We start from the raw sequence: 72,089 nt of genomic DNA on the forward strand, positions 1-72,089 counted from the left end.
GTTATTCCTTCACGTTTCCTCTTCACAGTCACATTATCAATAGTCGACTTTGGCAGCTGTTTTTTGAGTTGCCAGTGACTTGTCTGATACGCCTCGCCACGATTCCTCTCAGCAGCTTTAGACGGATTTTTGTTGGTGTTGTAACTGGTCTGCCGCCGCCCGCCACGAACTTCTTTCGGTAGCCTTAGAAGTGCTTAAATGTCCCTCAGGAATATGTTACTCGGGTGACATCCAATTACTCACTGAGCTATCTTAACATCAATTCCAGCCTCATTTTATCCTCGTACTTTTGCCTCTCGTGACATACGGTGGTCAGTCCGCATTTCATGGGATGTCCGGATACTTTTGATCAGAGAGTGTATATTGTTTCCCACATGTAAGAGTTTAGGAACGTAACTCTCTGATTCATGCAACGTTTCACACTAATCGATTTCTCTTTCTGAAGTACACTCTTTGCTTGGATCAATTTCCTTTTGAAGTTTTCGTTACAATGTTCGCACTGTACAATCTGTGTAGCAATCCGGTCAAATATCTTTCAGGCTACTATTGTTGCACGTACCATAAAAGTATTAATAAGAAAAGCAAAGTCAGGTAAAACACTGTCACCATACATCATGACACTACAGTAAGACCAAGAAGAAATTTATGATTTTCTGAGGGGTCTAAGGAAAAGTAAATGTAACTGCAGCTGTCTTATAACTTTTACGTCGTAGAAACATATCGGAAGAGGAATAGAAAGACAGCAATACCTACAAATGCCAAGATTCACACCAGGGGTGTTTCTGAACTGAATACAGAACACATTATCCACAATATATGGCTTAAGAGTAAACAAAGGAGTAGCTTAAGCAGTGACGGAATTCTCCGATATACAAAATACGACTACACAAGCTGGCGAAAGTAAACAACATAGCGCAAGCAGATTGCTGCAGACGAAGGCTTTATCTGAAATAGGCTGCTGGTATCAAATTTGGTTGTGGAATTGAAGGAGATTTTTCTGAAAGTTGAAGTATAGAACACAGCATCACCGGCATCTCGAATCAGAACGTGGACCATAAAAGAACTTGATAAAAGATCTTGAAGTATTTAAAATGTGATGCTACAATAGAATTTAAGCGGCCGTACAAGATACCGAGTTAAATGGTCATAGGCAAGGGAAGAAGTATGTAGCACATCGTTAACAGCTGAGGGAGAGTTTAGTGCGACATTTGCAACAACATGCCATAATATCTAACTACAGCTCTGTGTAATCCATGCACAAGACGAGTTAACTACAACATACTGGGGTAGATAATCTGAACCCCCGTGGAAGTTTTAGCCACGTATGGAGCACGATCTGTTACTAGCAACAAAATACTGTCTCTGTTCACACTATGCGGACACAGCTACTGCATATAGTTCTCAGACAAAACGACAGTTGTCGAGTTGTATACTGACTCGAGAGTTTCTCCAGGCCCGTCGGCTTTTAGAACAACAACAACATTTCCAATGTAACGTTCACCGCAACGGTCAGCATCTACATCTACATCTACATGGATACTCTGCAAATCACATTTAAGTGCCTCGCAGAGGGTTCATCGAACCACCTACACAATTCTCCATTATTCCAATCTCTTACAGCGCGCGGAAAGATTGAACACCTATATCTTTCCGTACGAGCTATGATTTCTCTTATTTTATCGTGGTGATCGTTCCTCCCTACGTAGGTCGTTGTCAATAAAGTATTTTCGCATTCGGATCAGAAAGTTGGTGATTGGAATTTTGTGAAATGATTCTGTCGCAATGAGAAACGTCTTTCTTTTAATTATGTTCAGCCCAAATCCTGTATCGTTTTAGTGACACTTTCTTCCATATCTCGCGGTAATACAAAACGTGCTGTCCTTCTTTCAACTTTTCGGATGTACTCCGTCAGTAGGTAGGGATCCCACACCGCGCAGCAGTATTCTAAAAGAGGACGGCCAAGCGTAGTGTAGGCAATCTTCTTAGTAGATCCTTTACATTTTCGAAGTGTCCTGCCAATAAAACGCAGTCTCTATTTAGCCTTCCCCACAACATAGTCTGTGTGTTTCTTCCAATTTAAGTTTTTCGTAGCTGTAATTCCTAGGTATTTAGATGAATTTATGGCCTCTATATTTGACTGATTTATCGTGTAACTGAAGTTTAAGGATTCCTTTTAACACTCATGTGAACGATTTCAAACTTTCCGTTATTTAGGGCGAACTGTCAATTTTCGCACCATTCACATATCTTTTCTAAATCGTTTTGCAATTTGTTTTGATCTTCTGTTGACTTCATTAGTCGATATACGACAGCGTCATCTGCAAGCAACCTTAGACAGCTGCTTACTTGTGTTCTAACTCGTTTATACGGGGTGTTACAAAAAGGAACGGGCAAACTTTCAGGAAACATTCCTCACACACAAAGAAAGAAAATATGTCATGTGAACATGTGTCCGGAAACGCTTACTTTCCATGTTAGAGCTCATTTTATTACTTCTCTTCAAATCACATTAATCATGGAATGGAAATACACAGCAACAGAACGTACCAGCGTGACTTCAAACACTTTGTTACAGGAAATGTTCAAAATGTCCTCCGTTAGAGAGGAAATGAGCAACGGAAAAAGATTTCCAGAAGAACAATACAAGAGTCTTTTGTAAAAAAAATTCAAAACAAAACTAACTAGTTGCCATTCTCAAAGTATTTGCTTCAAAATTGAAAATGGAAGTTTGGCTCTTAAAAACCAGGAAAATTGTGAGGTACTTGCAAATTATTTTGAAAAACTATTGAACTGTCCAGAACCAGCGAACAAATTCCAACCACAGAAAAATTAATGACACCAAACCTAACTCTAAAGCAACTGATGAAATCGAAAAAAATAAACAAATTAAAAGACTTAAAAACAATAAAACGTCCGGAGAAGACGGTATAATCGCTGAATTACTGAAATCAGGTTTCCCTAACACTATAAGAGATCCGTCAACTAATATGACATACCTGGCAAACTGAGAAAATGCCTGAGAACTGGAAACTGCCATAATTCATCCACTACATAAAAAAGGGGATATGACTGATATTAATAAATACCGAGGAATCTCTCTCTTCCCAGTCACATACAAAATTCTCTCGCAGTCTGTACTTGCTAGAGTCCAAGAACAGCTAGAACCTGAAATTGGTGAATACCAAGTAGGCTTTAGACCAAACAGACCCTGTCATTAACAAATTATTGCTTTGAAAGTAATCCTCAGACACCAAAGGTTTCTGTTAACAGTACTGTATGTACATTTGTGTGTTTTAAAAAGCCTTCCGACTCAGCTGATCGTGAATCTCTTTTCCAAATTTTAAAGGAACAATGGCCAGATAATATAACCCTAACATTTAGTAAGGAAACGTTAACCAACACTAGATGTAGGGTTAAATTCATAGAAGAGGTTTTTGAACCATTTGAAATGAAGACTGGTGTTAGACAGGGAGATGAATTCTTTCCATCACTGTTTAACTCTGTTTTGAAAAAGGTAATTACAGAATGACGGGAGCAAAAATCTATTCAAAATATAGACCCATCAGTCAAGTTAGGTACAAGTGATATTAGAGTAGATTGCCTCGCCTTGCAGATGATCTGGAAATTTTAACTAGGGATGTTACTACAGCTCAAAAACAAATTGAAATTCTTAAAGAAGTCTCGAGAAAGTTAGGACTACAAATATCATTCGAAGAAACGGAATACATGACATGCAACAAACAAGCACCAAAATTTTTGAACATGAAATATGGAAAAATAAGATGGGTATCTTAATTTAAATACTTGGGAGAAATCATACAAGAAAACAGTCTGGAAAAAGCTGCAAATTAAGTTCGCTCTCAAAAGATGGCAATTGCATTCAGATTATCACAAAATATTTATTATAAAAAATCACTTTCTAAATTCTGTAATCTTAGACATTGCAGCAGTGTAATCAAACCTGAATTTCGTTATGGAGCAGAAACTTTAATTTTAAGTAGGATGAGGGATATTGAAGAAATTCAAAAGAAAGAAAGAAAAATTATTAGGAAAATATTAGGCCCCAAAATTATTGATGGAGAAGTAATAAGGAAATAGAAGAATACACAGACATACATGGTGACATGAGGGAGCGAAAACTTAAATCTTATGAGCACATTAAAAGAATGGCTCCCATTAGGTTAACAAAATATATAGTAGAATTCTACGAAAACAGAAGTAGGGCCAAAATTGAGCCAATGAAGTGGATTGCTGCGATTAAGGAGGATCTTAAAGCAGCCGGTATAACTCTGGCAGACCTCACAGGTAGGAAAACATTCAGACAAAAGATATTTGTTTGGAAATTCGTCAGAGGAAAGTTAGAAAACAGACTGGAACACCGTGGTCTGATGAAAGAAAGGGACTTCCTTCTGAAAGGATGAATCAAATTTGGGCACAAAGAAAGGCCAACCATCAAACGTGACATTGATGGTCTGTACCTCTCGTGGTCTTACTAATCCCAAACGTGAATAAAAAGAAAACTAGGATGAAATGTGGAACAGAAACACATATATAATGTAAACGGCAATTGTTTAGAAAGGGTGATAGTGGTATAGACGAAGTCGAAACGAATAATTTGTGGTCTATCAAGTTAGCAAAGCACCACTAATTAGGCTACAAAAACCAGGTAAGCCACTTCGCATGCACTTCGGGCGAGATTTTCACATTCTCTCGCTCCCTACGTGCCAACTATTAGTCCCAGAGAAAAAATGAGTAGGACTTTTCTTGTAGGAAATGTAATCTGATTAAGTCTGTACCGCGATACGTTTCGCTAGTGGCCGCGATTTTCAAGTTATTTAAGAAAAACGTACGAATGTGACCTTCAAACAGGCCCCCACCCGCACACTTACCCGCTCCTCCCCCTGGGTGGTGTTTAGTATGTTGTTTAATGTTGTTCATGACTTTACCTCCTAGAACTGTACAAAAATTTACGACTACAAGAAATATTTCCCGTATTCAACCTTTTATGGTCTTCGTTGACTGGACTTTTACAACGGCTTATTCGGCTAAATTGTTAACATTTTTTATTTAAACTTGTCCGGGAGAGTAAGGAACAAAAAAATACTTTCGTAAACGTTATGAAAGAACCAATTATGTTCGCAGTCCGACCCAAACGTAGCCCTTAAAAGCACAGTAGTTTCGTAGTAACAAGGGCAGACAAACAAAATTTAACTGTTGCCTTTATGCTGTTAAAATTCACAAAGGTGTTGGGTAAAAATCATACAGACTTCATTTTTACAGTATGTAAGTGAGCCACTATGCTGGTGGCGTAATAATAGTCCAGAAAATAAGGATAAAAAGGTCGATTCTAGGATTAATTTATGTATTTGCAGACATTTGTATGTTAGTTGGCGGGAGTGCCACGAACAACATACTAAAATTCCTGACCCAGCGAAGTGAATACGGGAGTTAATGCGTGTTTGAAGATAACTTTCGTACGTTTTTCCTGAATAACTCGGAAAACGTGAATACTAGTGTAAACGTATCGCAGTACAAAACTAACCTACAGTAATTTTCCTACAAAAAAATTCCTGTACGCTTTTTTCTCTAGGACTAAAAGTTTGGATGTAGGAAGCAAGGTAACATGAAAATCTTTCGCGATGCGCATGCACTGTAGCTTAAGTAGTTTTTGTAAGCCAATTTGGAGTACTTTCTCCACTTGATGGACCAAAACTCTCCTGTATAAAATTGTTAGTTTCAAATTTCTCTACAACACTGTGGTGCGTTTGAAACAATTATTGTTTAACACCGTGTCTTGGGTGTTCTGCATTATCTGTATAATTGCATCATTATTCCTTCTGTCTTCTACAGAAACTTACAAATTAGTTGCGATCATGCAGTAATAACCAAGAAGTGTGGGTGGACACACAGACTGTTGCAGCTCTATCACCCCATGTCACTATGACAGCGGCTAAGATAGAACACAGAGTGTTTCTTGAGCCAAAACATTACGACCACTGCTCACGGCGAAGTTGGTGGCCGCCTGGTGCCTTGGCGGGGCACCTCACCCAGCAACAAAAGTGTGTCGGGGAGGAGGGGGGGGGGGGGGCAAACAATGACCAATGACGGAGGATCACCCTGCGCGCAGATATGGGCTGTAACTGAGGAAATCCACTGAGATAAGCAATTTCGACAACGGTCAGATTATTATTACGCAGAGTCTATGAATGATTTGGTGGAATGTTTGAATGTTGACGTCGTACTGTCTGGAGCATCTACGGAAAGAGGAAGAATAACAGGGAACCTACCACAAGGTGCTAGTTGGTTGGACGTTCTCGGTTTTTCACACAACGTGAGATTCGGAGGCTTGTCTGCTGTGTGAAGTAGGATAGGTGGTGATCTGTGGCATCTCTGCCGAAAGAGCACAATGCTGATGTATGCACAATTATTGCGGAGCAAACAATTCATCGTACATTGAGAACAAGGAGATCCGCAGCAGACCATCTCTACATGTTCACATGTCGACGCAACGGCATCGTCAATTACGAGTGAAGTGGGCACGGAACCTTAGGGATTCGACCGTCGGTCAATGGAAACGTGTCGGCTCGTCGGGTGAATATTATCTTCGCTACCGGTGGTAGTCTCCACAACCGCCGTCGTCAATGTGAATGGCGACTCGAAACGTGCAGCGCACCTTGGACGCAGAATGGAGGAAACAGTACTATGGTATGGGAGACATTCTCCTGCTATGGCATGGAACCTGTGATAGTAATCAAAGATACGCTGACAGCTGCGAACCACCTGCATCCCTTCTACTGCAATTCAGTATGCTTTTACCTAAATAACAGAAAACCCTGCCTTTATGTTGCCACGTATACTACATCAAACCGAACAAATAGTCCTGTCAACGGAAAAGCCACGTATAACCCTCTTACTAAAATTTAGTTTAGTTTCCAAATAAAGTACACTATGGGAGGATAGTCCTGTTTATAGGGAAAGATAATCAATAGAGATACCCTTTTTCAGGATTTGACCGTGTGTTGTGTCTAACGGATAAGTAAATCAGGCTATTCACTTCGATTCCTAAGGTCTTACCCAGCGGTTAGATAGAAACGCAGTATGAATAATATTACACCGATGCTAGGACAGCTCAGCTCCAAGTTCATTTTGTGGTTTAAAACACGTACTAATGGTCGCCAGCCTATTCAGGCAATGTAACAGAGAAGTATTGGAAAAGCAGAAGTATGAATTTTGCCCACTTTCTTGCTACTTTTTAATTTGCTTCTTCAAATAAATATTAATCCACCTGAACAATGTTGGGCTACACCCTTCTATATTACGTTTTAAAAGAAAAAGAGCCCAGTAGATAACTTCAGGAAAGCTAAAAAAGTTTGGCCAGGACCTTTAGAAAAGCAGTTTCCATTATCAATAAACTTAGATACTAAAATACTTACGTGCTAAAGCAGTAATTTTTTATACTGAACATTTCACTTTAAGAAAACTCTTTCTTACTGGAATTTACGTTCAAAAGCTATTACTCTCTGAAGAAATTCATTATAGTCATTTAACAGATTCTAGTAACTTGGCTTAATTCTGATTGAATTTTACGTAAGCAAACTTTCAGTAGACACTTGGTAGTAGTAAAGAAAACTTTTCTTTATTATTTACACACAAACTATTTAATGGGCCTCTTTATAAAAACTTGTCACTTCATTAGTCTTTAAAACAGGATACTCGGATTAATCAAACTCCAAGAAGGAACCCTATATAGGCGTATGATTAGGATGAAATAATAGGGCGAACCAGTTTCTTTAAAGTTCAAGAATGACTTCAGTGTTTGACGCTGTATAAAAGTAAAAATACAAAAAATCTTGTCTGGTGGCTGTAGGCTTGGGTGTGCCGAACAATTATGACGTCTACACTACCCGCAGTACGGCGTGCAAGTAGTTTGCTGTATGGGCTCAATTTCTCTTCTTGGAGTCGTTCAATTTTACATACAGTAGCCCAACAACTCGCAGGTATGCCGTAAGCCGTTTGCAGACTTCATCCGAGGCAATTCTGTGCAAAATTGCAGGCAAAGCTTCTCCTGCTCCACAAAGGTGTTGCCTCAATCACTGCTGCCTTCAGACTGTATGACTTACTTCCCGCGCTTGCTCTAGGTTGCCGGCCAATTCGCCCTTGCCACCTTTTCCACTCCGCAGTGCCATTTTCGTTTCAAATAAAACTTCACTGGCTTTTACATAACGCCTCTTTCTTACGTTGTTCCTGAGCATGACCATTTCTTAAATTGTCAGTTTCACATAAACATGAACAATTTATACGCACAAATATTTTTAAATACAAAAGGTATCAGAAAATAATTTAACGTAATAAACAATTTATGTGGTATTTTACATACATAACTTAAATAACTTCAACCTTCAGTATAGTACACTTTACTTTACATATACAGAAAACATAGTACCAATAAGCGAAAATTTTAAAGCAAAAAAATATTAAAATTTAAATGTACCATAAACAAATAATGTTATATCTTCCACGACAGGTATGTCATTTTTCAGCAGTATAGCTGTGCTCGTCTCGGATCCAGGACCGTACTACAGTGGTTTGAGGAACAATATAGAACTCACGTTGCTGTCCCGACGACCAAATCCGCTTGATGTAAATCCCACGGAACACATCTGGGTCGCAATCGGTGGCCGTCGCCGCATACACAAATCAACGGCCCGTTATCTACGCGAATTACATGATCCGTGCGTAGACATCTACTGCCAGTACGATCGGCAGGTTTTGAAATACAGAAGCGCTGATCGAAAGAATGTTGTACCCATTGACGATATCACATACAGCCAACACAGACGGTAGAACAAATAGGTTCACTCCATGGATATTGTGCACTGGTCAACGAGATCCTCTGCTACAACTGCTTACGTACGTTTTCTGGTAATGAAATATTCCGTAGATATTTCCTACTATTCTGTTAGTTGTCTACCACCGCAATCGCCAGTCGATTGTACATATTCAGTGAAACTGCTGGCACAGTATAATGTTGGAACACGATCACGTGACACTGATCACAAACTAATCATCAATATCCATTGCAAACTACAGTAGTTTTGGGAAACATTACTTACGTAATTTCATCCGACACATACAATGGTGGATCTCTTTAACTTTCAGATCGTCTTAGTATCCAAGAAATTATATTGTCTGTCAAGCTCTTGTAAGGGAACGTCCCATTAAGAAATATATTCTGTCCTTGTCTCTAAGATCTTCAAGCACCAAACTACCCGAAACAGCCAATCAGTCTACGGCTTGGATGCAGACCAAGGGTTTTTATCAGCAAGTATCTTGCATCAAAACATTTATATGGCTTTCTACGCCTCTACCATTACTATACGATATAGCGGTGCCTGTCTTATTCCGAATTACGATGCACTGCAGTGACTACAACCGCTATGAAATACATGAAATGTATTCGCAGTTGCATATACGGACAACCATCAGCTGCATAGTGTAACGACATCAATGAAAGTTTGTGCCGGAATGGGACTCGAACCTGGATTACCTGCTTATCGCTAGCGGTCGCCTTAGCATTATGCTATCCGAGCACGGCCCACGGCCAGATCCAAACTTCCACATGTCGTCTACTATGTATCTACTATCCGTACTCGAGCCTCCATTATGAACATTCCTGTACAGGGGAGACATTTTAATTGAAAGTCGCTTGCCCGGTGTCGGCAGGTAAACACGGTATTGCGGTGCTCGTGTTATTTCCAACTACGAAGAGTTAATAACGAGCTTCAAAACCAATTCAGGAATTAGTGAACACAGCGTTATCGCAGCGAGATTGAATACCGTAATCCCCAAATCCCCGAAAAATAAGCGAAAAATATACCTATTCAAAAAATCAGATAAAAATTCACTTGACGCCTTCCTGAGAGGCAATCTTCACTCATTCGAAATTAATAATATAAGTGTAGACCAGATGTGGCTTGAATTTAAAGAAATAGTATCGACAGCAATTGAGAGATATTCACCAAATAACTTAAGAAACGACGAAGCTGATCCTCCTTGGAACACAAAACGGGTTAGAACAATGTTGCAGAAATAACGAAACAAACATGTCAAATTTAACCAGACGCAAAATCCCCAAGATTGACGATCTTTTAGACAAGCTAATTTGGCGCGAAATTCAATGCGAGATGCTTATAACAGTTCCCACAACGAAACTTTGTCTCGAAACCTGACAGAAAATCCAAAGAGATTCTGCTCGTATGTGAAGTACGTTAGCGGCAAGAAACAATCAATACCTTCTCTGCGCGATAGCAATGGAGACACTATCGAAGGCAGTGCTGCCAAAGCAATGTTTCTAAACAAAGCCATCCCAAATGCTTTCACAAAAGAAGACGAACTAAATATTGCAGAATTCGAATGGAGAACAGCTGCCAACATGAGTAACGTAGAAGTAAATATCTCCGGAGCAGTGAAGCAACTTAAATCTCTTAATAAAAGCGTCTTCAGGTCCAGACTGTTTACCAATTAGGTTCCTTTTGGAGCATGCTGATGGATTAGCTCCATACTTAACAATCATATACAACCGTTCGCTCGACGAAAGATCCGTACCCAAAGACTAGAAAGTTGCACAGTTCACACCAAGATTCAAGAAAGGTGGTAGGAGTAATCAACTAAATTACAGGCCCATATCGTTAACGGCAATATGCAGTAGGATTTTCGAACACATATTGTGTTCGAACATTAAGAATTACATCGAAGAAAACGGTCTATTGACACACAGTCAACATGGGCTTAGAAAACAACGTTCCTGTGAAACACTACTAGCTCTTTATTCGCATGAAGTGTTGAGTGCTATTGAAAAGGGATTTCAGATCGATTCCGTATTTCTGGATTTCAGGAAGGCGTTTGACACGGTACCATAGAAGCGGCTCGTAGTGAAATTGCGTGGTTATGTGACTGGATTTGTGATTTCCTTTCAGAGAGGTCACAGTTCGTAGTAATTGACGGAAAGTCATCGAGTAAAACAGAAGTGAATTATGGCGTTCCACAAGGTAGTGTTATAGGCCCTTTGCTGTTCCTTATCTTTATAAACGATTTGGGAGACAATCTGAGCAGCCGTCTTTGGTTGTTTGCAGATGACGCTGTAGTTTATCGACTAATAAAGTCCCCAGAAGATCAAAACAAACTGCAAAATGATTTAGAAAAGATATCTGAATGGTGCGAAAAGTGGCATTTGACCCTAAGTAACGAATAATGTTAGGTCATTCGCATGAGTGTTAAAAGGAACTCGTTAAACTTCGGTTACACGATAAATGAGTGTAATTTAAAATCCGTAAATTCAACGAAATACCTAGGTATTACAATTACGAACAATTTAAATTGGAAGTAACACACAGAAAATGTTGTGGGGAAGGCTAACCAAAGACTGCGTTTTATTGGCAGGACACTTAAGAAATGCAACAGACCTACTAAGGAGACTGCCTACACTACGCTTGTCCGACGTCTTTCCGAATACTGCTGCGCGGTGTGGGATCCTTACCATATAGGGCTGTCGGAGTACATCGAAAAAGTTCAAAGAAAGGGTGCACGTTTGGTATTATCGCGGAATATGCGAAAATATATTGTTTACACCGACCTACATAGGGAGGAACGATCACCACGATAAAATAAGGGAAATCAGAGCTCGTTTAGAAAGATATAGGTGTTCATTATTTCGCACTGTATACGTGATTGGAATAATAGAGAATAGTGAAGGTGGTTCGATGACCCCTCTGCTAGGCACTTAAATGTGATTTGCAAAGTATCTACGTAGATGTAGATGAAAATTAATGAGACTACAGTTCTGACTTAGGAAAAGCACAAGGTTCGTCAATCGGTTTGTTGAGCTCCGAAAGCTTCCAGTAAAACTAATGACATAACAATTTTTGACTTTAGGTAAACACAAGGTAAAGCTGATCTATCTGCCAGGCTCTAAAACACAAAGCAGAACTCTGTTACTCCAACTTAACAGTATTCTATTACAACCAAAAGCAAGGCAGTGCCAGGCGACTAACACAATATCAGAAACAGACGTTGCAGCAAAGGACTAGACTTGACAGCTCAAACAAATGCGCCGAGGATGAGTGCGAACAGGAACGGTATGCCGAACGCAGAAACATCGGAAGCAAATATCTGAAATCGTGCCCATCACTTTCAGTTCTCCTGGTGACGGCATCCGGCACGTGAGGTGGATTCAGCGGGAGCAATTTCCTCAGTCCCTCAGCCTCTGCCTGCCAGTATCCGGTGCTCTCATAGTAACACGTACTCGTATTTTCGGAGAATGGTGCGCTGCCAGCACGTCCGTCCGCTTTCTCTTGCGAGTCAGCTCAGTCGCTCGCCGTCGCCGCGTCACTCCACGGGCGCTGCCTTGCCTATCGGCTCCAGTCCGAACGCCAAAACAGAACATGCACTACAATATGCAATATGCAGACAAAAGCACGTCTGAAAAAATTGGAAACATTCTATTTTTGCATCAATCGATAGCTCGAGTGTAGCTCTACGTACTGCGTAGAATGATCGCTCGTATGTCCACTGGAACATGATTTCTCTGGCTGTTGATTATCAAGAAAGATGCAGAAGGGGCTATGGAGCAAGGCAGTTCACTTTTTGAAAAGTAAATAATAATGTCCTTTCCGAAATTTGCAGTTAAATCGTAGAGCACACTTGCTGCTCGTAATATCACAATCCTGGGAAGAGTTTGTTGTGGAGAACCACAGGGAAATAATTTCTCCGTCGAAGTGGTGAATTCAAATGATATTGTAGCTTTCAAGAAATATTAGTCCAGCCACTAAGAAAAGGTCTGTCTGTCGGATGAGACAGAAGGAAGATATACTCCCGAGGAAAATAAACTTTTTAGTTGTTCAGTTTGAACCGTAGTAAAATTAGGTATGAAAAATAGTATTGATGCCTTTGAGTGTAATGAACGACTCGTCAAGCACTCTTACCAAGCACACATTTTTTCTTAAATGCTACAGTACTCCTCCGAGTCTCATGACACAGCATGCATAACTGTCCCATTAACGACAAAAAAGTGAAGGATCTGCAGGGTACAGTGAGTTTTATGAGAAACTTTTGAAACGACCAAGTTACGCAGAAGAAGACAACGAATAAAAATAAAAACTGTCCGTAATTACTCTCTTCACATGTTCTTTTTTGGTTTTCTGTTCTTATTACTTGTAGATTTGCTCAATTTGTAATTCCATCACGTGAAATTATATAATAAAAGTTTCTTTGTCATTTTTTCAATATTTTTTTTTAATATTCCTATGATTCTGACGGTCATACTTTGCAAGTGCACATTTAAAAATGACACAACTGACACCATGAATCCTGCAGGGCTGTCGATAAACCCGTATGAGTACGAGGGTGTGGAGATCTCTTTTGAACAGCACGTTGCAAGGCATCCCAGATATGCTCAATAATGGTCATATCCATGGAGTGTTTAAACTCAGAAGAGTGTTCCTAGAGCCACTCTGTAGCAATTATAAACGTGTGGGGTGTCGTATTGTCCTGGTGGAATTGCCAAAGTCCGTTGGAATGCACAATGTACATGAATGGATGCAGGTGATCAGACCATGATGCTTATATACAGGGTGTTACAAAAAGGTACGGCCAAACTTTCAGGAAACATTCCTCACACACAAAGAAAGAAAATATGTTATGTGGACATGTGTTCGGAAACGCTTACTTTCCATGTTAGAGCTCATTTTATTACTTCTCTTCAAATCATATTAATCATGGAATGTAAATACACAGCAACAGAACGTACCAGCGTGACTTCAAACACTTTGTTACAGGATATGTTCAAAATATCCTCCGTTAGCGAGGATACATGCATCCATCCTCCGTCGCATGGAATCCCTGATGCGCTGATGCAGCCCTGAAGAATGGCGTATTGTATCACAGCCGTCCACAATACGAGCACGAAGAGTCTCTACATTTGGTACCGGGGTCGCGTAGACAAGAGCTTTCAAATGCCCCCATTAATGAAAGTCGAGAGGGTTGAGGCCAGGAGAGCTTTGAGGCCATGGAATTGGTCCGCCTCTACCAATCCATCGGTCACAAAATCTGTTGTTGAGAAGCGTACGAACACTTCGACTGAAATGTGCAGGAGCTCCATCGTGCATGAACCATATGTTGTGTCGTACTTGTAAAGGCACATGTTCTGGCAGCACAGGTAGAGTATCCCGTATGAAATCATGATAAAGTGCTCCATTGAGCGTAGGTAGAAGAACATGGGACCCAATCAAGACATCACTAACAATGCCTGCCCAAACGTTCACAGAAAATCTGTGTTGATGACGTGATTGCACAATTGCGTGCGGATTCTCGTCAGCCCACACATGTTGATTGTGAAAATTTACAATTTGATCTTGTTGGAATGAAGCCTCATCCGTAAAGAGAACATTTGCACTGAAATGGGGATTGACACATTGTTGGATGAACCATTCGCAGAAGTGTACCCGTGAAGGCCAATCAGCTGCTGATAGTGCCTGCACACGCTGTACATGGTACGGAAACAACTGGTTCTCCAGTAGCACTGTCCATACAGTGACTTGGTCAACGTTACCTTGTACAGCAGCAACTTCTCTGACGCTGACATTAGGGTTATCGTCAACTGCACGAAGAATTGCCTCGTACATTGCAGGTGTCCTCGTCGTTCTAGGTCTTCCCCAGTCGCGAGTCATAGGCTGGAATGGTCCGTGCTCCCTAAGATGCCGATCAATTGCTTCGAACGTCATCCTGTCGGGACACCTTCGTTCTGGAAATCTGTCTCGACACAAACGTACCGTGCCACGGCTATTGCCCCGTGCTAATCTATACATAAAATGGGCATCTCCCAACTCCGCATTTGTAAACATTGCACTGACTGCAAAACCACGTTCGTGATGAACACTAACCTGTTGATGCTACGTACTGATGTGCTTGATGCTAGTACTGTAGAGCAATGAGTCGCATGTCAACACAAGCACCGAAGTCAACATCACCTTCCTTCAACTGGGCCAACCGGCAGTGAATCGAGGAAGTACAGTACATACTGACGAAACTAAAATGAGCTCTAACATGGAAATTAAGCGTTTCCGGAGACATGTACAAATAACATCTTTTCTTTATTTGTGTGTGAGGAACGTTTCCTGAAAGTTTTGCCGTACCTATCTGTAACACCCTGTACATGTGTCAGCTGTCAGAAGCGTATTTAGACGTATCAGGGATCCACAACACTCCAACTGCACAACCCCCATACCACTATAGAGCCTCCACCAGCATGAACAGTCCCGTGCTGACAAGCAGGGTCCATGGATTCATGAGATTGTCTCCATACACGCACACGTCCATCCGCTCGATACAATTTGAAACGAGACTCTTCCGACCAGGCAACATATTTCTAATCATCGACAGTCCATTGTCGGTGTTGATGGGCCCAAGCGATGAGTAAAGTTTTTTTGTGTCGTGCACTGGTCAAGGGTACAAGAGTGGGTCTTCGGCTCCGAAAGCCCATACCGATGATATTTCGTTGAATGGTTCGCAAGCTGACAGTTGTTGATGGCCCAAAAATCTGCACCATTTGCGGAAGGTTTGCACTTCCGTCGCGTTGAATGCTTTTGTTCAGTTGCCGTTGGTCCCGTTCTTGCACGATCCTTTCCGGCCGCAGCGACGTCGAAGATTTTATGTTTTACCGGATTTCTTACATTCACAATACACTCATGAAATGGTCATAAGGGAAAATCTCCGCTTCATTGCTTCCTCGGAGATGCTGTGTCCCATCACTCGTGCGCCGACTATAACACCACGTTCAAACTCAAATATTGATAAGCTGCCATTGTAGCAGCTAAGAACTGCGCCAGATACTTGTCTTAAATAGGCGTTGCAGACTGCTGCGCCGTATTTCTGCCTGTTTACATATCTCTGTATTTGAAGACACACGCATATACTAGTTTCTTTGACGCTTCAGCGCAGCTACTAGCTGTGTAGTCAGTAACATCAGTATGTGCCTATCAGAGAACAGATTGACCCTTAACTGTAACAAAACGGAATGAATGCAGTTTCTAGCACAGAACTATCGTAAAAGCGAAATTTTCTTTCGGAGGTGGTCAAACAGTCTGGCACAGAGCTATCGTAATAGTGAGATATCCTCGTTCAGAGGAGATCAAACAGTTAGGCATGTCGACTACTTTAAATTCTTAAAACTGAAGGTAAATGGAAGTATGACGTTCGAGATCTCTTGCAGATACTGAATACCGCTATTTTCACTATAAGAATTATCTCCTTCCTGTAGCCCAGAAACGGCCAGTCAGCCTGATCTCTGGTGATAGTTGGCGAAATTAGTGTACGTCATTGTTCAGGTATCTTGGGATTCTAACTCTGTCGTGCTTGTATAAATATTCCATCATGGAATGTGTTATTGACAGTACTGACTTTCTGAGAAAGAACTGGAACATAGCTTCGATGATCACTAGATCTGTTACTACTTAATGGCTACTCTGCTCAGTAGTAGACTCTCCTCTAACCTGCAACCCGCACGATCAAACAAATTGCGGCATTATTTGATGTTGCTCGCACCTCAGGTGATTGGTCTCTGCACTAATCGTTTAAAATAAGTAGCTCAACAATTTCGTGAGATCGAGCCGCACGTGTATGTTTTCACGCCAAGCAGCTAACTCTCTGCAAATAATACCCTGTAGTTGTGATCTTACAGTCAAATAGTCCATGAAATTGGTTAGAATTATGAGGTAAGTAAAGAAACAGAAATATTAAATAAAGAAAAATGAATAATTAATGGAAAGGGTTCTATTATAAAGTCAGTGATGTATGCAACACCAGAGAATTCTGTTGAATAATGTTTATTTAAGAAAGTAGATCTCAAATATATGGTAAGTGGTCCGACGTTCACCAGTTATATTACAGACAGAAAATGGCCTTATTAAGAGTAGTAAAGAGTTCAACATGATTTAGTCGTTAACACACGAGGGCTAACAAGTAGAAACTCAAGTCTTTAATGCAGTCGGAAAAAGTTACAGCTTTGCGTTGGAGCATATTCAGACATCCCTCAAAAGTTAAAGTATTATGGTCTGCTTTCTTCAGTAACTCACGTAAAATTTTCAAGATACAATACGAAAAAAATTGTCCTCAAAAAGTAAGGTCTTGTACCGGCCGCACACTGCTCATATTCCATCACATATACTATCAGATACCACACGTTAGCACAGACTGGTCTGCCTTCTTACAGAGCTCACGTAAAAGCGTCTAGAAGAATTCCCATGAGCGTACCACTCAAAATGTGTCTCCGTTTGGCTCCAGCAGTGTTCCACCAATGTCTAATAGTCACTGGCGGACGGTTATCCCCACCAAAATTATATCGTTCTTATTTTCTACAGATATTGTTTTGACTCAACTTGACCACTTTCCGCTCTAAATTAACGTATTACAAAAAATTTAATAAAGAAATTTTATGGACGTTTTGTCACATTCACACCATTTACAATAAATGTAAATAACAGTTTGTTCTTAGGTAACTAAGCTAGTGTTTTTGTGCAAGTGCACTCACATTAAATGACAATAGATAGTCATTAAATACTGTTGAAACAACTATTTATGTCTGCTTGATAGAAGAGCCTTTTGGCAACCTTCTCAATGTTAATGTCAACTAACAATTGTGACTGATCATTTTTAAATTAGATTAGTTTTTTCATATCGGCTGTTGTTATATTTAAATAAAGTCAGTGCCAAAAATGATAATGTATTCCTTAACTAAGAAAAGATATGAGGGATTCGTGTCTCATTCAATTGCTGCGTCATTGTGGAGGATATAATGTTCTGACAGGCGTTTGCGTGAGGAAAAAGATATTAAAAACGAAATTAATCAATAAATAAGATAGATACAGGCATGTGTCTTTCAAGGATGATAGCTATAGTGCAATTCACTCATCTGAGATACCATTTGTTGAAACTGCATGAAGCTTTCAAAAGAAGTTAATTCTAAAGTTCATTGTGACAGTATTTAGTACCTGTAAATTATTTCCTTCTGTAGTTCTTAAGATACTGACAACATTATTGTTTGACTTGATGCACCTTATTTTTCTGAGACAGACGATGTATTCAAATGTGCTTTATTATATATGTTGTTGTTGTTGTGGTATTCAGTCCTGAGACTGGTTTGATGCAGCTCTCCATGCTACTCTATCCTGTGCAAGCTTCCTCATCTCCCAGTACCTACTGCAACCTACATCCTTCTGAATCTGCTTAGTGTATTCATCTCTTGGTCTCCCTCTGCGATTTTTACCCTCCACGCTGCCCTCCAATACTAAACTGGTGATCCCTTGATGCCTCAGAACATGTCCTACCAACCGATCCCTTCTTCTGGTCAAGTTGAGCCACAAACCTCTCTTCTCCCCAATCCTATTCAAAACTTCCTCATTAGTTATGTGATCTACCCATCTAATCTTCAGCATTCTTCTGTAGCACCACATTTCGAAAGCTTCTATTCTCTTCTTGTCCAAACTATTTATCGTCCATGTTTCACTTCCATACATGGCTATAACCGTGATTTATTAGAGATTTCATGAGAGCTGGAAGAAGCCATCTTTCAGATTGTCTTACATTCCGTAACTGCTGATGCAAGCGACTGATATCTACAAGCTATTGGATTTCCTGATTTCCAGCTACATGTTCCCCAGCACTGTACCCCGTCTTACCAGCAACTGTAATCTTTTCTGGCATAGCCGCTGTCCCACGGTGGCTAGCGTTCAGCTGCGTATACTAATTTTCCTTACCTCCTACATATTCCAGGCAGCCGAACAGCTTGCCCACAAACGTGTAACGTTACAGACAGATAAATTATATGCCATTTGATAACCTTAATCGATTACAGAAGGGTGTATACCATTGATCAGCTTTCATTTCCAATAGGCTTGCAGCAGAAATGAAAAAAAGAGTAATAAACTTCAATTGTTCAAGCTGACGGATTTCGTTGTGGCACACTCCCTCTAGTTTGTGCAGTACTTCCTCACTGTAGTTGAGAACTTTTCTCTGTAATGTGTTGCTTACTCATATACCCTCTATCCTCTAGTATTTTACCACTTCTTTAATTCTTTGTTCATAAATTTTCTCATCAGCGTCCTAAATTATGTACTGACTTATTCTATTACCTCAAGAAGCTTTGGCTCACAAGGTCCCATGCAACCTGATACGTAAATCATTAAAACCAGAATTTTCACTTTCATTTCTGAACACAGTCTCAGAGTTCAACAAACTCGATGTACTCGTACATACATAAAATAATAATTTCACATTACCCCTAATGTACTGTTGTAAAACTTATATCTTTCGTTAACAAAAGAAATGGCTCTGAGCACTATGGGACTCAACTGCTGAGGTCATTAGTCCCCTAGAACTTAGAACTAGTTAAACCTAATTAACCTAAGCACATCACAAACATCCATGCCCGAGGCAGGATTCGAACCTGCGACCGTAGCGGTCTTGCGGTTCCAGACTGCAGCGCCTTTAACAGCACGGCCACTTCGGCCGGCTTTCGTTAACAGTTCAGATTGTTCTGAAAGTTGTGATGTCATATACACAGCTCTTAAAGTAGAGAATGTTGTAAAAAATGTGGTTTCTAGAATGGGTTAGCTAGCGGGGAGCTGGAAGAGATAAGGTGCTGATGAGTAAAACTTGGCATTTGCACCAGCAGAGACATTTACTTGAAAACATCAATTAACATTAAATACCATAAGAATTCAGACATTTCTATTACAAAACGCTTGCTTATGGCAGTATGATGAATGACTCTTACGGCTCAAAGAATTTTAAAAGAATGGGAAGATTGATAATGCTAGTTAGTGAGTAATAATCGTTTAGCAAGAAGACTTCTGAGCAGTGCTGCTGGTCGCGGTGGCTCTGTTTGTAGGTTTCCGCTCTCTGTTTGAGGCCAGACGGTATCGTTTATGCGGTTGTCAGTCTTCTTCTCATGTTGACTGGCGCCACTCGATTTCGCAAGCGTTACCTGTCCGCTAGTGGCAGCAGCGGCGGTTATCGATATACGGTAACTGTTGCCTTATCTTTGGGGCGACGTCGTTGTTTTTCCGGGTCGTGTGAGTGGGCCAGTTAGGAAGGGGAATCTGGAGGAGCCAGGTCCGCAAAGTGCCAGAATACACCGGGACTGCTGGCGGCATGCATGGACTGCCGGATGGAAGAGCTGCGGTCACGAGGACGCACGACCTCCTCGTAAACCTGATCCAGCAAGCTTTAAGATGTATGCATTTCAATCCCAGTAGAGAAACCTCCACCATTATGATATCTCGCGATTCTCCAGTGACATGGGTTCGTGTTGCTGCTCGTAGTGTCGCCGAGGCGAAGAACAGCACGTAGAGTTCTTGGGGAAGGTGGATCTGTTTAGCTTTTCTCGACTTCTTATTACTATTTACTGCGTTCAACTTGTTACAATTTGTTAAGTTCAGTTAGCGGTAATTTTTCTTGCCTGGTGGCAGCTAATTCCCCAGTTACCTGCCCTGGGGGTTAGTCTATGTAACGGCAGTGTACGTTTCCTCGCCTTTCCGCTGCTGTCCGGTAAGCCGTGTAATTTTGACAGCTTTCTTGAGTGTAGGCCGGTTGGTGATTCTTCTACTCTGATAGTAGTGATTCCTTTCTCGTCCCGGGCGCTCTAAACATAGTATTGGTTCAAATGGCTCTGAGAACTATGAGACTTAACTGCTGTGGTCATCAGTCCCCTAGAACATAGAACTACTTAAACCTAACTAACCTAAGGACATCACACACATCAATGCCTGAGGGAGCATTCGAACTTGCGACCGTAGGGGTCGCGCGGTTCCAGACTGTAACGCCACCCCGGCCGGCTAAACATAGTATTCTGTGGACGTAGTGCAGACTGCCGGTTCCGGCTTTAGCGTATTGTTCCATCGTTGCGTTTGGTTTATCGGACGTTAGGTAGGGTCTGCAAGATTATCATTAGTCATTCGCTAGACTGCCACTAGTCTGAGTTACCATCTTGTGAAGTGAATACAACTCTTGGCTACCTCTCAGAGGTCGAGTCCTGGACCACCGTCTGTGGCCCCCTTGGTTCTTGTAAGACACGTGTGTTCTAAAGGAGGCCTGATGGCCAGTACTTCAGTGTAACGCTCCTTCATCCCACGCCTTCTGCTGGTATAATCTGCCTCAGTACCGTTTAAGGAACTTATGTACTGGTCCTTGTGTTTTATTGTTGTATTATTTATTACAGTACCTTGTAATGCGTACAATAGAGGTTATATATGTCTAGTTAATAGTTCTGGTCGCCTTCTGGAATAAATCTAGAAGTGTAGTGCTCAGTGGGTGTTAAGGGTTGTGTAACAATTTTGGCCTTTTTTAAGTTTGCTTGTTTTTTAATTAACCTTTGCTATTGTATTTGCTGTGTTACAGCAGGTTTCTAAATTTTTATGTTATTGCCGTTCTTGCCGTGTAAGGCTTTCCGCCATGTTGTGGCCACTTGCCTTAAAATTCTAATTTGGTATTTGTATTTACGCAGTAAGCTTTTAAAACCTTATTTACTGCTATTCCTGGCGTCTGATGCCTTCTGCTGTGTTTGTAGCGACTTGCCTTTAATATTTAAATACCTGTGATTTGTAAGGTGCAGTGAGTTTTAAAAAATTCTCAATTTATGCCGTTTCTGGCGTGTAAGGCCTTCTGCCCAGATCACAGTGGCTTGCTTTTAAGACATTATCTGCTGCATCTGTATTCAATGGTTATTTGCTGAATTGTAACTCACTGAAAACAATCTTATGTGCACAGTTGTTTATTCCTCCGTTAATAACGTGTGGCATTTTTATTTATAGCTGAGTTTGGAATTACTGGTTTAAAATAAATTGTGGGTAACTGTAAAGGGCAACCAATAGTAACTGAATACGGCCCCGTCCACAATCGTAACCGAATCCGGCCTTCCCTTGACAACCAGGTTTCAACTTCTCTATTAAAATAGTATTTAAGGAATTGAGATATAATTTAAAAACATAGGAGGTACATGAACGCTAAATTTAATCTACATCAAACAATATAAAAGTTTAGACATACTGAACTGAAGCAGAATTCAAGAAGGTTTAAAATCGGCCCAGATCCACCAGTGAGCCATCACAAGCAGAGTCATCACAAGCAGAGGCTATAAGAACGAATGGGCGCAATACAACTTATATGTATGGTTCAGAAAATGCGGCCAACGATATCGCACAAAGCCCACACTACATGTTCAAGAATAGCTTTCAAACAATCCTAAACTTCATGCCAATCCTCGCATTATACGAAAAAACTTAGAAATAACAATTATTTGGGAAACATGTAAATATGGCCAACACAAACCAGTTCAGTGGGCTCGAAAAAAAAAAAAATGAAATAAGAAAGAGAGAGAGAGAGAAAGAAAATTTGCCCATGAACTATACACATGTGGTAGATATTTGTTAAACGCCAAAAGACTGTTACAGAGGAAGATGATGACCAAACTAATCCGTATGTGTGAGCTGTTCTAACCTGTCCATATATCCTCACACACAGTGTTTGGTATTGTTTTGGATTCTGCAGTTTTATTTAGATGAAAGATTTTCTTACTATCGTAAAACTACAAATGAAGATCATAGTTCTGTATTACTGAATCCTGTCCAAACAAACGTAGATCAATATGAGAAGATGCTTTGCCCCATTGCAGGCTTCGGAAATTTTACATTCAAGTAACTGTATTTACTTGATCCATTTTGCTATCGAAACTTACCCCAACCCCCTTACAATTAACTTGTTTCTTTTATTAATTTATTTATTTTCGTTAGATATCGTCACTGGAATTGTGAACTAATTTACATGTGTAAATGTCCAACTGTTGCCAGTCATTAGATTGCAGTCGTTTTCAACGAAAGGAATTCTAAACAGGAAACAAAACAGCTTCATACATCGAAAATACTGCTGAGCTTAAACTTTTTTAAACATGCACATTAGAAAAGATAAATATTCCCCTCTTGCAACTGAAAGCAGAAACTTTATAAGATAAAAAAAATTTAATTTGGTAAAACAAGTATCTCTCTTTTGCCTCTTCTTCTGTCACCCACCCCCTCCCCCAACGTGTACAATCGCAAGATATTTCATTAACATTCAGTGCTCTTCACCCCACAGTCAACCAAGATACCTGAAGAAGAGCACCAATATGTTCACAGTTTCTTGTAAAAGCAACCCAGTACAAATGTAACTTCCTCAGATTTACAAATAAGGTAAAGAAGCACGAATTCTGTTTCTGCTGGATCATGAAGTTGTTTTTGTATGTCAAGCCTTAAAACAGGAGGAAATTTAAGTTTAGGAGTACACAATTTGTTAAGAAGTGCAATGAATTGCACAATTAATTGATTGCAGAGATCTCTCAGATCGATGTGTGTTGGTCAACTACCGCCAATAGTTTCGCATTTTCCTGTGTCAGAGAGGGAGACACCACCATTATATGCCTGCAACAGACTTGGCGTTCGCCGTGCCTAGCTGACGTGACGTCACGAACAAGCGCCGAGGCCTTCCTTTGAGTCGGTGTTGCTTATAGTGGTACAAATTCCTTAGGCGACACTAGTTGACAACCCTAAGAATTCCGGCTTTTCACGTCGAACTGCTTCGAACTTACTGTTTCCGTCAAATGGTTATACTAGACAAATACACTCCTGGAAATTGAAATAAGAACACCGTGAATTCATTGTCCCAGGAAAGGGAAACTTTATTGACACATTCCTGGGGTCAGATACATCACATGATCACACTGACAGAACCACAGGCACATAGACACAGGCAACAGAGCATGCACAATGTCGGCACTAGTACAGTGTATATCCACCTTTCGCAGCAATGCAGGCTGCTATTCTCCCATGGAGACGATCGTAGAGATGCTGGATGTAGTCCTGTGGAACGGCTTGCCATGCCATTTCCACCTGGCGCCTCAGTTGGACCAGCGTTCGTGCTGGACGTGCAGACCGCGTGAGACGACGCTTCATCCAGTCCCAAACATGCTCAATGGGGGACAGATCCGGAGATCTTGCTGGCCAGGGTAGTTGACTTACACCTTCTAGAGCACGTTGGGTGGCATGGGATACATGCGGACGTGCATTGTCCTGTTGGAACAGAAAGTTCCCTTGCCGGTCTAGGAATGGTAGAACGATGGGTTCGATGACGGTTTGGATGTACCGTGCACTATTCAGTGTCCCCTCGACGATCACCAGTGGTGTACGGCCAGTGTAGGAGATCGCTCCCCACACCATGATGCCGGGTGTTGGCCCTGTGTGCCTCGGTCGTATGCAGTCCTGATTGTGGCGCTCACCTGCACGGCGCCAAACACGCATACGACCATCATTGGCACCAAGGCAGAAGCGACTCTCATCGCTGAAGACGACACGTCTCCATTCGTCCCTCCATTCACGCCTGTCGCGACACCACTGGAGGCGGGCTGCACGATGTTGGGGCGTGAGCGGAAGACGGCCTAACGGTGTGCGGGACCGTAGCCCAGCTTCATGGAGACGGTTGCGAATGGTCCTCGCCGATACCCCAGGAGCAACAGTGTCCCTAATTTGCTGGGAAGTGGCGGTGCGGTCCCCTACGGCACTGCGTAGGATCCTACGGTCTTGGCGTGCATCCGTGCGTCGCTGCGGTCCGGTCCCAGGTCGACGGGCACGTGCACCTTCCGCCGACCACTGGCGACAACATCGATGTACTGTGGAGACCTCACGCCCCACGTGTTGAGCAATTCGGCGGTACGTCCACCCGGCCTCCCGCATGCCCACTCTACGCCCTCGCTCAAAGTCCGTCAACTGCACATACGGTTCACGTCCACGCTGTCGCGGCATGCTACCAGTGTTAAAGACTGCGATGGAGCTCCGTATGCCACGGCAAACTGGCTGACACTGACGGCGGCGGTGCACAAATGCTGCGCAGCTAGCGCCATTCGACGGCCAACACCGCGGTTCCTGGTGTGTCCGCTGTGCCGTGTGTGTGATCATTGCTTGTACAGCCCTCTCGCAGTGTCCGGAGCAAGTATGGTGGGTCTGACACACCGGTGTCAATGTGTTCTTTTTTCCATTTCCAGGAGTGTATATAAATCATAACTGCGTACCACCTTATGATGTGATCACATTCGCCATGTTCAAAGTGGTTCTTACACTGTTTTACACATCTGTGTCGGCCAATGCTGAACAGATGTCACGACTTCACATCATCAGCGAATAGCTAAATTTGTGAAACTGCAGAACACAGAACAGGCATTTCTCAGACAATTACATAGGAAACCAAATATTCCATATGCGCTTCATATCAGTCATTGAACTAATTCTTAACCATTCTACATGATTCAGCAGGCAAGAATGCTATACCAACTGACTCGAAACACATGTTTTATTGCACCGACATAGAAATCAAAAGAACCAGATGAAAGGTTTACCGGCGCAAATCTTCTCACAACTTAACTAGCAGCTTCTAGCGTCTTGTTTCGCCTGATACAAGAATACGTCTCCGAAAAGAGGTTACGACCTCGTAATGCACAGGTCCTTCGGTGTGATAGAAACAGTGTCTCTAATGGCATAACGCCAAAGAGGAAAGGGTCTGAGGAGATTTCACATTTGGGACGTTATTTTGTTTACCTGTTACATTTTACTGCGTGGCATTACTATAATTATGTCGTGATAATAACAGCACTGAACCATGTAAAACTTTCTCACATATACGTCTATAAGTTGTAATCACTGTGAAATGTGTGGCATAGGACACCTTTTAATCGCATTACGTATTAACGTTTCTTCCCGTAGGATTAATGACTGCTTGTGAGCCTTTATGGGAGGTGTGAGTTCATTCATTTTATATTATTACAGAATTGATACGGATAAATATGAAGAATATCGACAGCTTCTGAAAGATTGTTTTGTGGGTGTAATTTACGGTGACATTCTTAGAGTATCAGGCAGTTAAGTTTATTGAGGATTTCATTTACACTTCATCGACAGTCAGCACAGACCTGTGGCTGCTCGCACCACCCTTCCTTATACACACTCGATGTCCACTGTTACTGGAATGGACTGATGTGGCTCTTTTACTCTTGAGTAGTGTTCAGGTATGGAATGGAATGTACAAGCTATTTATTTTTTTTGGTCGTCAGTCTTCTGCTCACTTTGATCCATACGACCAGCCAAGCGCGTTACGTGCCGCTTCCGGGACTTAAGGAGGCGAGCCTGCTCCAGTTCGAATCTGCCACACACATTAACGACTGTTGAGCCGGTCAATCTGGATGCGGCTTTTAGGCAGTTTCCCACATCCTTTTAGATGAATACTGAGCTGGTACCCAAATCCCAGCAGAGATACACGCCACGCACATTTGTATGTGACGCAAATGTAAGGTTGCAATTCGCCGACGTAATACAGGGAACCACTAACACTCTCAAAAACCAGTATAACAATCCCGACCATATAGTAGAAACGAGAAAAGGGAAGGACGAAGTATTGTGGCTGGTTTGGTGCAGCCTGCCATGGATTCCTCTCCAGTGCCAACCTCATCAACTCTGAGTAGCGCTTACACTCAACATCCTCAATTACTTGTTGTACGAGGGCTGTTCCATAACTAAAGCAACACATTTTTTCTGAAAGCAGGTTGGTTTTACACTACTGGCCATTAAAATTGCTACACCAAGAAGAAATGCTAATGATAAACGGGTATTCATTGGACAAATATATTATACTAGAACTGATACGTGATTACATTTTCATGCAATTTGGGTGCATAGATTCTGAGAAATCAGTACCCAGAACAACCACCTCTGGCCATAATAACGGCCTTGATACGCCTGGGCATTGAGTCAAACAAAACTTGGATGGACGCGACACCACAGTTCATCAAGAGTAGTGACTGGCGTATTGTGACGAGCGAGTTGCTCGGCCACCATTCACCAGACGTTTTCAATTGGTGACAGATCCGGAGAATGTGCTGGCCACGGCATTAGCCGAACATTTTCTGTATCCAGAAAGGCCAGTACAGGACCTGCAACATGCGGTCGTGCATTATCCTGCTGAAATGTAGGGTTTCGCAGGGATCGAATGAAGGGTTGAGCCACGGGTCGTAACACATCTGAAATGTAACGTCCACTGTTCAAAGTGCCGTCATTTCGACTAAGAGGTGAGCGAGACGTGTAATCAATGGCACCCCATACCATCATACCGGGTGATACGCCAGTATGGCGATGACGAATACACGCTTCCATTGTGCGTTCACCGCGATGCCGCCAAACACGGATACGACCATCATGATGCTGTAAACAAAACTTGAATTCATCCGAAAAATGACGTCATGCCATTCGTGCACCCACGTTCGTCTTGCGTAGACCATCGCAGGCGCTCCTGTCTGTGATGCAGCGTCAAGGGTAGCCGCAGCCATGGTCTCCGAGCAGATAGTCAATGATGCTGCAAACGTCGTCGAATTGTTCGTGCAAAGTTGGTTGTTGTCTTGCAAATGTCCCCACCTGTTGACTCAGGCATCGAGACGTGGCAGTACGATCCGTTACAGCCATGGGGATAAGATGCCTGTCATCTCGACTGCTAGTGATAACGAGGCCGTTGGGATCCAAGACGGCGTTCCGTATTACCCTCCTGAAACCACTGATTCCATATTCTGCTAACAGCCACTGGATGTCGACCAACGCGAGCATCAATGTCGCGCAACGATAAACCGCAATCGCGACTGGCTACAATCCGACCTTTATCAAAGTCGGAAACGTGATGGTACGCATTTCTCCTCCTTACACGAGTCATCACACCTCGTTTCACCAAGCAACGCCGGTCAACTGCTGTTTATGTACGAGAAATCGGTTGGAAACTTTCCTCATGTTAGCGCGTTGTAGGTGTCGCCACCGCTGCCAACGTGTGTGAATACTCTGAAAACCTACTCATTTGCATATCACAGCATCTTCTTCCTGTCGGTTAAATTTGGCGTCTCTAACACGTCATCTTCGTGGTGTAGCAATTTTAATGGCCAGTAGCGTATTCAGGATTCCTATACATCATGTTGTTGCCCATTCTAGTGGCTATAAAACTCTACTTTTCAACAGAATCTCCGTTCAATGCGATGACCTTACGCCATCTTACTAAGAGGGGCTGCATGCTAGCTTGGTACCATTGTATTGGTCGACCTCGGAGCCAATGGCTTACTGTATCAATATCTTCCCCATCATCCACGTACAGCAGAGTGCATCCTTCATTTGCCTAACTAGATGGAATTTCTTTATGGTCTCCTTGCACAAATCCCATAGTAGCCCAACTTTTGGACGAGTGTGTCAGCACTAGCAACAGCAACGTCCATTTGAGGAGGCAGGTGGTTTGACTGTGATCAGTCGATCGCCTCGCCCAAGGAGTCACCGTGCTTTTGTTCACTATCAGATATCCATTGGCATTCTGCAAGGGCCTATACATATCTACGATGATCTGATTCTTCACTGAGAGAAATTGAGAGACAGCTCTTTGCTTGGAACCCATCTCCGTTACAGACGCATTCTTAAGGCTACTTACAGCGCTGCCACATACAGGAACTTAATGCTGAAGCAGGAATACTGCACGACGTCCCACAGCAAATTCTGCATTCTCCCAACCAATAATGGCCGAGAAAAAACGTTTTGCTATACTTATTGTATTTACCGTCGTAAATATTACAATCTCTGCCTTCCCTCTGCAGTTTCTACCTTCTGCGGCTCCGTCTAGTACCAGCCACGTCTTAAAAAATGTCCTGTCGTCATTTTTCCTCCGTCTGGTCGAAGTTTTCCAAGTTTTTTTTTTCCTAACGAAATCTGCGAAGAATCTCATTTTTCCTCTCATGACTCTAGATAAACTTCTGGGTCCTTATTGTAACATCACAATTGAAATGCTTAGATTGTAGTCTTTTCTGGTTTTCCTGAATTCCATGATACACTTCCATACAGCTTCTGCTACATACTCACATACTCTGAATTTTTGATTGTTGAATAAGAGCTTGAATATAATACTAGAACATTTCATTTAACGAGTGTTTCGTATGCAATATATTCTTGCAGATTTGTTGCACTTTCCCTGTATTACGTCAGTGAAGTGCAACCTTACATTTGCGTTACATACAAATGTGCCATTGTGGTCTTTCCACTCCTTCCCTCTATACAGTTCCCTTCCAAATATCTGTATAACATGATAGACTCTAGTTATGAGCCGTCCGAGGTGGCTGAGCGGTTCTAGGCGCTACAGTCTGGAACCGCGCGACCGATACGGTCGCAGGTTCGAATCCTGCGTCGGGCATGGATGTGTGTGCTGCCCTTAGGTTAGTTAGGTTTAAGTAGTTCTAAGTTCTAGGGGACTGATAACCTTCGAAGTTAAGTCCCATAGTGCTCAGAGTCATTTGAACCAATTTTTTCTAGTTATGACTCGTCGGTCCTATAGTGAATGGATAGCACACTTTCACATTCCGTGACGTGCTACAAGTTACAAGTCTGTACTAGTTGGCAGGCTTGGCTGAAGGCTAATCGTTTGCTAAGAATTATCTGGCTATTACTGCACTTTTTTCGTGATCCCGTTCCTTCATTGTTAACAGCAGGCACTGCCAGAAGTCTAGGTCTTCAGTAAATTATATGCGTTAAGGCTTCCCTGGAGTACTTCGCATATTTGTTACTTCGGCGACTGTATACGAAATTCCATCCAGGACAACACCTTGCGCACTGCGTGGTAATGAAACTCCAATATACTTGTAAACGTAGCTTACTATGCCATAGAAGTCCTACAGTAGTACTGATTAGGAAGCTTTCGAAGGTACACAAACACAGAATCAACTTGGTTTCCTCTAACTACAGCACAAAATGCAGTGTTTGGCGAGAAATGATAGCAGGTCATGCGTCTCAGTGAAAATTAAGGCGATCGGTGATTATACAGATCATGTGGGTGCTTTGCACGTCTTGTGGATAACAGGAGTGTATGTTGGAGACGGAGATCAGCGCACATCCTGGGAAACGAACCAGGTCCAGAGTTGCAGCAGCAGCGACACACACTCGGCTTCTCTATGGCAGAGGCATTCACACGAAAGTGACGTTCATCATAGCTGTCCGTAACTATGGTGAGACTAAGTGTCAGCTTCACTGTGATAGAGCATTCCTTGGTCCACACTTAAAGAGATTTCTATGATCAGTTGTCTCAGGCCAATAATTGCTGTACTGAATGTTTGAACTTCTTGATTGATTAGCAAATTTACAGTCACTGTTTTCGGAATGAGCTTTTCACTCTGCAGCGGAGTGTGCGCTGATATGAAACTTCCTGGAGGATTAAAACTGTGTGCCGGACCGAGACTCGAACTCGGGACCTTTGCCGTTCGCGGGCAAGTGCTCCACCGACTTTTTTTTTTTTAACATGAATAAAGTAAGTGACAATCCTAGTCTCGGGCGGGAGTGACAATGAAGTTATCATCTGCATCACAATTCCTGCAGCACGCGGTGTCGCATCATAAATCTGGCAGAAAGCCATATAATCTTGACCTATTCTGCCACTGTGGGCGGCATGTATTTCTCCTGCGTCGACCATTCGAAGGACCATTATCTGAGGCGGTTTCGGTGTTTACCATCGTTGTGTGTTTTTCTTTTTTTTCACGTGAACATAATCCAGTCATTACTGGCGCCAACAGGTAGGGGCCAGTTTGCGACGGAGCTACCCAAGCATGATTCACGCCCCGTCCCCACAGCTTTACTTCCGCCAGTACCTCGTCTACTACCTTCCAGGAGTGGTAGTTCTGCAAGGTTCGCAGGAGAGCTTCTGTAAAGTTTGGAAGGTAGGAGACGAGGTACTGGCAGAAGTATAGCTGTGGGGACGAGGCGTGAGTCGTGCTTGGGTAGCTCAGTCGGTAAAGCACTTCCCCGCCAAAGGCAAAGGTCTCGAGTTCGAGTCTCGGTACGGAACACAGTTTTAATCCGCCAGGAAGTTTCAGTCACTGTTTTCGTTTCGCATTAACGAACTCTGAGATTCATGTTCAGATCGATATATCTTCTAGGACGGCATACTTTTATCACTGAGTCAAGTAGCTCTCGGAATCGATAGAAAACTATATGTGTAGAAATTGGACACCACTCCACAGTTTTTTACAGTCCGTTTGATATTAATATGATTATTGAATAAATTAATACGTATTAACTGAAATTACTTTTTCTTTGTGTAAATCTCCAATTTTGAAACTACAGCTAAGGGTTTAAAAAAAATTTTATCCAGAAAGTTACGCATTTTAAAATTTGTAGCTTATATCTTAAAGGCGTGGCTGGCTCACAGCTAGTTTCCTGGGTGTGTGTAACTTTCCACAAGCAGGGTGTATCACAGTGATTTAGTTTTTTGACTTACTTCAAATACATTGAGGATCATAACATTTAGGCTATGGAAAAGGATATTTTAAAATCTCTTGTTATTTTTTGGGACTGTGTTTTGTATTTCACATGTTCTGCAACTTATAGAATCTCCTCACTATAGATCTTTGCAACGCGTATATCTAACGTAATCTAACATGATGCTATGGACGAGCCTAGGAGGCTAAGATTACGGTACCCCATCCGTAAGTCCTGATTTGGTGCCCTGTGATTTTTCATATGAACCCTCAAGCGAAGGAAAGCCTTTGCGAGAATCACTACAGCTCTAGGAAGTATCTGATCACATCGTTGCGGAAATCGAAATTGGAGCGCTCCCACGAATGGTATCATGATAGTTGTTTCCATTAGCAAACGTTCATTAAATTATCAGACTTTGTGAAGAAAAATGAGAGTAGTCATTAAAGAGGATATTCCAAATGGACTCTGTTTCATTTACTAAATTATTCGCATCCATTAATTAGTACTGTCCATAGAGGCCTTTCTGATCGTACAGCCCTACCGTGTGTCACAATAAGTTACTGGTGGCAATGTTTTTTCACCTTTGTGTCAATCAGAAAAGGTGCATACAGTTCCTTCATGCTTTACGATGGACAGATTCACCTCCGTACGAGTGTGGCGCGAAGGAGGGCACTAACAACATCGTCATCATTTCTCCTCTGCTATAGCAAAAAGAACTCATTTACTGTAGTGTCTATTCATATGGTTCAAATGGCTCTGAGCACTATGGGACTTAACATCTGAGGTCATCAGTCCCCTAGACTTAGAACTACTTAAACCTAACTACCTAAAGACATCACACACATTCATGCCCGAGGCAGGATTCGAACCCGCGACCGTACTAGCAGCGCGGTTCCGGACTGAAGTGCCTAGAACTGCTCGACCACATCGACCGGCTAGTTTAGTCAAGTCTTGGCAATAGTTACAGTACAGGCATCGTTAGAAACTAATGGTATGGTTATGTACTAAGCCATGTTTAGCTTTCTAGCAAGTGAAAAGATAATGAAATACTTTTCACAGGTGTCTCTTTTTATGCCGTAGATTCTGTCCACCTCCGTAGCGCAGCGGTAGCGTTACTGCCTACCACGCAAGGGGGCCCGGGTTCGATTCCCGGCAGGGGACTGAGTGCCGTGTGTGTTTCATTATCACTGAAGTGGAGTCAACTAAAAAAGACTTGCAATACGGCGGCCGAACCCCGAAGGGGATATCCCGTCTAATAAAGGCCTAGTCATCGTAGATTCTGAGACAATGGTGTGTGTGTTTATGTGTCTGTGTTTTGTAATATTTCTACCCAATTTTTGGTATTCAAAATCAGTGATGTAAGCTCCAGTTGTCTACAGTATGTCGTAGTTCACATATGTATACTGAATATTTTTCAAACAGAGGTTTTCAACGGTCAATATGTTACGACGCAGACGTTGTGAGTAGAAATAAAGTAATCTTTTGTTGTTAGTACCATTGTAGTTACTGTCGCATTCGAAGAAAAGCTAGTGGAGGAGTCAGGTGTCGGTCATGCTACTAAGCAGTCTGGAAACAGTTTCAAAGCACAGATATAAAGATACAGAGGATGGTGACGATTGGAAATATGATTTGGTATAGATTAATTAAAGGAGTGAAGATCTCGGGTACTGTTGTTGCCGCACTGTTTGGTTGCGCTTAAAAACGGAGAGTTTTAGTAGGATCTTTCTTTACTCGTTTGGGTTAGTTAGCTTCATTTATTGTTCAAACGCGATTAACCAAAGTTATCTATTCACATGGCTTGCACTCAGAAATTATAGATTTACCATTCATTACCATTTCAACATTAACTTCATGGCACTGTCGTGCTTTAAATAAGAAGTAATATCTATATAGACGTTTGTAATAGTCAGACTAAGAGTTTTGCTACTCACACTGTGGCTTCAATGAAAGTTGTCTCTTTTATCATTTAGCAAGTTTGAATTCCTCCAATGTCTCCTCACGAAAATTTGGATTTTCAGTTACATGTTCTCGCACTGCACTGAGGGGCACACAGTTGCTTCATACTGAAGCATGATCTAATTAGAATAGTTGCATATCCTTGCGTTGGCACTGGGCATGGCTTTCATTCTTTCCCCTTGGCAGTTTGCCGCTGTGCTGCATTTTTTATGTTCATCACTTCGAGCAGTACTGTTTCTATTGCCTCAGGTAAGCCATGAAAATTTATGAGGGCTAGTTACATAACAGTGAAGACAATAAGATCATTCACAGGTACGTGTTGCATTTCAAAACTGATGTCAGGGTCAAATTAAGTGAAGTTCAATTCAGATCTCATTTGTTATTTAGATAGATCTAGTCTCACAGTGTAGTGTTACATTTGCTAATGTATCCTGCAGTGTTTGCAAATTTGTTTCGTCAGTTTGCGTTGGTAGGATTACAGGGCATCTTCATAGAAACATTTGTTCCTTCAGAATTCGTTTCGTAATATAATGTAGCATTTTATTCTGTCAGTATTATTTGTTGAAATCGCAAGTCACACAGCACAATACTGAATCAGCGTATCACAGTTTCTTTAGCACATAGTTTTAGGATTTCTGACTATTGGTAAAGGTCTATTCAAATACAGTTACACAATTTCAGATAGTTTTGGCAACTCATTGAATCAAATAGCGTTTCGCTAATTACTCCATTTGCACATTTCAGAACTACGACACAGGTACACGAAGTTAAAGATAGGAAAGCAGTCCAGGTTTAGTTCTCAACACTAAAGTCTGAAGAATTACAGTGTGTGTGTGTGTGTGTGTGTGTGTGTGTGTGTGTGTGTGTGTGTGTATGTTTTCGCCTGCGCTGGTGTGGGCAAATGACGAACTAACACCACAATTTAATTTGTGTAATGCGCGGTTTTCGATTTTCATGTACTGGAAGCTGGCTTGATGAATGACGCATGGAGACCGAAAAAAATTTATGAGCCCTAAGCGATGGTAAAAGCATGGCATCTATAAATTGACGAGTGATTTGTTAGGACACTATTTTGTTGATAGAAAATTCACTGCTTCATCTGTGTAATTGTCACAGCGCTTCAAATACCAGTGATACACATGTTAATACCAGTGGAGAAGGGAAACAGGTCAAGTCGCTACAATGGAACGAAGCTCCACGTCCCGGTGGGATCCGTATCAGATTGTGTACAGAAATTGAGGTTGCAATGGCCCATGTTTTAAACTTAATATACAGCATACCTCTCAAACAACCAATTCTGTCCAAAAAGAAAGCACATGTCACAACCGCTTACAAGTTGGGAAGGAGCTGTCATACACAGAGCTGAATGTCTGCGATATCTGCCCGTTGTACAACCGAAATACGTTCTAAGCTCAGACGTTATGAAGTACATCTAACAGAAGGACGGCCTCCATGCTAACCAGCATGGATTCCGACAACTACGGTCATTTGAAACCCAATTCGGCTTTTCTCACTAGGCAACCTGAAAGCCACAGACGAAGGTATCAAGATTTTTCTGGACTGACCAATATTTGACAAACTAGCACACAAATACTAATCAACCAATGTACGATCATAAGTAGTATGAAAGTTGTGAGTGGGTTGAGGATTTCTTGGCAGAGACTTATCGACAGATGTAACTTCAGACATGCCCAAAGGAATGATGAAGATGTTTGGTTTTTGCGACGCTCGACTACATGGTCATCAGCGCCCATATAAAGTCCTAGTTTTTACACAGACCAATATTTTTCACAGTCCAATGTAGCCACTGTCACGAATGATGATGATAAAGTGATAAGGACAACACAAACACCCAGTCTATGTGCAGAGAAAATTCCCATCCCGGCCGGGAATCGAATCCGGGCCCTGTTATCCAGAGGCAGCAACGATAACCACTAGACCACGGGCTGCGGACGTGCCCAAGGGAAGTGTGTTTGATTTCTTGCTGTTCACTTCTTGCATTAACGACCCGGCAGCCAATGTTAATATAATCTGAGTGCCACATATGTTGAGAGATATAATTCTGTACACTTCAGAAAAAGCAAGAAACACAGTATCTAATGACTACAAAACCAAAAAATAGAAATTAGTCGAATCATACTGACACATAAAGGAAACTGCTTTTAAAACACTCTCACGGACCATCCCTGATCTTTTCTCGAGTTTGTGGGACCTACACCAAACAGGCCTAACAAGAGGTATTTAACGTAAGTAGAACAGGGCATCGCGAATGGTCAGAGGTTTATTTGACCCACGGAAATTCAGAAGTTTGATCTGCAGAGGCATGGAAACAGACCGCTACCATCCCACTCATTGGCATCTGTGATAAGTGACGAATCTAGGAACACACTTCCATGGAACGCGAAGAAGAGATTAGACAGATAACAGCTGGCGTACAGAATTTCAGGAAATCGTTCTTCTCGCACTCCATTCACAAGCAGATGGTAGGAGAGCCCTAATACTTTGGATAACGGGAAGTACTATCTGCCATGCGCTACACTGAGGATTGTAAAGCGACTTCTACAAGGTTCAAATGGCTCTGAGCACTATGGGACATCTGAGGTCATCAGTCCCCCAGAACTTAGAACTACTTAAACCTAACTAACCTAAGGACATCACAAACATCCATGCCCGAGGCAGGATTCGAACCTGCGACCGTAGCAGTCGTGTGGTTCCGGACTGAAGCGCCTACAAGCGCTCGGCCACCGCGGCCGGCTCTTCCACAAGGACTGGACAAAAATATGCAAACTCCAAAAACACATTACCATCCCTAAAATGGCGTCGAAAACCCGTTGGCAACAAAACAGCTTCCAGACGTCTAGGTACGGATAAACACAGGCTCTGCAGGGTTTTCGAGAGAATCTTATGCTACTCTTCCTGCGAAATAGTGATATCTTCAGGTAACGATGATGGATGTGGACAGTGATCACGCTCCATTCTCTCCAAAGTAGACCACGAAGTGTCACTAATATTGAGATCTGATGGCTGTGGTGGCAAGGAAAGATGCAATAATGTATCCTGGTGCTCAAAAAGCCACACCGATCATCCCCACAGTGGAACCAACACTGTACCACGGAACTGACCAGATCAGCCAGTTACATAATCCTTGACAATAATGGAGCTCATGGAATACCACGATATGGCTGCTCACATTATCACAAAACTCTTGCCATGTTTCATTATTGGGACATAAACATAGCTAGAAGTTGCAAACAGTGTGAAATTAGATCTATCCGACCAAACAACATTCTTCCATAGCTCCACAGCCCAGACTTTTTGGTTGCGGCTCCACGTTTTCCTGTTACTAGAACTTGAATAGCTGATGAGTGCTTTTGGATTTCTAGTTTGCCCTGTAACAAAAAAACCTGGTGATTGAGCTCATTTCGTGTTGTTTTGGTGCTGACAGTTTTCGCAATTGCGACATTCAGCTCTCCAGTGACTTTTGCAGCCGTCGTCCTCATATTTTTGGTCACAGTCCTTTACCGCGACACTCAGCACACACTTTCGTCCTCGTTGTGACTCAGCGGATGATGTTTCTTCCGCTTTCCCTATATTCGGCATAAATCTGTGATACGGTGCCTCTTTTAACACCAAACACTTCGGTTCCCTTGGTTACGGAAGCAGCCGCCATGTTAGCTCCAGCATTTTTACCACGCTCGAATTCACTTAACACTGACATAATGCACTCACTACTACGCGGAGCACTGTTCTGACTGACACACGCAACGTATTGTAACCTCCCTCCAGTTTCGCACCGAACTATATTAATCGCATACGCTGTAGGTGAAGTTATATTTTAATTATTTTTGCTTAATATATATCTTTCCTCCTTGTCATGAGACTCATTGTTGTCCACTTCCGTTATTTTGATAACTACTAAATGATAACATCTCCTTTCTTAAATGCTGGAATTTATTAATTAAATCACTCAATTTATAAACAATTATGTACATCAAACACTGTGTGCCATTCTCCGGCGTCGCTACCGAGCAACCTCTCTCTCTAGCCTCTCACACCCGACTTCCATCCACAGACTCCAACACTCGACTACTGCTTACCCACTCGCACATTGTTGACTGAACTGCAGTCTTTGCTTAAACCATGTATGATCTCTGCATAGTGCATAATCGATACTACGTAAGGGTACTGTACCCTTACAGTATTAACGACATTGCGCAGATGCCGTTCGTGGTGAAATACAACAGCGCAACCTGGAGTCTTAGGTAGCACCTGCATTTACGTTCAACCATATATTTCTCGCTGTGTTACCATATATTTGGCCAACTCCTATTACTGTAGATATATGCTTGTAAAATACAGTATAGTGAGAGCTATTGTTGGCTTATTAACTATAAGATGGAAGATACTATGAAACATTCATACTACTTAATGGCTGAGCTGGTGCGCGACATGACTTGAAGGTTGCCTTCTGACAGCCTCCATGGGCAAAAAAATTATTTTCAATATTTCCAATAAATATTGACAGAATTTATAAATTTAAATTTCTGTCCCAATCTGCCCATTAGAAGGTGCAATCTGACGTTAAACCATAACAGAATAAGTGAAAAAGTGAAGTATTAATGTTGGAAACTGTGTGTATGTTTTGAGAAAGTGTAACCCGCTGCACGCAAATTACCGAGATCAAATACACCGAGAATCTGAGAACGAGAATACCTATCGAATTCCCTCAAACTGCCGGCCGGAGTGGCCAAGCGGGTCTAGGCGCTTCAGTCTGGAACCGCGCGACCGCTACGGTCGCAGGTTCGAATCCTGCCTAGGGTATGGATGTGTGTGACGTCCTTAGGTTATTTAGGTTTAAGTAGTTCTAAGTTCTAGGGCACTGATGACCTCAGTTTTTAAGTCCCATAGTGCTCAGAGCCTTTTGCACCATTTTTGAACCCAAAAACTACACACGTAATTTCAAACCCTTATGAAATATTTGCTAGCTGACTTACACCAACCGCAAAATGATATGGAAAAAGAACATTGTCACATACTACAGTTTCGCTGTTCATGCAGTAATACTTCTGCATCAGGAATGTATTTTGATTTTATTTTTATTTTTATGGTATATGAGGAATCTCTTTGCAAAATGTTCACCGTGTACAGCAAGTTGTAAAGACAACTTGCTGTACCCGGTGACCATTTTGCAGAGAGATTCCTCATATACCACGGCATGTATCTGAAAAGTTAAGTCATTGTACGACACGTAGTTCAGGAGCAAGGGCGTCTTGAACACTGAGATGCGCAAAATACTAGCTTCTGTTTAATACCTAGAACAGATTACCTACACTGCAATCATACAGTGTTTAATAATGACAGCAATTCATGACATCCAACAAATTATAAACGTAATTTGTAACCTCTTCTAAACTTTTGCTCGCTTACATGCTTACCGTCGAATAAGTAGCACATTAACTCGTTTGTGCAGTAATCAGGCGTCTGAAGCCGTTTTGCACACGCGAGCACGATTGTTTTGAGACATCGGTATGTGCTCTTGACTGGTCGTATCCTAACTGATGATTAGTTTGCGCACCATGAAGACGCCCCTACTCCCGCCTGCATGTGCGCGGTGGACGCGGCGGGATGGGAGGCGGCGACAGCCATTGTCCAGCTGCCCCCGCAGCGCTCCACCCCCGCCTCCGCCGGCCCCGCCGCCCCCGCCGCCGCCGTCGGCTGTCCGCACAGCAGTGCGGGCGCCCGTGGCCGCAATTGATTGCCTTATTAGGTCAGGGGCGATTTACTGGCGCACCGTTCCGGCCTAATCGATACGCCTGGCTGACCACCGAGGAAGCGCCCGGCCGCCCGTACGTGCACGTGCGTGTGTGATCCGCCCGCATGTCTACGACCAACAATAGCTGCAGATGCGCCGGACACCGGTCAACCGCTATAACAGCTCATTGTTGTTACCTGGCCCCCTGCAGTCGGGGATCGTCACCGGCTCGCCAGGATACGGAATTGCACGCGACTGTTTTACCGTCCCTTTACGTATTCTTGAGGATGTAGGAGTTTTTTAGTGTAAGAGTTACTTACCTGCGTCTTACGCCATCCAGTCCGACGCCATACTCTGAACTGTTACCTTGTAGAATCAGTAAAGATTTCCTGCGTAAAAGTCGGAAGGGCAACGGCCTTGCCACAGTGGATACACCGGTTCCCGTGAGATCACCGAAGTTAAGCGCTGCCGGGCGTGGTCGGCACTTGGATGGGTGACCATCCAGGTCGCCATGCGCTGTTGCCATTTTTCGGGGTGCACTCAGCCTCGTGATGCCAATTGAGGAGCTACTCGACCGAATAGTAGCGGCTTCGGTCAAGAATACCATCTTACGACCGGGAGAGCGGTGTGCTGACCCCACGCCCCTCCTATCCGCATCCTCCACCGAGGATTACATGGCGGTCGGATGGTCCCGGTAGGCCACTCGTGGCCTGAAGACGGAGTGCTAAAGTAGAAGTCGGAAGCCTCTAGGTTACCATTGAGATGGGATGCTAACTGCACGTCTCTTCCGTTAGCTATTGTTGTCATTGTGCTGGCGGACGCCTTCGCACTAGGAAACACTGTACTAGGCGTGCCTGTGATAAGAGAAGACCAAGACACGCCCCCAGGCTAATTGCCGATAACACCCCCTGGGCAGCGTGCATATAGATGGCCGCCGCCGACCGAGCTGTCTCAATCTCTCAACCAGTGTTCTGTGTACGTCACATCGGGACTCAGTTCGCATTGCACCTCAGTACCTCAAACTGTGCTCTAGTCTTCCAGAGTGATAGGTGTCACCTCGCACCTTAGCTAGCTGTGAGGGAACGTTAGTCATTGTATGTAGTTGTGATAAGGACACGGACGAGATTCAATAATTAGTACATGTTATTTGATTGCTGTTAACGAGAGAACTTCAGATTGGGCATCATTGAAGTTGTAGGAGGTGTATTGCTCCTGCGATTGCAAGGTATAAGAGAATCGTTGACCAGAGAGTAGTGTTGACTGTACGAACTGTGTAGCAGTAGCAGTAAGTTGTTGCCAGTGTGTGTCTGGTCTGGAGTCTGCTCTGGTCTGGTGTATCATGTTGGCTGGGCTGGTCCCGGTGCAGCGATGCCGGAGCCTGAGTATTATTGTATAAGGTAAAAAAAGCAGCCTCGCGCATATCTAGTAATATTATGTAAGCTCCCATGTATATCTTTTAAAAGTTTCCTAATAATAACAAGCATTCATTTCAATTTAAAGAATTTAATATTTTTTTCAATGCATGATCATTCCGATTGTTGCAAAAGAAAAACCATTTGCTTCCTTTCATAAATAACAAATGTATAGGCCAGCATTGCACAGAACTGTGCCGGAAAAGAGCTATTGTAAGAGCAGATAGTTGCCGACTTTATCGAGGTGAGAATTTTTGCTTTCTATTCAGAATGATCTTACAGGGCCATGACGCAGCACTGCTGTCGTCCAAATTTTACTAGGTTACCGAATTTATTTTTTATTACGAGGTTTAGGAATTTTTCTGTTTCGAGCTTATATTAGATGAGAAAAGAATTTTGTGGGTACGTTAAATGGGAACCAGTTTTGTTCTGAGGTTACATTAAAATTAGAATCATTAACCAAATAATATTTAAAATATATTTTTTGTGGGGTGGTTACAAAGTTAAGTACTCAATTGGTTCTTGTAATAAAGTGTATTTTAACCACGTGTGCATTTTGTGCTGTAGTGAGAGGAAACCGGCCACCCACCTATCATACCACGCTCTCCTCATCCAGCCAGGATCCACAAAACATTAGAGGAGGGCATAGCCACAACAGCCATACCTAGAGATGACAGCCGCAATGTGATAAGCAACTTACATGGAGACATTGGTTCCATTTCTATTGCATACCTTCGATTTCATTTTGCTGTGGTGGTAAAAGCTGGAAAGAAGTCACAACACGAACCCAGATGCCAGCGATGAAGCACCGAAACTGAGACTGACATCACCGAAAACAAAAATATGGAAAGTCTTTCATCTGGCTGTTATGCTGTTATTCGTGTCGGTATAGTTACACAAGGATGCAGCTGAATTCACAAACGATGTACCAACTGGATATAATGATTAAAGATTTTGTATTGTGTGCATAAGGTGCGCAGTACGTGAACAGGTTTAATCCGAAGCGTCCCTTCAGATGGGACTTGGCAGTTGGTTGCAATGGAATTTTAAGATTAAATAGAGGCCACGAATAACACTATTTGCAACATAAAATGAAAGCCCGGAACATACTTAGCAAATGACAGTGTATGACAGTCCATGAAAGTTGCAGGTTAATCGACGAAGAGTATTTATGACTCCACAGTAACAACAAGATTCTTACCTGTTAAGTTCACTACCATAGTACTAGGGTACATCATCGGAACACCTCGACCAATCCCTATTGCAAGTCCATTACTGTTGCATATTTTCAGCCTTTCTCTCGAGTTAAGCAGGTATAAGGACTTCCGTGCTGCTTATCTCTCATCGTTGTAACATCTTGTGTGTCTCGCATCCAGTGTACGCTAGCAATATTGCAGTGTGCTAGGCCGTGTAAAAGTTTTTAAAAACTTCTTCTTTTGCAGATACAATCAATATTTGGAAGACCGTATGAGTTGTGTTACTCAAAACAGAAACTATGTGATCACTTAATGAATGGTCTCTTACGAACGTCTCTTAGTTTGACACGTCTATCGCGTACTGACAACTAGCTTCATTGTTAGGTTTCGTGAAGCACACAATACGCCTCGACGTTGAGATATTGTTGGCAAACTCTCCTCCAGGTTAATATAACTAGATGCAGATAATTTGTTGTTAAATACTTTTTCATAGATAACTCCCCCACCAACGAAGAGTCTTATTTTAAAACCAACACTATCAGCTCATCTGTATAAGTATATTCTCTATTTACTCGGTAAAGTCTAGTTAACCAACACATATGCATTTGCTCCAGTAGCCCTTTATGAAGCAGTGAGACAATAGCTTTTCGAAAGTTAAAAAATCTCGCGTCACATGGTTACCCCTATCCACGCGTTTTACGATTTCATGCTTAGGGAAACATAGTCCTGTTTCTCACTGTCCGCATTCCTGGGTCTCTGCTGTTTGTCACGGAGAAAGAAGTTTGTATTCACAAAATTTCCCAAAATTCAGCCGCGTACGGAGATATGAGGTGGAAGTTTCGCGAACGATCTCAAATGCTCATCTTGTAGATCAGTGTGACTTGTAATCTCCTGCAATCACTGGGGAGAGTCTTATGCTACAGGGATGTTCGGTGAACTATGTTACTTCCTCTGGAAATTGTAAGCATAATCTGATAGGTACATAGTAGAACTACTGCTTTTCGAGTTTCTGTGCCTGTTTTTCCAACACAGCTACTGCTGATACCTACATCATTCATGTTTGTAGATGTATATAAGATTATTTCTGGGTACGATAAGGAAATTTGAAAAATTGAATCCACATTTTGGTTTCGATTTTTCTTATGATGTACCGGCCCGTTTACAGGTATTTGGTGATCCTTGAGTCCCTGTGACACTGGGTGCTGAATCACTGAATATCTGGAAGACTGCAGCGTCACCTCAACTGAGTTTTGACGTCGCTCACAACTCACACGTCTTGTTTAACCAAGCGCAGGTGGAAGACTGTATTGGCTGTCGCACATCCTGGAACATAAAGATAACTATAGTGATAGTATAAGTAAGTGCGTAGGATAGTGCCGTGTTTTTGATTGACATCATTGTGTTGCGAATCAATCGTTTTTCGTTAGTTATTTGTTTTTCTTCAGTTTTGCCAGGCACTTAATTGTGAATATCAGAGTAATCACGTAGATGTAGATGTAGAGTATTCTGACTTGCAGTGCACACAAGCAGTTCCTTGGAAACACTGTTACAGTTGCCGAGAAATGGCGCTTGTAAGTGAAGTTAAAGATGGGGAAACAGTGGCTAAGCCCATCGAAAGAAGCAACACCCTATTCAAAGCATGGCACACACGCTCCAAAAATAATGTTGTGTAGTTGGTGGAACTAAAGAGGCATTATCCATCATCAATTGCTATCAGGAGCTGAAGTCAAATGTGCTACTCTGTGCGGGAATCACGTAATGTGTACGAGCGCAAGTTGTAACGCAGGAACGACGAGACCTGAAAGTTCACGAACAAAGGCGACTGTTCATGTAAAGCGGGAAATCCGGGTTCGAATACCGGTCCGGCACAGATTTTCGTTGCCGTTATTCCATTATACAGCTAATGGTTGTTCGTATACATAGTTGCCTGCCATATATATATGGCAGGCAGTTAAGCTCGTCATCAACTTGCAGTTAGGGTTGCGATTCATACTGTCGTTAGCACACTTGTTTAATCGTCATGAGCGATGGACAATGCTATCCTGCACCTTCTGTTCGTCACTGTATCGATAAACCGAATCATGTAGTACATAAAAGATCTTATGACGATCAGCTTTTAAGCAAATAAACATTTCAGTAAAATCTTCTCGATTTACAAGCCGCGTCACTGCGAACAAAACGATCGAACTTCCGATAGCGGTCTCCGCCACTGTCATCAGGAGGTAAAATCACTCACAGCCGGGACTGACACGATGCCCTTTCTACACAGATGCTGGCGTCTGGAAACTTGCAGAGAGGGCCTAAGTGACGCACGCACGGAAGAAGAATTGGGCAACTTAAAGCAGCTCCGGCCCGCAAAAGGGCTGAGTGACGTAAGGTGGTGTGAGGAGCCGGCGCCATGTTTGAAACTGCTGCCCTCGCCTCCCTACAAGCCCTCATGCGTTACTATGTAGCTCTCGCCTCTGTTAAAAGTGCTGCTGTTTAATTTCACCCGCTTGTTTTATAACAGAATCCCATTTATGACGACGTTTGAGCCAAGATGATCGTCATTTCACCTTGTATTTTATGTCTGTTTTCTAAGCAGTGTTCAGTCACGGCTGACCTCTCATGTTCACCTTGTTTAATAAGGAGCTCAGCAACGGTGCGAACTGTTGTTCCTGTGTAAATGCTATCATTTTGACAGGGGTCTCCATACACATCAGAAACTCGAAGAGTTGTGGCGTAACGTATCTCGTACCTTGGAGGTTGGCCTTTGCAGTGGTCTCTTCAGTTTGGAAGGAATGCTGCCGACTTGGCGTCCTCCGCCAATTCACAAGGCCTGTTTCGTTGGTGACTGTTGAAAGCATTTGCAATTTACCCTTTACCGTATCAATTTTCCCACAACACTTGCTTCAGACGCTGAATTTCTGACTCTAGATGGACGTCGTCAGAAATAATCTTTGTCCCGTATAGTAATGGGTTCATGACAGCATTCTTGTGTACCAGGTGTTGCAAATTGTTGGCGTTCACATACCTGTCAGTGTTGGCAGATTTCCTGTACATTGAATGACTAATCGGGCATCCTGCCTCCTGCTCAACATCCAAGAATGGAAGCTTGCCATCCTCTTCATCTCCACAGTAAATTTCGTGTTCACTGTCTCTCAATAAATTATTACAGGTCACCCCTTACCACTCACGATGAGTAAACAAATTTTAGGATTATATTTTCCTGATTCTTCAACGAATGATTGCAATCCAACAAAATGTTCCAGTTCGGATGCTAACAACCCCATCAGATGTTTTGCCAATATGTAGGCAAGCGAGTGGTAGGGCAGTGTCTGTTCTGGGATAATTTGTTTGTGCAGGTAGCATACATTCAGAGCCAAATATAACAATAGTTTTGCCCTTTAATGTATGCTTGCTCCTGAATATATGCAAACTGCACAAACAAATGGTCATAGAACAGACATTGCACTCTTACTTGAGTGAATTGGTTGCATGAACTACTGACCTCAGAGGAATATCATCTTCGTGTACCTTCGGCAGTCCAAAAAGCCTGGGAGATGTGGCAGCTAGTGACTAATTTCTTCTCCACCCCTTCTGGCATACCAGAGTCCTTTATTATCTTCCTTGTTTTTCTGACAAAGGCCTCTGGTGAATTGCGATTAAGCTTCTGATGTGCATCATTTTCCGATAAATTTTTGAGACGTTTCCAACGTTCATATTAGCAGCTCAGTATCAGGGAGCTTTATCGTGTTTTCGACGTGCAGGAGTCTCCTTAACGTCACTCATCAATTCCTTGGTTGTAGTAAATGTGCGTTTCGCATGCATTACGACATATCTACAAATTAGATTGGTTTCTAGGTTCACAGTCATTGCCTCTACACGTTGTTATTGTAGGTGTGTAGTTACTGCTGCACCAAAAGGCTCCCTATTTCTGAATTAACATTATATGGGCACGTTGGTACCTATTGATGAAAGCTCCTGAAAATCAAGTGCGCAAAAATTTCTTAGGAAGCAGCTTCACCAGTCCTCGGTAATACAGGTCTGCGTGAGTTGCTATCCACAGAAATTAATCTTTTCACGGTTGGAGGACGCTTGTGGCGAAATTTGTCTCTAGACGTTGATTCGGCTTTCCATGCGCCACTTGCTGCTGTTTTCTACGTTAAACGGAGGTCTGAAAATTGCTGCAACGAGTAATGCTCCGTGTTCGACATTCAGTCATCAACTCAATACCGTGGTAAGTTCCAACGTCGCCATATCACGTTCGGTTTTGTATCAATTTCGAAGCCATCGTTGTCAAAAAGTATACAAGAGATATATTCCACCTCTGTGTGCCCTTCTTCTGCGAAAGGCCGCTTCTGTGTCCACCTGTTAGCCGCTATACAGGGTGGTCTATTGATAGTGACCAGAAAAAATATCTCACGAAATAAGTGTCAAACCAAAAAACTACAAAGAAAGAAACTTGTCTAGCTTGAAGGGGGAAACCAGATGGAGCTATGGTTCGCTCGCTAGGTGGCGCTGCCATAGGTCAAACGGATATCAACTGCGTTTTTTTATACAGGAACCCCCATTTTTTATTAGATATTCGTGTAGTACGTAAAGAAATATGAATGTCTTAGTTGGACCACTTTTTTCGCCTTGTGACAGATGGCGCTGCAATAGTCACAAACGTATAACTACGTGGTATCATGTAACATTCCGCCAGTGCGGACGGTATCTGCTTCGTGATACATTACCCGTGTTAAAATGGACCGTTTACCAATTGTGGAAAAGGTCGATATCGTGTTGATGTATGGCTATTGTGATCAAAATGCCCAACGGGTGTGTGCTATGTGTGCTGCTCGGTATCCTGGACGACATCACCCAAGTGTCCGGGCCGTTCGCTGGACAGTTAAGTTATTTAAGGAAACAGGAAGTGTTCAGCCACATGTGAAACGTCAGCCACGACCTGCAACAAATGATGATGCCCAAGTAGGTGTTTTAGCTACTGTCGCGGCTAATCCTCACATCAGTAGCAGACAAATTGCGCGAGAATCGGGAATCTCAAAAACTTCGGTGTTGAGAATGCTACATCAACATCGGTTGCGCCCGTACCATATTTCTATGCACCAGGAATTCCATGGCGACGACTTTGAAAGTCGTGTACAGTTCTGCCACTGGGCACAAGAGAAATTATGGGACGACACAAATTTTTTGCACGTGTTCTATTCAGCGACGAAGCGTCATTAACTAACAGCGGTAACGTAAGCCGGCATAATATGCACTATTGGGCAACGGAAAATCCACGATGGCTGCGACAAGTGGAACATCAGTGACCTTGGCGGGTTAACGTATGGTGCGGCATTATGGGAGGAAGGATAACTGGCCCTCATTTTAACGATGGCTATCTAAGTGGTGCAGTGTATGCTAATTTCCTACTTAATGTCCTACCGATGTTACTACAAGATGTTTCACTGCATGACAGATTGGCGATGTACTTCCAATATGATAGATGTCCGGCACATAGCTCAGGTGCGGTTGAAGTGGTATTGAATAGCGTATTTCATGACAGGTGGATTGGTCGTCGAAGCACCATACTATGCCCCGCACGTTCACCGGATCTGACCTCCCCGGATTTATTTCAGTGGGGAAAGTTGAAGGATATTTGCTATCGTGATCCACCGACAACGCCTGACAACATGCGTCAGCGCATTGTCAAGGCGAACTACTCGCTGTTGAGAAGAGTGTCGTTATATGTATGGCCAAATGCATTGAGGTTGCCGGAAATCGTTTTCAGCATTTATTGCTTTATGTGGTATTAACAGGTAATCACGCTGTAACAGCATGCGTTCTCAGAAATGATAAGTTCACAAAGGTACTTATATCACAATGGAACAACCGAAATTAAATGTTCAAACGTACCTACGTTCTGTATTTTAATTTAAAAAACCTACCTTTTACCAACTGTGCACACCGAGCGAGGTGGCGCAGTGGCTAGCACACTGGACTCGCATTCGGGAGGACGACGGTTCAATCCCGCGTCCGGCCATCCTGATTTAGGTTTTCCGTGATTTCCCTAAATCGCTCCAGGCAAATGCCGGGATGGTTCCTTTGAAAGGGCACGGCCGACTTCCTTCCCCGTCCTTCCCTAATCCGATGAGATCGATGACCTCGCTGTCTGGTCTCCTTCCCCAAAACAACCCAACCCAACCAACTGTTCGTCTAAAATTGTGAGCCTATGTTTGTGACAATTACAGTGCCATCTATCACAAAACGGAACAAGTGGGGCAACTAAAACATTAATATTTCTGTACGTACTACACGAATATGTAACAAAATGGGGGTTCCCATTTTAAAAAACGCAGTTGATATCCGTTTGACCTATGGCAGCGCCATCTAGCGGGCCAGCCATATCGGCATCTGGTTTCCCCCTTCATGCTAGACAAGTTTCGTTCTTTGTAGTTTTTTTCATTTGACGCTTATTTCGTGAGATATTTGGACCGGTCGCGATCAATGGGCCACCATGTATGTTCAAAATAAAAACAGTTTAACGACATGTAGTTCACTGCCATTTCTCAACTGAGTCATCGTACCGCCTGAGCAACTCGCTGCTGATCATTAGTTAGTAATTGTTTTCCAAGATGGATTTTCTCTATATGTTTTTGCCCTCTAGATATTCCATTGACCTCTCCCGAATGGAAAATATAGTGAGAGCAAGGGCCGTTTATCAGTTAGGCTCAATATCATATATAAATGGCAGAGCGTCTGAAACTCCTTTAACGGATGCCGGTGTACGTGAGGAAGAAGGAAATAGTTCGATTAGACTGACAGGCAGAGTGAAAGCCAGGGCTGCATACTTCATGTAGACTGACAGGCAGAGTGAAAGCCAGGGCTGCATACTTCATGTCCACAAGGTCTGCTGACATGTTGAAGGGTGACGTGCCTGGGTAAAGATATTGGCGTAATGGAACGTCGCTGTAGGATGCTTTTAGTGTGGAATGTTTTATGAACTAATGAGAAATGACCGAAAGCGTTTCCTAATGTGACGGCCGATTACAATAAATAATTTCGATAGCTTGAATTTGCCCTCGGCGCTGGGTGATTAGAGGCGCTAGAACATCCTAGTAGTAGCCTACTCAACATGATAGTTTCTGAGTTTCTGTCAAAATCATACAGCCTTAACAAACCAGTGAAAACTACCTCAGGATAATAAATAAATGAAACAACTTCTCCAATTGAATGTTAATTCATTATGGGAAAATCTGAAGATTCTGTAAGACGTTTACTAGAACTGTAAAACAGTTCTATTATTCTGGTTATTTAGTTAGCTGCTTACTCGTGTGTGGGTCATTTACAATATGATGTCAGACATTAGAGCATAGCTGGACTGCTACATTACGACTCTTTCTCCACGTATTTAATAATTAACTGACTGCACGTGCTGATCATTTAGGAAAGCGGATAACGACATTATATACTGAAAACAATGACCCTTAAGAGACGACGAACTGTATGTTTTATCGCAGATTATAAAGAACTATGAACACTTTTTAGCTACAGGCAGCTCAGCCATATTCCAGGTGCCACCATACGTTACCGATAGCGTTCACATTGAAACTTACGTTTTAAGAACTCATTAGCAAAAACATCCTATCAGTGCCAGCTAGTGTACTGCTTCGGCTTAACTCCAAAACTGCTCTGCTCACAACTACAAGACTCGTGGTCGTGTCAAGCGACAGCAGTTACCATCTCCTGAAAAGCATTGTCTGCGATCACAGATTACTTCGTACGTCTGATCTCGACTGAACCACAGGTGGCGGTAATAAACACTTTATGATGTGGCGGATTGATAACTCTGCCATTGAAGTTAATAGCTGATGTCAAATACAGGGTGGGGCAAACAAAATTGGCCCAGACGAGCGGATACGATAGGACGTGAATGTATGCATACAACGACACCGCGTGACGTGCACACCACGTGTACGCCCGCCACGTGATCCACACCGGTTCAGAGCGTAGTGCAAACTGTGTGAGTGTGAGTGGAGCACCATACATTTGGTGATGGTACTCACAGTGGAGCAGCGACTGTGCGTTGTGGAAAGTTACGTGACAAATAAGTCGTTGAAACTGTGTGGTAAGCTGTTTGCTGAGAAATTCAATGGCGTAAAAGTGCCAGAAACAGTGTCATACTAGTCCCCAAATGGCGTCAGGCAAGGTCTGTTTTGAACAACCCAAAAAACATTCCGAAATATGCCCGTATACTAGAAAATGCGGTCTCAATTCATCAGAAAATGCTACCAAATCAACCTGTCCCCTATTTCAAGAGATCAGCGTATCACGTCGATCATGAGGACGAATACTCCACCGGGACCTACACATGACCCATACCGAGTGTCTCTTGTTCATGCATTAAAAGCTGATGCTCCACAGTGCCTTCAGTTTTGTGACTGGCTGCTCACTGAGGTAACAATGAATGGTTTGGACATGGATCTGTTCTTTACGTCTGATGAAACCTGAATAGTAATATCAACTAACAGAATCTTAGGTTCCGGGTAGCGGAGAATCCGCATAGCTTACACGAAACACCATTGCATGATCAGAAGGTTCTCACGCCGCGTCATTGGTCCCATCTTCGTTCACCGTACGCTGACTTCGACGTGTTAGATTGCCAACCTTTTGAAACCATTTGTGGCAGCATTAACCATATTTGATGGAGAAGTTTGGAGAAAGGCAAGAACCTGGTCATTGTATTCCTGGATTTAGAAAGAAGCCTATGATAGTGTTATAAGAGATAAGATCTGAAAATACCTGAGGAAAAGAAACGTGCCTGAAGGACTAATAAAAAAATTCAGATGTTGTACAAAGACTGTCCTGGCTGCGTACCAATCGGGGAAGGACGTTCGTCATCGTTTGAGACCAAGAGTGGAGTTCAGCAAGGAAGTGCACTGTCCCCACTACTGTTCATCACTGTTATGGATACTACAATGAAGAACGTCAGGAAGAAATCAAGTGAACTGAAGGCATTTGCCTTTGCTGGTGATGTCATGATTTGCGGTGAAACTGAAGAGGAAGTACAGATCACACTTGATGAATGGAAATCTCAGTTCCAGAAATATAACCTCAACATAAGCAAGACCAAGACAGGTGTGATGACAGTCAACAGAGATGAGCAAACAGCAAGTGCGAAACTAGGAGACCACGAACTAGAGTGTGTGGACAGTTTTCCTTACCTTGGGAGAGAAATTTCCGGTGATAGCTTGGTCAGAAATGAAATCACCAACAGAGTGAAAAAACGATCTGAATTCTACCAACAAGTATGATCACTTTCATGGGATGACTTGATCCCAAAACCGGCCAAACAGATGATGTTTAATAGCTATTTCATACCAATATTTACCTATGGTATTGAAACATGCACCCTCATACAAAGAGAATCACAAGGACGCAAGCAGTAGAGATTAAATTTCTTGGATCCACCATTCAGAAGACCAAGATGAGCAAGTTAAGGAATGAGGAGGTGAGTAAGGAAGCCAGAGTAATGACATCCCTATTAGATCGAATTGGCGGATCTAGACTTTGATAGTACAGGCATGTGATGAAAATGGAGTCAACTAGAACAGCCAAAATAAATTAGGAAAGACAGGTGGATGGGAAAAGACCTCAAGGAAGACCTCGGCCGCGATGGAAGGACTTGATCAAGGCTGATCTAGTGACCAGAGATTGGACAATGGATGATGTTCTCCGTGAACATATATACCTGGACAGGACGAAGTGGAAGAGGCTCATTTCCAGTACCCGGGAAACTGGAACTGTTGAATGATGATTATGATGATGATGATGATGATGTGTCAACATTAACGGCGAAGGAATAGTCCTACAGTTACTTTCAATGGGATGGAGCAACTGCTGATAGAGCCGTCCGAACCTTCGAGCATATTTAAAGAATCTTTATGCCTGACAGAGCTGTAAGGAGAAGTCGTGAACCTAGCCGGCATCCCACGTGACCTGATCTATCAGTGCGCCATTACTTCTTGTGGTGAGATCTCAAGTCTAAGGTGCATCGCAACAATACGCATGGTCTTCAAGAACTGCAGCAGAACATTTCACATGAGACTGCAACAATCCTAGCAGTCCAGTTTCGATCCGCTTTCAGTAATTTGCTGACCAGGGCCCGCAAGTGCCAAGAGATGAACAGTGGTATCTTTCAGCACCTGCTATAGTCACGTTAGTATTGTATTTCCTTCCCTCTGCTGTGTTTCTTTGTATGCTGTAGCTGTGTTTCACGGGGCAGTTTTATTTGCCGCACGCTGTGGTTGTAGTGTGATGGTACTGACCCTCACAGCATGTCAGCTTAGTTGTGCAAGACATTCTTGTTGTGGATTGGCCAGAGCGCCAACCCACAATGAGAGGAAGCCGAAAGGCACGCGTTTAAGCTCACGCAGGATGGCGTGAGGTCTGGAACAGGACAAGGTCTTTATAGTAGCAAAAATAGTACGTAGCTTCTGGAATACTTAACTTTAATCCATAATTGGTGAACATCGGACTGACGGTACATGCATCACAAGATAAATAGCAATTGATAATGGCGCCTTGCTAGCTTGTAGCAAATGACGTAGCTGAAAGCTATGCTAACTATCGTCTCGGGAAATGGGAGCGTAATTTGTCAGTGAACCATCGCTAGCAAAGTCGGCTGTACAACTGGGGCGAGTGCTAGGACGTCTCTCTAGACCTGCCGTGTGGCGGCGCTCGGTCTGCAATCACTGATAGTGGCGACACGCGGGTCCGACGTATACTAGCGGACCGCGGCCGATTTAAAGGCTACCACCTAGCAAGTGTGGTGTCTGGCGGTGACACCACAATTTTTTTTAAAATTAGCTTATTAATGCATATAGCATTATCATCGCACATAGGTGTTGATTAAAAAGTTACTTTGTTAATTTTTATATTTTGTGTACAATGTTTTTTCTACATATCTGCAAACAATTTTACAATTAACCTAAGAAATAATAGTTTTTACACTACTAATTTCTTCAACCTAAGAAATAATAGTTTTTACACTACTAATTTCTGCATATAAAGTTGCTAAGTTATCGAAATAAACGCACACACAGACTCATCGATTACATTTTAATGCCAACTTCTAACAGAACTTGAGAGAGAACTTTGTAAAACACTGAGATGCTCTCCACTATACCCTTGAAAGGAGTAAGGCTAAATATTTAAAAAAAATTCCCGATTCATTGATTCACAGTTATTCCTCAAAAGCGCTATATGACAAAAACATGAGCTCAAAATTGTAGCAATTTTAAGTTCCGAAGTAAGGTGTGTCACTGACGTAGTACGCTTTTCCGCTCACTGCCGTCCTCTCAGTTCTAGCTAGAAATTTTTCTGCTTTTCCTTTTTTTTATCTGCGAGAGAGTAAGGAGCTGCGGTAGATCCATTCTTGTAATGAAAAGACTCGAATACACACAGAAGCTATCAGCTGAACCAGAAAGCGGCTTTCCGCGGCTACGGGCGCGCCCGTCAGAAGACCGCTATACCGTAATTACTCCAGGGACGGCGCCGGGAAAGATGGAGATCAGTTCCTCATCCGCCACACGTTGCGAGCGGAGAAGAACTGCTGTGTGTGCCTGTTAGGAATGGCGGCCTAAGAGACTGGAATTTCCCAGGCCAGCGGGTGTACCATTTCCGCATGGTGGGCGCCATCTGCGTGCTTGACGCCCGCGCTACATCAACATTACGGTGATACACGACCGCTGGCTGATACTAGAGTGGCAGTCTGTCTGTCTCATATCTCTCCTGACGTTCACCCACTCTCGCAAATCTCACTCCATAACACGGTCGTAATATAATAAAAGGTCTGCTATTATTCAGTTCATTAACGACAGTACCGGCCGTTATACTCGCAACACCAAGAAGGCGGCAGGCAAGTATCAAACTGGCTTTAAGGGTTCCGCGTAAGTTTACTCCGAAATGCAAATTATCAACATTTCAGCGAAACCACCCAAAGTAGGAAGGAATAAGACGGTCTCTCTACGGGATGATTTGTTGATGATTTTACAAACCGTTAGAGATAAGGGGTAAATGTTTAAATGTGAGGCGGAAATGGAAATGCCGTGTGGCGGGGGCCTCACGTCGGGTAGACCGTTCGCCTGGTGCAAGTCTTTCGAATTGACGCCACTTCGGCGACTTGCGTGTCGATGGGGATGAAATGATGAAAGACACACAACACCCAGTCATCACGAGGCAGAGACAATCTCTGGCCTCGCCGGGAATCGAACCCGGGACCCCGTGCGCGGGAAGCGCGTACGCTACCGCAAGACCACGAGCTGCGGACTAAATGTGAGGTAAGACATGTAATATCGTCCGAAGAACGCTGTGCCGTCGCAAAGTTGGTACCTAGTGGCGGAACGAGAAGTAAGTACAGTCGTTTCCAGACGAAACGACGTATGAGGGACGTCGGATCCGACACACCATCAAGAATTCCACACGTCACCCCTGCAGCGTGCTTGCTTACGTCAGAGCGGAGTGCTGATTAGCCCAGTCCGAAATCATCGCCGAAGACGAAGCGTCGTCTCACTACAGCTAGCAGTGTGAAGTCGTATTAGACAGAACTACGTAGCAAAGTTTATAGTCAATAGTATTTTTAGAGAAGATACAATTATCTCGCACCGTATCAATAGATAAGGTCCAGAATGAAATTTTCACCCTGCAACGGAAGGGAAGTTGTCTGGGAGCACATCTTCTCCCAGTCGCGACCTGTTACTGTAATAGTGTTTACGGGAGATCAACTTTGGCTACGGTCCAGGATACGAGTGATTACGATGAGTTATGTTCATCTTGTTTTCAGAATAAATCTTCAAAGTTGTAATTAATTCCCAGTTTCCATTTGTTAGTTGTACCTGAGACTCAACAACAATGTCACATATGATTGTTAGAGACCCTTGGACAGAATTTCATCCTCAACAAATGGTTTACTCATACGTGTCAGACACAGGAGCAAGACGATAGCGCAATATTTATGTACAACAGAAACACAACGAGTACGAATTGTATCCGACGTCCTTCATCGACTATAAGGCTTAACGAACTTCGTTAAGACATAGTCCACAAATGGTACGGAAGGGACTTAACAGCGACTGAATTATTGAGGAATATTACAAGAGGATCAGCGGGAATTAGCGAGATTTCCTTATGTGGGAGACCAGTCAGATCCACTGCTAATTGCAGAAGCCCAGTCGAGTGATGGTTGAACAGCGCCAGACCGATAACATTTAGCCTAACTATGTGTTATTCTAGAGAAAACATTAAAGTGGATTAGGAGTACTAAATAATTTTATCTTTTACCACGGATCGAGGCCATATTTTGCGACATATAAAAACTATTAGACATTACGAGGAAGAAATCATTAACATAAACCGCAATACATCAAAAGGGTTTAAAAATAAGAGCAAGGCAGGCTCAAGACCTTTTTCCACATGCCAGCTTCAGTGCATTGCGCTATAAAGGAATACAGAAGAGTGGTAGCAAGCGAAAGCGTAGGGGGATAACATGTAGTCAGTGCGCTACTGCACTTAGCAATAGTGAATGTCTCATGAGATTACCGCCGCTATGCTCGCTGTGTGAGAGCTCACAGTTTTGTGGCTACGACATCACCACTGCACTTAACGTAAAAAGACTATAAATGGACTACAGCAACATTAGCTAGGAAGAAAGTCCTTGCATACAAAAGTATACGGTAGCGCAAACACGACTGCGTTGCTGCTGGTCGACGTTCAGGAACTTGCGGTATTTCCTCCGTTGGAATTAACAGGACGGTCTCACCGGGCCAGTGTGGTTAGCAGCATTGAATATTACCATCACGAGAACTTTTGGTTTTCTTAACACGGAAGCATGAAGTGACCCAACTTATCTTACTACTAAATCAATAAGACTACCAAAAAAAACACACACACACACACACGCACTTGCGCGCGTAGAAAACAAAACATAAAATATCAGGATAACTGCACTTGTTGCGTTGTTAATTATTTATTTACAACTGGTTCCTCCCATCCATCTTCACAGTGGACTTTTTTTAAATTTTTTACAGTGGCACCATCTCAAGACATTCATGCCATTAGATATGAATGAACAAAATTGTCCAATGAAAAACGTATGAAACGTTAAACATAGGTATTTAGCACTATATCAGTGACTCAGTCAACAAGAAGTATAGTACTTCACTTGTGACTGAGCCATTGCGATAGTACTAAAGACGTACATTAAATGTTTCATACGTTTTTTGACTAGACAATGTTGTTCATTCATATCAAAAGACACGAATGTCATGTCCTGGTAGTACAACTGGACAAAAACTTAATCGTGCTCAATTCTGTCGTGGACAGACCGTGAACACAAATCCAGAGAAACGTACATAAATCATATACATTTATTCAACAGTAAATTACCAACAAATAACAATTTTAACAGTTAAAAAAACTTCAAATGACGGTAAATTTAGCACGTGACGAACAGTACAGCGTACAAACAAACAGCCTCTACGGCGTTGATGACCGTTGCCTTCACAAAGCACATTATACACATTTAGGGTACGGGCAAAAAACCTAGACCACACATACATAAAGAAATTACATAACGTATACACGTAAACAATCCTTCAACATAATTAAACAAAACCTGCTCGAAACTTATGTAACCAGTCTTGTAAAAATTAAATTAAATTAGATGAGTTTAAAGATCAGTAATAAAACTTAGTTTTCACTAAAAGGATTACGATCAGGAGGGTCAACGAAAAGTTTTAACAAAATATACTTTTTGTTTGAAAGCAGAATTTTAACGCTCACAACTTATGTAAACTCAATGTTAGCACGGTATAACCAGCTAACAGACAGCGACAAGGTATCGGTAATCATTCGTAACTCGCCTCAAGCATGATAAGTATTTAAACGTAAATCAATTACAAAACATTTACGCACTAAGGTAAGTTGATTCATACAATAAGAATAAGGCATGGTGACAACGAAGACATAATAAAATTTAAACGGTTTAATTTCTATTCTAAAGTCAACCAGTTCTTAAATTAACAGCAACCTTAGGCCCAGTTAATTCCAGCAACTTCGAAGCCCAGACACACACCCGAACGTCCGTAGCACAAATGAGCTTGTTATTCTAACGGCAGTGGAAAACTATATGCATCCTAACGTTACGCTCACCGTGCACTGAAATGTTGCTTTGTTCTCTATTAGCAAACATATCTAGAGAAGCATGCACAGCAGGAGAGTGGAGTAGCTCACAACTCCGCCTGGTGTTTCTGGTCGCCGACGTCCAGCACCTCTATTAACAGACCGTATCCGGCGACCATTCACTATGGCAGCCACGGTTATTCCACTGCTACGTGCACAATGTCGGCCAACGAAGGCCACGACGCAACCAACTGCGAGAGCGCGACCGTACAACCCCCGCAGGATCTTCACTCAAACCACAACAACAGACTTGCCGGTGCAGACACTACTCGTCCGGAATCACGTAGAGCAGGATCTAGGGCAATTTCCAAGATTGATTGTCTGTCGAAGTTGCGAGGTCCAAACGATACATACCGAACGTGCGACGACCAATCGACACATGCGACTCTGGTGACGGGCGTTATGAGTATGTTTACGGTGCTCACTACAGCAACAACAAAAGAAGAGCGTTACAAAAAATACCTGTAATTACAAAGGAAGCGACTTACCTTATTCGTTGTCAGTGTTGTCGTCATACGAAAGTTTATGTGATGTGTATGCTATAGGGCTTAGAATCATATTACGACAGAGACATTATCGCCTATCGTACCTTTTCTATTGGAGTTAAGGGAGATAGGGACAGTTTCCTTTTTGCCATAGCCTCGGTAAATTTTGCTAATATCAAGCAAGAATATCGACAGGGTGTCATACGCGTTAACTTTTCTCTGCAAACACAAGTTGTGGAAATAGAGGTACTGAAACAAGTACAGTTAGTCTCTTTGTCCTGGACGCCATTCTCTTTTAATGGAAGACTTCATAGATCGTCACTACCACCCAAAACACTTCTCTGCAAAAACTGAAATAGTCATACTGGGTATTAGCAGGTAAATCAGTTTGCTTGCAAGGTGTAGTCTCGAATCCAGCAACAGAAGAATTACGCTGGTCTGGATGGATAATTTGGAAGAGTCGAACCACGTATTCTACCTCTTACTCGTTCGTTTTCCGCGCTGTCCGCAATGAAATTGTAACGGTATTTCAGCATCGAAACTCCTCTTAGTAAGTTTTACACACTTCGCACCACCACAGTCTACAAAGTTCCATATTACCTCATCCGGTAGTACTCCATGTTTATGACAAAAAATTAAACAATTTTCTACGCTGGATAAGCATGGAATTAGATTTTTCCATGTGAGAGAATACGCCGAAGAAACGTCAGGAACACCAGACGTCACACTCACTATCGACAGAAATCGTTTGGGTTCCCCAAGCAACTCACAAATAATTCGCGGAGGTACGTAATTTAGAGCAACTAAAGGAAAGATGGAAAACAGATAAAAATTACGATCACAAATAATTGCTCATAACGCGCGCCACCAGAGTCGCATGATCGATTTGCAGTCGCACGGTCGATATGTATCGTTTGGACACCGTGACTTCGACAGGAAAAAAAAGGGCTCTAAGCACTATGGGAGTTAACATCTGAGGTCTTCAGTCCCCTAGAGCTTAGAACTACTTAAACCTAACTAACCTAAGGACATCGCACACATCCATGCCCGAGGCAGGATTCGAACCTGCGACCGTAGCAGCAGCGCGGTTGCGGACTAAAGTGCCTAGAACCGCTCGGCCACAGCGGCCGGCGGTGGGCAATCATTCTTGGAAATTACCGGATCTAGGGCGCCCTTAGCATGGCCGTGCGAGCTCCTTTATTTTTCAGAGTCGCGACTCTTATCACCCCCTACAGCTGGAATCACGGATGGCAGTCGAGTTTAGGTTTGTTCTGAGCGCCTACGTCGCGTATGCACCGACAGTCAATGAGTGTTCACTATGTTCTGGGCGGTCTGCTGTGAATGCCGTGGCTAATGCGAGCATTAAACGTGATCGTAGCGAGTTGTTCAGTGAATTTCGATTCCACTTGTTGTGAGTTGATTATGGTGGTAAGTGATAAATTCTCCGAGAGACAGTATTCGCAGGATATATGTTTTCTTTAAACGGAAAGCACGCGCATGCGCATACCGCAACTGTCACTTCGGAACGTCGACAGTGCAATCCCCGTCCATGCCTCGACATGCGCGAACCGCCATCGTTCGTGGATCAGACTACAGTGAGGCGGCAGGGTAGCGCGGCCTCGAACAATCGATGATCAACCGGCCCAAAGTTCAAAAAAAGGAAAGCCACTGTGAAGATGGTCTCTGACCGAAACTGGATGTGAAAAACTAATTCGCAAGACACTACTGTGTTAGCAAGCATTTTTTCAATAGTTGTTGTTAATAGTTATCTGAAAAAAATTTTATGCACAGTTACATATATACCAATGCACTATAACCGTTTCAGAGTCAGCAGTTACACTTTTCTGCTGTCATTGTCTGTGGCATGTTGGTCTTCGTAACTGGCGTATGGGGTTACCAAAAATATGTACCACAAGTTAAAAGGCAGAGGAGTTATGATGGGAAGCAGAAGGCTGGGTTCGATTGTGATCTAGAGCATCAGCATCTGCCTCTTGCATTTGCAAGAGTAATTTACAAAGGCATATAATTTAAAACTGACTTCATAGAAACTAATAAATAAAAAATGATGTGGTTTGGAATAGATGGGCGTTACGAACGTCCTTCAAATTTTAAGGCTAGCAACATTTGGGGTGGCGATAGAACGGATTGGCACCAGAAATGGATCTAAGGAACACCACAAGCCAAGATGCAAAAAAAGTATATTCAAAATCAATCATAGCAGCTGCTAGTGTTCGTGATTCTATACAAGAACCAAACCAATTCAGAAGCAAGGACGTAATTAACTGTACGCGGTAAAACACGCTCACGCGCATCGGCATACGCATCGTCTTGAAGACCAAAAAGCATACCCAAGTCAGTCGTCCGCTGCGACACTGCACTTACTCCGCCCAGAGCAAGAGAGCCATCCACTGCAAGTTGTTGGTCGGACCATATACCGACTGCTCCTCTCGCCACTGCTCCGCTCTTCTTTTCTCAAGGAACAGGCAGCGCGCCGTTGCCAGCTCGCAAGCACTCACTGCCTTACTGGAGGGTGGTTGAAAGTCGTCAGACTGCGACTGGTAATGATTTGTAACAACAGCATAGGGTTGGATGCGGGACATCTGTAGCAACATCGACATCGAATTTGTACATCGCATAGAAACATCTGTGAACCTGTGTCACTAACAAAGTCGTCATTCGGGTTGACAGCCGACGATCAACTTTCAAAAGTTATCCGGAATGACTGATCTTACGCCGTTCTTTCACACTGCATTACTGTCATACGACATCAGAGGAAGGGCACATGATCACCTTGCACGCGTTCTACACTCCACATTGTGACAATCTTACAGTTTTTCAGGGTTGATAGAGAAGGACAAATACATATACTTTAGATAAGTGACCCTGGTACGGAAGCGACCCAACCGAAAGTTATAAGGGCAAATCGTACTTATGTGTCCGACAGCGGAATACACATATCAGTGTTGTTCTTGCTAAAGTTGTATACTAGCTATCTTTCAGACCGAAAAAAGAAAGAAAATCCCTTAAACTTGGGTACTACAGTGCATACCTTATGAGCTGTGAGCATTTGTTCATCTTCACTACCATGAAACATGGGATCACAAATGGGCTTATATAATGTAGGAATAATTTTGGCTGAGGGAAGGGAGTCAATATGAACCTTGGACCTTTTAGCTGGTAGGGAAGCTTGCGTGCCTCAGCGATACAGATAGCCGTACCGCAGGTGCAACCACAATGGAGGGTATCTGTTGAGAGGCCAGACAAATGTGTGGTTCCTAAAGAGGGGCAGCAGCCTTTTCAGTAGCTGCAAGGGCAACAGTCTGGATGATTGACAAATCTGGCCTTGTAACATTAACCAAAACGGCCTTGCTGTGCTGGTACAGCGAACGGCTGAAAGCAAGCCGTAATTATTTCTGAGGGCATGCAGCTTTACTGTATGGTAAAATGATGGCGTCGTCTTGGGTAAAACATTATGGAGGTAAAATAGTCCCCCATTCGGATCTCCAGGCGGGGACTACTCAGGAGGATGTCGTTATCAGGAGAAAGAAAACTGGCGTTCTACGGATCGGAGCGTGGAATGTCAGATCCCTTAATCGGGCAAGTAGGTTAGAAAATTTAAAAAGGGAAATGGATAGGTTAAAGTAGCATATAGTGGGAATTAGTGAAGGTCGGTGGCAGGGGGAACAAGACTTTTGGTCAGGTGAATACAGGGCTATAAATACAAAATCAAATAGGAGTAATGCAGGAGTAGGTTTAATAATGAATAAAACAATAGGAATGCGGGTAAGCTACTACAAACAGCACAGCGAACGCATTGTTGTGACCAAGATAGACACGAAGTCCACGCCTACGACGATAGTACAAGTCTATATGCCAACTAGCTCTGCAGATGACGAATTCGATAGTAGGAAAAGGAAGAGCAGGAAACATAGTAGGTGAATATGGATTGGGGGTAAGAAATGAAAGAGGAAGCAGCCTGGTAGAGTTTTGCACAGAGCATAACTTAATCCTAGCTAACACTTGGTTCAAGAATCATAAAAGAAGGTTGTATGCATGGAAAAAGCCTAGAGATACAGACAGGTTTCAGATAGATTATATAATGGTAAGACAGAGATTTAGGAACGAGATTTTAAATTGTAAGACATTTCCCGGGGCAGATGTGGACTCTGATCACAATCTATTGGTTATGAACTGTAGATTAAAACTGAAGAAACTGCCAAAAGGTGGGAATTTAAGGGGATGGGACCTGGATAAACTGACTAAACCAGAGGTTGTACAGAGTTTCAGGGAGAGCATAAGGGAACAATTGACAAGAATGGGGGAAAGAAATACAGTAGAAGCAGAACGGGTAGCTTTGAGGAATGAAATAGTGAAGGCAGCAGAGGATCAAGTTGGTAAAAAGACGAGGGCTAGTAGAAATCCTTGGGTGACAGAAGAAATACTGAATTTAATTGATGAAAGGAGAAAATATAAAAATGCAGTAAATGAAGCTGGCAAAAAGGAATACAAACGTCTCAAAAATGAGATCGACAGGAAGGGCAAAATGGCTAAGCAGGCATGGCTAGAGGACAAATGTAAGGATGTAGAGGCTTATCTCACTAGGGGTAAGATAGATACTGCCTACAGGAAAATTAAAGAGACCTTTGGAGAAAACAGAACCCCTTGTATGAATGTCAACAGCTCAGATGGAAACCCAGTTCTAAGAAAAGAAGGGAAAGCAGAAAGGTGGAAGGAGTATATAGAGGGTTTAAACAAGGGCAATGTACTTGACGGCAATGCTATAGAAATGGAAGAGGATGTAGAAGAAGATGAAATGGGAGATATGATACTGCGTGAAGAGTTTGATAGAGCACTGAAAGACCTAAGTCGAAACAAGGCTCCGGGAGTAGACAACATTCCATTAGAACTACTGACAGCCTTGGGAGAGCCAGTCCTGTCAAAACTCTACCTTCTGGTGAGCAAAACGTATGAGACAGGCGAAATACCCTCTGACTTCAAGAAGAATATAATAATTTAAATCCCAAAGAAATCAGGCGTTGACAGATGTGAAAATTATCGAACTATCAGTTTAATAAGTCACAGCTGCTAAATACTAACGCTAATTCTTTGCAGACGAATAGAAAAACTGGTAGAAGCCGACCTCGGGAAAGATCAGTTAGGATTCCGTAGAAAAATGGGAACACTTGAGGCAACACTGAATCTACGATTCTAGCATTTGTAGACTTAGAGAAAGCTTTTTACAGTGTTGACTGGAATACTCTCTTCCAAATTCTGAAGGTGGCATGGGTAAAATACAGGGAGCGAAAGGCTATTTACAATTTGTACAGAAACCAGATGGCAATTATAAGAGTCGAGGGACATGAAAGGGAAGTAGTGGTTGGGAAGGGAGTGAGACAGGGTTGTAGCCTCTCCCCGATGTTGTTCAATCTGTATATTGAGCAAGCAGTAAAGGAAACAAAAGAAAAATTCGGAGTAGGTACTAAAATCCATGAAAAAGAAATAAAAACTTTAAGGTTTGCCGATGACATTGTAATTCTGTCAGAGACAGGAAAGGGCTTGGAAGAGCAGTTGAACGGAATGGACAGTGTCTTGAAAGGAGGATGATATAAGATGAACACCAACAAAAGCAAAACGAGGATAATGGAATGTAATCGAATTAACTCTGGTGATGCTGAGGGAATTGGATTAGGAAATGAGACACTTAAAGTAGTAAATGAGTTTTGCTATTTGGGGAGGGAAATAACTGATGATGGTCGAAGTAGACAGGATATAAAATGTAGACTGGCAATGGCAAGGAAAGCTTTTCTGAAGAAGAGAAATTTGTTAACACCGAGCATAGATTTAAGTGTCAGGAAGACATTTCTGAAAGTATTTGTATGGAGTGTAGCCATGTATGAAAGTGAAACATGGACGATAAACAGTTTGGACAAGAAGAGAATTGAAGCTTTCGAAATGTGGTGCTACAGAAGAATGCTAAAGATTAGATGGGTAGATCACGTAACTAATAAGGAGATACTGAATAGGATTTGGGAGAAGAGGAGTTTGTGGCACAACTTGACTAGAAGAAGGGATCGGTTGGTAGGACATGTTCTGAGGCATCAAGGGATCACATATTTAGTATTAGAGGGCAGCGTGGAGGGTAAAAACCGTAGAGGGAGACCAATAGATGAATACACTAAGCAGATTCAGAAGGATGTAGGCTGCATTGGGTAGTGGGAGATGAAGAAGCTCGCACAGGATAGAGTGACATGGAGAGCTGCATCAAACCAGTCTGAGGACTGAAGACCCCGACAACAACAACAACGGGATCTGGAGAAACTGAAAGAACCAAAGGTTGCAGAAAGTTTCAGAGAGAGCATTAGGGAGCTATTGACAAGAACAGGAGAAAGAAATACAGTAGAAGACGAATGGGTAGCTTTGAGAGATGAAATAGTGAAGGCAGCAGAGGAGCAAGTAGGTAAAAAGATGAGGGCTGTTAAAAATACCTGGCTAACAGAAGAGATATTGAACTTAATTGGTGAATGGAGAAAATATAAAAATGCAGTAAATTAAGTAGGCAAAAGAATGTAAACGTCTAAAAAATGAGATCGACAGGAAGTGCAAAATGGTTAAGCAAAGATGTATAGAGAACAATTATAAAGATGCAGAGGCATATATCACTAGGAGTAAGATAGATACTGCCTACAGAAAAATTAAAGAGGCCTTTGGAGAAAAGAGAGACACGTGTATGAATATCAAGAGCTCAGATGGAAAACCGGTTCCAAGCAAAGAAGGGAAAGCAGAAAAGTGCAACGAATATACAGAGGATCTATACAAGGCGACGTCCTTGAAGGCGATATAATGTAAACGAAAGAGGACGTAGATGTAGATGAAATAGATGTGATACTGCGTGAAGAATTCGAAAGAGCACTGAAAAGCCTCAGTCAAAACAAGGCCCCGAGAGTAGACAACATTCCGTTAGAATTACTGATAGCCTTAGGAGAACCAGCCCTGAAAAAACACTACAATCAGGTGAGCAAGATGTATGAGACAGGCGAATATGGTTCAAATGGCTCTGAGCATTATGGGACTTAACTTCTGAGGTCATCAGTCCCCTAGATCTTAGAACTAAACCTAAGGACACCACACACATCCATGCCCGAGGCAGGATTCGAACCGGCGACCGTAGCGGTCGCGCGGTCACGGTCGCGCGGCTCCAGTCTGTAGCGCCTAGAACCACTCGGCAACTCCGACCGGCACAGGCGAAATACCCTCGGACTTCAAGGGGAATATAATAACTGCAATCCCAAAGAAAGCAAGTGTTGACAGATGTGAAAATTACTGAACTATCAGTTTAATAAGTCAAAGCTACAAAATACTAACACGAATTGTTTACAGACGAATGGAAAAACCGGTAGAAGCCGATCTCAGGAAGGACCATTTTGGATTCCGTGGAGCTGTTGGAACACGTGAGGCCGTACTGATCCGACGACTTACCTTAGAAGATAGATTAAGGAAAGTCAAACCAACGTTTCTACCATTTGTAGACTTAGAGGAGGCTTTTGAAAATGTTGTCTGGAATACTGTCTTTCAAATTCTGAAGGTGGCAGGGATCAAATACAGGGTTCGAAAACCTATTTACAATTCGTACGGAAACCAGAAGACTCATATAAGAGTGGAGGAGCATGAAAGAGTTGCAGTGGTTGGGAAAGAAGTGATACAGGTTTGTAGCCTATCCTCAATGTTATTCAATCTTTATACTGAGCAAACAGTAATGATTACAAAAGAAAAATCTTGAGTAGGAATTAAAATCCATGAAAAAATAAAAACTTAGCTAATTTCCGATGACACTGTAATTCTGTCAGGGACAGCAAAGGACGTGGAAGAGCAGTTGAACGGAATGGACAGTGTCTTGAAAGGAGGATATGAGATGAACATCAACAAAAGCAAAACGAAGATAATGGAATGTAGTCGAATTAAACCAGGTGATGTTGAGGGAATTACATTTGGAAATGAGACACTTATAGTAGTAGATGTGTTTTACTACGTGGGGAGTGAAATAACTGATGATGGTCGAAATAAAGAGGCTATAAAACGTAGACTGGCTATGGAAAGGAAAGCGTTTCTGAAGAAGACATTCTTGTTAATATCGAGTATAGATTTACGTGTCAGAAAGCCATTTCTGAAAGTATTTGTATGGAGTGTAGCCATATAAGGAAGTGAAACATGGACGATGACTGGTTTAGACAAGAAGAGAATAGAATAATTCGAAATCTGGTGCTACAGAAGAATGCTGAAGAGTAGATGGGTATATCACTTAACTAATGAAGAGATACTGAATAGAATTGGGGAGAAGAGGAATGTGAGGCTCAGCTTGACTGGAAGAAGGGAGCGGTTGGTAGAACATGTTCTGAGGCATCAAGGGATCATCAGTTTAATACTGGGGGGCAGAGTGGAGGGTAAAAGCCATCTAAGGAAACCAAGAGATAAATACACTAAGCAGATTCAGAAGGATTTAGGTTGCAGTAGTTACTTGGAGATGAAGAATATAGAGTAGCATGGTGGGCTACATCAAGCCAGTCTCTGGACTGAAGACCACAACAACAGGAACTTTCTTTATGGCAGACATCTCCATTTTTTTGTACATCGCTTTTTCATGATAGGGTATTTGAAGGCAATAACACCATGTATTCAGTTACTTGTGTCTAATGTAGTGTAGAGAGAAGCAAAAAGTGTAATGTCTTAATGAGTTACAGCCTAATACCTCCTTTACAGTTCCTTTGAAAATAATTCGATTATATTTAATATTCTTATTTATATTTTTGTTTCGGAAAAGAAAACTAGCCTTTGTAAGGTATAGTGAAGGTAATAACGCCACCTCGAAATTCTCTCACATTTATGACATCCAACGTATCATACATTAGTCAAAAATGAAAAAATGCGTAATTATAACCAATAATGGAAGTGATACATTCAACAGTAATGGAAGTAATCAAAATTTAAGCACACAATAAATTTGTAATTCAGTCACTTTGAATTTTAGCCCTGCCACCTTCGCAAAATTTGCAAAACCCTGATTTTTTTTTTCAGATTGGTTATCATGTGTTTCATGATACCACATTTTACAAGGTGTGCACAGAATTCAATCCTTCTTGCTGGTTTCATCGTAGAAGTAGCATGGATGTGTGTGATTTCCTTAGATTAGTTAGGTTTAAGCAGTTCTACGTCTAGGGGACTGACGACCCCAGATGTTAAGCCCCATATAACTTAGACCCATTTGATTTTTTTGCCACTAGTTGCTAAACTGGTGATTTCTCAGGACTATTTTCTCACAGAGCTGACAAGCTTTCTGCAGTCGGTCTCTCAGACTCAGAACTCGGTGCAAATAACGTTTCTGGGAAAAAATTTGGTTGAATGGAAGAATTCCAGTTGCTGTAAACCGAAAACTAGCATTAGAAATAGCTGCGGCTCAGAAATTAGTGTTGGAAATTGTAGCTTCTCAAGTGATCGTCCTGAATTCTGGGACATCGTCATTCCAGAAGACTTCAAGAGATTTTTTTAAAAAAATAAAAAAAACCCTCATGTCCAGGGGCTTTTCCAGGGACTGGAGATCGTGATTGCAATCGCCAGAAAGGCAGAGTATCTTGATACCAAGTTACCAGCTACATCCAGTAGACTGACATCCTTGTGACCTATGAGTAAACAGTTTCCAGGAACCGGTACTGGGTAAACGTGTCAGAAAATAGCAGAAAACCTCTCCAGTTACGTAATCTTTCGGTGTCATAGCAAACGAATAGCCTGTTGGGAAGTCATCGCTGAACTCCTTTTTGCATAGACGCCTTTGTGAAAGGCCGTGAGTGGAAGCCACGTACTAGCAGTTTTCAAATATGTAACAACCATAATTGTTTCTGCTTGTTCTCCATGTGTTGCCACATGTACTCTTTTACGCGCTTTCCAGCAAGAACTTTGTCGGTATCACTGAAAGTTAACTGAAAACCAGTTTCATCCTCATCATAAATTTGATATGGAAAAAGTTTAGTTTGGTCATACACAGGTTCCAAAAGATCAAAGACGTGCTTCACTGTCTGCATTTTAAATCGCATAAGCCTGCCATAATTTTAATTTGCACCCTTCCTAAGAACAGTTTCCAGATTACGCTTTAGAAATCCTTGAAACCAATATCTTCCTACATGACAGCCCGGAAAAGGCGTTTTCATTTCCAAGAATGTGCTGATTTCAGCTGACTTCTAACATATAAGATTTTTGGTGACACCAAAACCAGTTTGCTGCAGCCTAACAACTCTTTTGTAAGTTATTTTTCAATATTGGGATTCAGCAAAGACTTATGGCCGAGTTTCCTAGTTGGCGTCTTCCATTCATCCTTGTTCAGTCAGTCTGGAAGTGTTCTTCACGGGTTGTTACATGTATTCGAAGCCCCCGAAACAGTAATTCCCGACCTAACTGCTTCAGTGGCCTTTTATAGATCCTCAGTAGTTCACTTTGCAAGAAGGTTTTGACAGGACTTAACCATAGTGTCGCGTGGATGAGAGAAATACAGAAAGGGCTTCATTACCTGCTGGTGTCTTATTAAAGTTTTTACCAAATACACTAAAAAATATGTTAATATTTAAAAATCTATTTATTTGCTTTAATACAAGAAAAATGTTTTTAATCACACAGTAATCCGAAAATTACATGAGAATGATGTTAGCAATTTACACGTATCTCCATTAATTCACAATAAATATTGAGTGTCAATAGGAAGTAAACCTTAAGCACACGCCGCGCGGGGTAACAACGCTGTCTAAGGCGCCTTGTCATGGTCCGCGCGGCTTCCCCCGTAGGAGGTTCGAGTCCTCCCTCGAGCATGGGTGTGTGTGTTGTCCTTAGCGTAAGTTAGTTTAAGTTAGATCAAGTATTGCGTAAGCTTAGGGACCGGTGACCTTAGCAGTATGGTCCCCTAAGACCTTACCACAAATTCAATTCCCATACTTTTTTTTTTTTTTTTGAAGCACTTTTTTTTTTTTGAAGCACTCGACCACACTCTGACAGCTTTCCAGCTCACATTGAGGTTGATATTGCTTCAAGGGCGCTACAAGCATGCAATGGAAGCTCCCCTCTTTGTTGTTCATTACTTACGCAGTACTGCCACCGTTGGAACACTTACAAATTTAAAATGCACTTGGCCTTAAAACCTGCACGTCGTTATTACCCAAAGTTACCCTACTTACAACCGCTAGGATCGTCAAAACAATGTGTGGATACTGTAATGGCACATACAGAAACTGAATAAACACAGGCAACGTAAAAGTGATATTAGAAATTACAATAAACTTACGTTATATATGAAAAGTTCCACAACTCAGAATGTGCCGCCCTTCTTGAATGGTCCATGCTCACCTGTCAGTAGTAACGCTGAAGTGGCCTTGCTCTTGCCGTGGCAAATCATGAAATAGCCTACAAAATAAAACTGATACAACTGCCTTAAAGTGGATAAATTGCGAAAAAGAGATGTGTCGTTTTTCTTAGACGTTGTGGCACTTCAGACGTATTTTTCAGTGACAAAAATTAAAAACTGCCGTTCTTTGACTTGTGTCACTTTTCGTGGCATGATATGGTGTGTGTACCGAGATCTTCCTAAAATTCCGGAATTATCAGGTGCAGCAGGTCGGGTGGTGCAGTGACAGCATCGGAATGGCAGGAGCCGCCTAAGTGGTTGTCGGCAGGTGTTGGTCCTCAACTTGTGGCGTCCGTGGTTCGTATGAGAGACAGGAAGACAGGAGTATGTTGTAGCTGACTGCTGAGAAACAATCGACAGCAAAAAAAGATCATTATTTTGGTTGGCTCTTGCCCACTCGTCCTTCATAGGGTGCCTAAAAGATATTGCGTCCTCGGAATGCTATACAGCATTTCAAGCAAACAACATCAGTAGTTTTATTTCTATAAAGCAAGTTGACAATACTTAATTTTGGAGTTTCACAAGTAGCAGTCGCAAACGATGGTTGACATGCAAACAGTAAATGATTTTTCGCTATAGACAAAGTCGTGGCTATACAAAACATTCTTGCAAGTCTTGCACACGTCACTGATAACTAATTTCCGCGATACTGAGTCTGATCCGAGCATTAATGTCCGTATACCGAGCCAATCTGAGCGCTAATGTCCGGCCGAGGCTGGTAGGAGCGGTGCGCATATTCACTTGTTGCAGAGATCGCTCCTAGCGCGTCGCGGTCCTTGTCATTGGGCTACTGGCTGACGTTTCCTCACCGCCTTCTCTGATCTTGCGTTTTTCGTCTTCGTTTCGGCGCCTTTGGTCACTCCAGAACAATTATTCCATTTGCTTTGGACAGTGACATTGATGTGCTTCAACTCAAGCGCAGCTTGGCGTTGTCTCGTAATTCGAGGAACGTTCAATAATTAATGCAAAGCATTTTTTCTCGGCAAGTTTCGGTTGAAAAAGGAGATTAAATAAAGGAAGATAAATATGGACTTCAGAAGAAAAATAAGGGAGGCGAAAGAAAATGAAAAAGTAGAGCAACGCGAGGAAATCGAGTTTCATCAAACCAAATATGATAGTTTTAATGTACGCAAGAAAGTCAAAGAAATAACTGGGAAATACAGGAAGAACATCAGTGGAAAACATGAAGCAGGGAACTTGATGGTAGAATTAGAAGACAAGAAAAAGACATGGAAAAAATATACTGAAAATTTATTTCGTGACACTAGATGAGCTTCTAATTCAAGTATGAATGAATAAAATAAGTGGTACAAATATATTAGAAGTAGAGATTCAGACAGCCATTAATCAGATGCTGTGGGATCAGATAAAGCAGAAGCAGCGTTCTTAAAATTGATGGATGAAAATCACGTAAAACGCTTAACCCTAATTTTTAATAAAATTTATGTATCTGGAAACATTCCACTGGAGTGGCTGAAATCAGAGTTCATTACTCTGCCCAAAAAGCCAAGTGCAAAACAATGCGGAGACTATCGTATGATGAGCTTCATGATCCATATCTTGAAATGGTTTTTGATGATGATGCACAAAAGAATATATAGATTATCTGAGGAACAGATAACCCTAATCAGTTTGAGTTTTTCAATACCGTGGGTAAGATAGAAGCCTCGTTCAGTGTACAAGTATTGTTTCAGAGATATAGAGATGTAAATGAAAATGTATTTGCTTCCCTAATATATTACTAGAAGGCTTTTAATAGCGTAAAACACGACAGATTGATAGAGAGTTTGAGAAATATTGGAATGGAGGAAAGAGATCTGCGAATCATCAAGAACGTGTACTGGAATCAAACAAGCGGTGTTGCTTATCTATGGAGAATACACTGAAGCAGTCAAAATTCTAAGGAGAATAAGACAGGGGTGGACCTTATCACCCATGCTATTTAATATATACTCAGAATTAGTATTTAGAGAAGCCCTGGAAGAAGTAGAAGAAGGAATTTCGACAAGTGGAATGAGATTAAACATCATTCGATTTGTTGGTGATACTATTCGAGCGTTAAAATTATTATTGGATAGTCCGCAGCTCGTGGTCGTGCGGTAGCGTTCTCGCTTCCCACGCCCGGGTTCCCGGGTTCGATTCCCGGCGGAGTCAGGGATTTTCTCTGCCTCGTGATGACTGGGTGTTGTGTGCTGTCCTTAGGTTAGTTAGGTTTAAATAGTTCTAAGTTCTAGGGGACTGATGACCATAGATGTTAAGTCTCATAGCGCCATTTTATTATTGGATAGAATTGTAAGAGCCAGATGTCGAATTGGTTCAAATGGTTCTGAGCACTATGGGACTTCACTTCTGAGGTCATCAGTCCCCTAGAACTTAGAACTACTTAAACCTAACTAACCTAAGGACATCACACACATCCATGCCCGAGGCAGGTTTCGAACCTGCGACGGTAGCGGTCTCGCGGTTCCAGACTGTAGCGCCTAGAACGGCTCGGCCACTCCGTCCGGCAGCCATCTGTCAGTATGCGCTTGCAATAAACACCACAAAGACAAAACTTATGGCCTCAGTAAGAAAAATATTACAGGAGTGAACTTAGTCGTAAACCCAAGGAACTACAGAAATGATAAAACAGTACACATATCTTGGAATCATGATAAATGAAACTTGGGGTAACTCACAAAAATCAACATCAAATCGGGAAAGCAAGAAATGTTTTTCAGTAATGAGTTTTGTCTTCAAAAGCCATAAACTAATTCTAAGAACTAAAATCGGACTTTTGCACTGCTATGTATTATCTGTCTTCCTATATGAGGCGAGACATGGACCTTAAATAAAAACACGGAGAAGAAGCTGGAGGCCTTTGAATTGTGGCTTTATAGGCTTATCCTGGGAAAATCTTGAATCCAGAGAGTGACAAACGTAGAAATTTTGAAAAGACTGAACACAACACCTAAATTAATCAAGGTAATGGAAATACCTAGGACATGTCATGTGTAATACAAATAGATGTGATTTGCTATGAAAAATACTTCAAGGGAAAATCAACAGCAAAAGAGATCCAGGAAGGAGAGGGATATCTTGGTTTGACAACTTTAGGTGCTGGTTCAGTATGTCTTCAACAGAACTATTCCGTGTTACTAGCATAAAGAGAAGAATAGTCAACATGATCACCAACATCCGAACCGGATAGGCACCAAAAGAAGAAGAAAAGAAGACAGAGTTTAGGAAGGGTTAAGGGCCGTCCTGCACTTGTCTCACATTG

General features: G+C 42.4%; 1 pseudogene; it reads left to right on the plus strand.

The window, feature by feature from the left end:
* Window positions 1–39,497: 39,497 nt before the first annotated feature.
* On the plus strand, window positions 39,498–39,615 carry LOC124796713 (annotated as a pseudogene).
* The last annotated feature ends 32,474 nt before the right edge of the window (window positions 39,616–72,089 follow it).

Source organism: Schistocerca piceifrons, chromosome 4, assembly GCF_021461385.2.
Source record: "Schistocerca piceifrons isolate TAMUIC-IGC-003096 chromosome 4, iqSchPice1.1, whole genome shotgun sequence".
Lineage (NCBI taxonomy): Eukaryota > Metazoa > Arthropoda > Insecta > Orthoptera > Acrididae > Schistocerca > Schistocerca piceifrons.